Raw genomic sequence first — 72,089 nt, forward strand, 5'->3', positions numbered from 1 at the left:
GAATATGTTCGAGTCTATTACCCGGTGCGGAAAAAAGGTCTTTGTGAATCATTCATGCACAGATGGTTAGGACCATACAAGATCATAGCACACATCGGCTCGAACACTTACCGGTTACGCCGAATCGATAAATCGACGAAAACAGTCACACATGTCTCGCGGATTAGGCGCATACCTCCCCCAACTGAGAATCTCCACCCCGACGACACCGGTGCGGACGACACAGGACTGTCGCAGCCATCGACATGCCAAGATGTATCCACAATCGATGACTTCACGGGCCTGTCGCAGCCACCGACACACCTGGATGTAGCCACAGTCGAAGCGCAGACGCATCCCCCACTCTGAATCGATCCATAACCGCCCACAATCGTCACGCCATCGAAAGTGTCACACCTGGATGTCGTTGCAGTCGAAGCGCATGCACATCCTTCACTGCGAATCAGACCATAGCCACCCCCCAATCGTCACGCCATCGACAATGACACAGTCAACATCCTTGGGAGGCGTCATTGTGACTTTAGCAGTCAAAAACCCTCGCTGCACAGTAACGAAGAACAAATGAATAAGGGTCTAGGTCCTACTATGTAATTTTATTTTTTTTAAAAGGGGGAGGTGTCATGTGTGGGGGACCACACTAGGTGGTTTTGTCCCAAGAGGAAAACTAACTTGTAACTAACTAGGGGTAGAGCCAAGAAAGGTGGGAAACACTATAAAGAGAGATGCCTACCAAGAGAGGAAAGGGACTGTAATTGAGCACATTACAATATGTATCTTATTTATTGTATGTATGTAGATTTGTAATACATATAATATGTAATTGTATGTATTTATGTGTATGTGTATGTGCATATATAAGTTGTAATTTATTTATGTATGTATTTATGTATGTGTATGTACGTATGTACATATGATATTATATATTTGTATATATATTCATGTTTAGTTAGTATGCATGTATAAATGGGTGTAATGTATGTATATACATATTCATGGATGTAGTGTTTAAATGTAGGTATATATGCATGTATATATGTATGTATGTATGCTACTCCAAATTTAATTATTGTTTGCATAATATATTCTTTATTATCTCATTGAAATATCTAATATTTCATGGGCTTATGTAATTTTTTTCTCTAGCATAATTAATAGTACCCTTATGTAAATATATATTTTATGTATTTATTAATACCCTTATATATATACATTCTGTATCTCAATGGTTAATTTAAACCCCTTTTGATGAACTCACGTGCTATCATACAAGTTTTGACAGTGAAGCCCCCGGGGGCGACCCAAGAAGAGCATGATTCTCATGTACTATTAGTACTAAAACGACTTCAAGAACATGGTCTTTATGCACAGCTGGAAAAATGTAGTTCCGGGTGCAACCAGGTAGAATTTCTAGGTTATGTCATTTCCTCAGAAGGCATCTCCATGGATCTAGCTAAGGTCAAAACGGTGGTAGAGTGGCAGACTCTGCGTTCGTTGCGAGATGTGCAATGCTTTTTAGGCTTTACCAACTTTTACCACAAGTTCATACAGGATTACTCAAAGCTTGTTCTGCCTCTCACATAGCTTACCAGGAAGGGACAATCGTTAGTTTGGTCTGAAGAAGTGGACATGGCTTTTGAGAGTCTTAAGAAGGCATTTACATCGACTCCTATTTTAGCTCATGTTGATCCAAAAAAACCATTCATCACTGAATCAGACGCATCGGATTTCGCCTTGGGTAGCATTCTGTCGCAACAAGGTGATGATGAAAAGCTACATCCTATGGCTTTCCACTCACGCCAGTTTGATGCCGTGGAAATCAACTATGAAATTCATGATAAGGAGCTATTAGAAATAGTGGACTCTTTTACGCAATGGAAGCATTTTCTAGAGGGGTCTTCTCATCAAGTCACTTTATTCAGTGATCACAAAAACCTTGCCTACTTTCAGAATGCTCGTGTGTTAAATTGACGTCAAGCTCGTTGGGCCCAATTCCTCACTCCTTTCGACTTCAAAATTACATATCTTCCTAGGAAGCAACAAGGGAAGGCAGATGCATTATCATGGCGCTCGTATCTAGCCCCGCATCCCGGCGATCCGGCTTTCGATAACCAAAAGCAAGTAATCTTGGGACCGACACAATTGCAAGCAACACAGGTCTTCGATATGTCCTTGGATTCCCACGTTATCGATACCATACATGAGGACTTGAAGACAGATGCTTTCACCCAAGCCATTCTAGCACAAATTGATCCCTCTCAAGCATCTTCTTCACAATCACAACAACTAGGTACGGACTATCGACAATTCGAATGTCATGATGGATTACTATTCTTTAAGAAACTCTTGTATGTTCCTAATAGTACTTGTCGCCTTCAAGTAGTCCAAAACTGTCATGACACATATACAACTAGGCATTTTGGTAGTACTAAAACATTAGATTTAGTACAACGATCATTCTGGTGGCCCCATATACGTCAATTTGTCGAAGATTTTGTTCAAACTTGTGATATATGTTGCAGAGCAAAAGTGCCAAGGCGTCATCCATATGGTTTATTAGAACCATTACCAATTCCAAGAAAGCCATGGCAATCCATTGCTCTAGATTTCATCACAGATCTTCCGGTCTTTAAGGGATTCGATGCAATCTTAACAGTAGTAGATTGATATAGGAAGATGGCCCATTTCCTGCCATGTACAAAGGAAATCTCTAGTGAGGAAATTGCCGAAACTATCATGCGTGAAGTATATCGGCATCATGGCCTTCCCGATAATATCATCAGTGACCGTGGACCCCAGTTCATCTCGAAGTTCTGGAAGCACCTCTTTAAAATGCTTCAGGTCACTTGTAACCTCTCCTCCGGCTGCCACCCGCAAATAGACGGCCAAGCAGAACGAACTAATCAAACGTTGGAGCAGTATCTGCGGTGTTTCCTAAGCTATCATCAAGATGACTAGGCGGATATTCTCCACTTTGCCGAATTTGCGTATAATAACTCTGTCCACTCATCGACAAAGGTTACACCATTTTATGCTTATACGGGTTGTCACCCCCGGTTGTATGTATTTGAAACTCCAGAGTTACCCACAAATCCCTGCATAGAGGATCATTTTGAGCGGTTACACAAGATACAAGCGGATTTATCTATTCATCTAAAACACGCTCAACAAACACAAAAGGTTTACGCAGATCGTTGTCGGCTTCCATCCAGTGTTAACATTGGCAATCGGGTATGGCTACTACGACGACAAATCAAGACTACTCGCCCATGTGATAAGTTGGATTATCGGCAATTAGGTCCTTTTCGTATTATCGGAAAAATTAATGATGTCGCTTTTCGTCTCGATCTACCTCCGCAACTCCGGATACATCCGGTGTTTCATAGTTCGCTCCTCGAACCCTATCAAGACAGCACCATCCCAGATCATATTAAACAACCTCCTCCCCCTTGACGATGGGGCCGAGTACGAGGTTGCCGCCTTCCTCAATTCCAAGATTTTTCGCAACAAGCTCTACTATTTAGTCAATTGGTTAGGATATAGTCCCAACGACCATACCTAGGAACCGATAGAGAATGTGACCAATGCTCGTGCTCTTCTTGAAGACTTCCATCGCCAATATCCAGGCAAACCGGGTCCTCACTACAAAATGACTCATTACACTCGTTGTGGGGATAGTGTCATGATATGGCAACACTCGAACCCGTGTCCTTATGTTACATGGGTCCAACTCTTGACCATTATACCATCTTTTGTAATACGAAAAATATTATGGTCATTTAAGTTTTATTATAGAAAATTGATGTATATTCCAGATTTCTCTGGAACATTCTAGAAACTTTAGGAGTACTCTTGAGAACACTATAAAAGGAGGCACAAGGCATTATTTCGAACCAAATCGGTTCAACATCAGTCTTAAGCCTCCTAGCCTTCCTTGTATATTCTTCTCACATAATATATCGTTGTCATCATCATTTCCTCTCACTCTCACTCTCTCTCTCTCTCTCTCGCTCCCACTCCCTCTCTCTCTCTCTCCTTCTCTCGAGTGTTCTACACCCTCTATTCTTCTTAGTACTAATATTTCTCTCTTAGTACTAATTTCGTCTCTGTCTCTGTACTAATCCTGACAATAGCCGACGTGTTCATTCGAGACTAAAATCTAGGTGGTTGTACCATGTACACCTATTCCTCAAGCTCACCTTGCAGGAAAACACATTCTTTATATCCATTTGATGTAAGTCCCACCCCTTCGCCGCAGCTACTGCAAGCAACACACAGGCGTTCGTCATCTTCATGACCGGCACGAACATCTCATCATAGTCAATGCCTGGTTGTTGTGCATAGCCCTTGACCACTAACCAGGCCTTGTATCGGTTGACGGAGTCGTCGGTGTTGTACTTGATCTTGTACGCCCACCTGCATCCGATTAGCTTCATGCCCTTGGAGGCATCAACCAAATCTCAAGTCTCATTCTCCGTTAGCCGCTCGCATCTCTTCCTCTGTTGTGGCACGCCAATTTGCCTCTTCTACCGCTTCTACGTAGCTCACCGGCTCGCGCACTTCTGCCACCTTTGTCATGTACGCATAGTGATATGCCATGTACTCATTATCTCCATACTGCTTCACAAGTTTCTTCTTGCGGGTAGATCGTCGAGGCTTCTGGTTCACTTATTTAATGGCCCTCTTGGCCAATTCCGACTTCGTTTCCGAAGGTCCGTTTGTCATGAACACATGACATGACCATTATGGCGTCATCCGAACTTGAACCTCGAACCTTGTAATCCATACTTGAAAACCTCAACCATTAAGATAGCTTATTGTAATATGAAACAATAAAAGCTACTTCTTGTATTACATTGATTATTGTAAAAACTCTAGATTATTCTAGAATGTTCTAGAATGTCCTAGAGCATTCTACGTCTAGAACATTCTAGAACATTCTAGAAATCTCTAAGCTATTCTATAGGAACCTATAAATAAGGGTATACATGTATTCTCAAATCAATTAGAATCAACACCAGTCTTTAGCTCTCATTACATATCTTGTATCCATTCTCTTTCTTTCTCTATCTTATACATCCATTCTTCTCTTAGTATTTGGTTCCTTTCTTCTCGTGTTCTCTAATATCCTTCTTCCATCACTCTATCTTTTATCCTTGGTTCTGACAGTTTGATTTGAATTCTCTCTCTCTCTCTCTCTCTCTCTCTCTCTCTCTTATCCTCCTTTGTAACCATCCTGAAACCATGGCTGCCATTAACTCAGAAGAATATCTCACCCTTGTTGCAGAAATGGAGAACCTTAAATCCAAGTTCGCATCTCTTGAAGTAGAGAATCAACGTCTACTTGGGGATCTACAAAAGGTTACTATAGAGAAGCAACAACAACAAGAGGAGTTCACGCGACAAGTGCAACAGTTAGAGTCGACAATCGTAGTGTTACAACAACAAAGGGTTGAAGGTCAGGGACTTATCAAGGAGCCCAAAATTAGCCTCCCAGCTAAATTTGATGGGTCAAGGGCGCATTTCCGAGGTTTTTTGAATCAAGTACGGTTGGTGATTCAAATGCATCCCGTGCGTTATCCAACAGATGCATCACGAGTCGGGCTAGTGGGCACCTTATTGACTGGCATAGCGTTGTCGTGGTTTGCTCCATTGCTAGAGACCAATTCTCCTCTACTGAATAATTTCGAGGAATTTATCAAGGAATTTAAGGCTTGTTTCGGAGATACTGATGGGGCGAGAACAGCTATCAACAAGATTCGTACACTTCGTCAAGGTGATCAACCAGCTTCGACATATGCTGCCAATTTCCGTCTCATCGCAAGCAATATTCCTTGGGATGAACAAGCCCTAATGGAGCAATTCCGTTTAGGCCTTCGTAGTGATGTCAAAGACTTACTTCTTACCTTCCCCGAGGATCCAAGGTCACTTACAGAAGCTATTAGTCGAGCAATACAGTGTGATAACCGCCTTTTTGAGCGTCGATGTGAGCAACAACAACAAATAACAAGTTCAAGATTCGCACCAACTTATGCATCAGTAACGGCACAATCATCCCCAAGGCAAATGTATAGCCCTGCTCCAACTCCAAGGCAAACACGTAGTCCTGTCCCAATGGAAAGTCCTGCACCCATGGAGATCGATATGACTCAATGACGAGGACCGTTGTCAGACGACGAGAAGCAAGGTCGTCGAGCAAACCATATGTGCTTATATTGCGGAGGTCCAGGACATATAGCCATTCATTTCTCCCGTAGGCCGAGACGTCAGGTAAATCAAATTCACTATGACAATAAAAATGAGTCCAACATTTTAGAAGTAGTTAGTGAATCTAATATTATGAATAATCCACCCTTGTCGAATAAATTTGAAGTCCTAAGCCAATTAGAAGAGGAGTCAAACGAATAAGTCCGGCCAAAATAGGAGCCATTTGGGTGGACAACCCTAGATATGTACAACCTAGTGTGGGTTCCATTTCTTCCAAGCATGTTAGTAGAGTCTTCTCAGCCCTAGTACAAGTTAGGACACCCAGTTGTCAACTTCAACTCCAAGCCCTCTTAGATACTGGAGCCAATTCTTGTTTCATGGATAGAGATTTTGCCCAAAAACACCAAATATCCTTGCATACACTTCCTTGTCCAGTTTCCATAGTAGTGATTGATGGACGCCCCATAGCTTCCGGGAAAATATTTGAAGAGTCTAAGCCAATACACATACTCTTGGGTGATTTAGGATGTGTAATTTCCTTTAACATAATCTGTAGTCCTGAGCATCCAATTGTCCTCGGTTTGCCATGGTTCGAGCTACATAACCCTAGAATCAATTGGAGGAAGCGAGAAATTAGGTGCCCTTTAGCAGAAAATATCATTGTCAAGGATCGAACTCGGGATTATCCTCCTAAAGTATACAGTTCTACCGATGCACCATATCCTTCTCATCAAATTTCAGGCATCACATTGCAACAATTGTGCCAAGTGGGAGGCAAGGAGGACCTTTTCTTATTTGTAGTATCTGTGACACCTTCTAGTGTCACTCAAGGGAATTCAAACATCCAAATTCCCAAAAAATATCAAGACCATGCTGATGTTTTCGACAAAGTCAAAGCTAGTGTTCTTCCAAAGCATCGGCCGTACGACTGTCCTATTGATCTCCAACCAGGAAAAGAGCCACCGTGGGGTCCGATTTACAATTCATGACCCACTGAGCTTGAGGTTCTTCGAGAATGCATCGAGGAAAATCTTGCACATGGGTTTATTCGACATTCAAAGTCTCCAGTTGGTGCTCCTATCTTTTTTGTGAAGAAAAAGGACAGCTCCCTTCGTTTGGTAGTGGACTATCGAGGCTTAAATAAAGTCACCATAAGGAATAGGTATGCTTTACCTTTAATCTCCAATCTCTTAGAACGCATTGGTGGGGCAAAGCATTTTACCAAAATTGATCTAAGGGGTGCATATAATCTTGTTCGAATTCGGTCAGGAGATGAGTGGAAAACAACATTTCGTTCTTGGTATGGTCATTTCGAGTATACAGTCATGCCTTTCGGGCTCACAAATGCACCTGCAATAATCCAACATATGGCAAATGACATCTTCCGGGATTTCTTGGATATTTTTCTAATCATCTACCTAGATGATCTATTGATTTACTCTAAAACACAGGGGGAGCATGATATACATGTGCAGCAAGTAATAGAACGTCTAAGGAAGTATGGTCTTTATGCCAAACTTGAGAAATGCAGTTTTGATTGCAAACAACTCGAATTTTTGGGATACACTATTTCATCCCAGGGTGTTTTCATGGACCCGGCAAAAGTCCAAACAATATTGGAATGGAAATCCCCATGCTCAGTTCGGGATGTCCAGTGTTTCTTCAGATTTGCAAACTTCTATCGCAAATTCATACATAATTATTCAAGCATTGTGTTGCCTCTTACTCAACTCACCAAGCAAAATCAAGCATTTTTTTGGAGTATCGAAGCGGACAAGGTTTTTACGCAGTTGAAAGAGGCATTCACATCAGCACACATCCTAGCACATATTGATCCTGAAAAGCCATTTACTATTGAGGCGGATGCATCAGACTTTGCATTGGGGAGTATCCTATCGCAACCAGGCGAGGACGGGCAGACACATCCAGTCGCGTTTCACTCGAGAAAATTTACTGTTTCGGAGATAAACTATGAGGTGCATGACAAGAAGTTACTAGCTGTGGTCGACTCATTCGAGCAATGGCGTCATTTTCTAGAAGGATCACCTCATCAGATTATCATTTATAGTGATCACAAAAATCTCACATTTTTTCAAACAGCTCGAGTATTAAATAGACGACAAGCTCAGTGGGCCCAATTTCTAACGCATTTCGATTTCAAGATCATTTTTCGCCCCAGAAAACAACAAGGGAAAGCAGATGCTCTGTCTCGGCATTCGTATCTAGCACTTCGACCTGGAGATCCGGCCTTTGACAATCAAAAGCAAACTCTCCTCGGGCCATCAAAGCTATAGGTAGCAACAATTTATGCCACGCCACTTGATTCTACCCTTCTTGACACTATTCGGCAACAACTTCATTCGGATGATTTTACTAAGGATGTCTTAGCCCACTGTGGTTCAAGTCGTCCATCTTGCTCCACATTGCCAGGGTCATCTCAACATTATCAGGACTTCATTCGGATGATTTTGCTAAGGATGTCTTAGCCCACTGTGGTTCAAGTCGTCCATCTTGCTCCACATTGCCAGGGTCATCTCAACATTATCAGGACTTCAAGTGGCAAGATGGCTTACTCTTCTACAAGAATCTCCTTTACGTCCCGGACGGATCACCCCGACTTCAAGTGTTGGAACATTGTCATGATGCCCCCATGGCTGGACATTTTGGTATTTCCAAGACCATTGAGCTGGTGAAACGTTCGTTTTGGTGGCCTCACTTGCAAAAATTTGTTGAAGATTATGTTCGCAATTGTGACACCTGCTGTCGCGCCAAAATACCCTGGCATCACCCTTATGGCTTACTACAACCATTACCCCCTCCCAACAAGCCATGGCAGTCTATTTCTATGGATTTCATTACGGATCTGCCACCTTCCAAAGGCTTTGATACTATTTTAACAGTAGTGGATCGGTTCCCCAAGATGGCACATTTTGTACCATGTGTAAAGACCATCAATAGTGAAGAAACTGTTGATCTCATTATGCGTGAAGTGTTTCGCCATCATGGTCTCCCGAATGATATTATTAGTGATTGAGGTCCTCAATTTATCTCACACTTTTGGAAGCACCTATGGGCAGGCCTCAAAATCTCTTGCAAACTCTCTTCGGCTTATCATCCACAAATTGACGGACAAACAGAGCGCACAAATCAACCGCTCGAGCAATATCTTCGATGTTTCATTAGTTATCAACAAGATGATTGGAGTAATATTTTACATCTTGCCGAGTTTGCATACAACAACACGGTCCACTCTTCTACCAAAGTTACACCTTTCTTTGCCTACACCGGCAACCACCCTCGATGGTGTATACTGGATCTTCCCGAGGTGTCACGAAACCCTAGTGCGGCGCATCACCTCCACCGACTACAAAAAATCCAATTCGAGTTATTGTCACATCTTCAGAAAGCGCAAGCACACCATAAGACCAATGCCGATCAACATCATCTTAAGTCTCCGTTTAAGGTTGGTGACCGTGTATGGTTGCTTCGTCGTCACATCAAGACTACCCAACCGTGTGCTAAGCTTGACTATCAACGCTTAACTCCTTTTGTCATCACGGCGCAGATTAATGATGCAACATTTCGTCTTAACCTTCCAGCACATATGCGGCTTCACCTTGTCTTTCATAGCTCTCTTTTGGAACCTTGTCACACCTCTTTAATTCCTAATTGTGTCGTGCCACCACCGCCTTTTGTACAACTTGTGGACGGCCCCGAATACGAGGTAGCTGCTATTCTCGATTCTAAGATTGTGCGCAATAAGCTTTATTATCTAGTTGATTGGCTTGGCTATCCTCCGAGTGATCGCACTTGGGAACCCATCGATAACGTTTGTAATGATGAAGCTCTGGTCAACGACTTCCATCGTGACTATCCAAACAAACCCGGCCCAACAATGTTAACGCCGACTTCCACTCAACGTTCTCGAAGGAGGGATAGTGTCATGAACACATGACATGACCATTATGGCGTCACCCGGACTTGAACCTCGAACCTTGTAATCCATACTTGAAAACCTCAACCATTAAGATAGCTTATTGTTATATGAAACAATAAAAACTACTTCTTGTATTACATTGATTATTGTAAAAACTCTAGATTATTCTAGAATGTTCTAGAATGTCCTAGAGCATTCTAGGTCTAGAACATTCTAGAACATTCTAGAAATCTCTAAGCTATTCTATAGGAACCTATAAATAAGGGCATACATGTATTCTCAAATCAATTCGAATCAACACCAGTCTTTAGCTCTCATTACATATCTCGTATCAATTCTCTTTCTTTCTCTATCTTATATATCCATTCTTCTCTTAGTATTTGGTTCCTTTCTTCTCGTGTTCTCTAATATCCTTCTTCCATCACTCTATCTTTTATCCTTGGTTCTGACACCGTCTTCATTCTTGCCAGAGTCGGATTAGCTCTTATTCGACTCTTCCCTACCGGTGTCGTATTCCGGTATCTTCTTCTTCCCTTTTTCCTTACGTGTGAACCGTCTCCTAGGTTCCTTGCGCGAGAATAGCACAACTGAGTTTCCACTGCTCGGCAACGCTTCATCCGATTGGTCATTCCGATTCAGTCTCTCATTCATCCCACTTAGCCGGAATGAGATTGGACTCTCTTCCAGAGTTCCAATTTCTTCTTCGTTCAGAGGCATCTCAACCTCACTGACCTCATCCTCAGAATTCAGAATGGAGTTGTCGGGGTTCGGAGACAAAGGTAAGTACCATGAAGCCGACTCATCGAAGAAGACATCACGACTTACTCGGATCTGTTTGGTTCGGGGTTATTGAGCGGACAAGTTCAACATGATCCGGATCGGTTGAATAAACTAGAGCCTAATCGGTATCTAGAACAGAGGGCCGGATCGGTGTCCGGATCTGAGTGTAACTGGTCGGCCAATAGAGGCCTACAATCCTAGCCTAGTACGTAGGCATATTTTCAGGAGTTTGTGTCAGTAGCTCTATACGAGCATTGAAGTACATGTCAGTACTTCTATCAGCCTTTTTAAGGACTTGTATAAAAAGTGTTCCTTAGGACATTTGTATGTATAGAGTGATATTTGGAATTGGAATTTAGTGTGTTCTGCTCTCTCTGTCTCTCCCGCATGTCGAAAGCTCTTGTCGGCAGCAGAGGATGTTCTAACCCTCGCACTCTAATACCATGAAAAGAGTTAGGTTTCATGGTAGGTGCAGAAGCGTAGACACAACAAGCTCAGCTAGACAGCAACAGACAATACACAGGTTTGATGGAAAGCTTCAAATACACAGAGAGTATGCATGAGAGATAGAGAGAGCATAACATAAACCTCTATTTCAAAAATAATGAACACTCTCTACATTGAATGTGCTCAGACAGAATTTGTATAGAAGTCCTTAAAAGCACTAGCACAAGTACCACATGTACCATCAGTACTTTAATGCTCATAAATGAGCCCCTATAGTAAATTCCAAATATATTCCTTCGCAGAATAACTTTCCAACGCTCTTCCGCCTCTTGGCTTTTTCAACCAATCTGGCCCCAATTGAGCTTGCTTGCTCAACACTTCCGACTCAAGAATAGTCTTTACGGCCTGAAATAGGCACCCCAGGAGTGGTACAAGAAGTTCGATGACTTCGTCCAATGAGTTCTCTTCTCAAAGAGTGGTCGGGAACATTACCTCTTTACCAAAACAAATCGAGATGAGTCACCCTTTTCCTCATCATTTATGTGGACGACATGCTACTCTCCGTCCGGCACGCCAGAGAGCTTGGCCAGACTTGTCTGCAACTACGGTTGAAGTTTGCCATGAAGGATCTCTGTTCAACAAGACACATTCTAGGGATGAAGATTAGCCGGCTTTGAAATCAACGACAACGGTTTTTGTTGCAAACCGACTACATTGGATATGTCTTAGTACATTTCAACATGCAATCGGCAAAATCTGCTTCGACCCCGCTCCCCATTATTCTTCAGCTGTCTCAGTGAGACTGTCCGACATCCGCCCTGGAGGGGGAAGATACGAAGTCGTTCCCATATGCACAGGTTGTCAGCTCCTAAATGTACGCGATGGTTGCAACATGGCTGAACTTAAAGCCAATACCGTAGGGGTCATCAACGGATTTATGCACAATCTCGGCCGATCACATTGAAATGTAGTAAAGCATGTGTTCAGATATCTCATGCGCACAAAAGACTATGTCATCCTATTTGGCCCAAACGATACTTCAAGCGTAGTCAGTTATACTAACTCAAACTTTGTCGATTGTGTGGAAATCAAGAATTGTAACATATCTAGTGTGTTGAGGGGTTCCGTGATTAGCACCACAACACACCACCTCGACGGATTGAGGTGAGGGCCTTTCTCGATGGGTAGAGAAGGCGCCCATAACTCGAGGTGTGAGTCATTGGCTTCTTAGTCTTCTTGATGGATGGAGAAGACACCCATGACTCAAGGTGTGAGTCATGGGTTTGTGGCATGTTTACCATTGCCAAGGTGCACACGGGGAATGGAATCTCCCTAGTGCATTCAATAATCTAATGCCTATGTGAGGAATGGCATCTCCCTAGAGTGTACTCAATACCATAATAATAAATATAAGTTATTCACGTACCATACGATCGTACTTACGAGAGAATGAAGGGGGATCTTCTATTTAAGCTAGACAAAGGGATAGAAGGCATGAGGGGAAAACAGAGGGAGAGGGGAAACAATTAGGGTTTTGTATACAAGGGGGGTGAGAAGCATTATGCGTATGTTTGTGTTAGGGAAGGCTTGGGAGGAAAGGAGGTAATATGTGTGGTGGTGGCCGTCATTCCTACCGCGGTTATGTACGATGCCATGGGTCATGTGTCTCGTGTCGTTGTGGGTAGCTCCAGTTGGTGGGTAGCTCGATGATTTTTCATTTGTTAACTTTTCACTCATAGACTTTTCACTTATTGAGTTCTCGACTTTTCACTTGTTGACTTTTCACTCAACGAATTTCCATTTGTTTATTGCTTTTTTGAAAAAAAATTGCCACCAAATGTCAATCTCATGCCAACGAACAAATTATGCGTACTTTGAATGCCTCTCAGCGAAAATCACGTTGATCCTTTTCTAATCTGCAACGGCTAAGTCACGATAGATTATTAGTGGTAACCAAACGATTAGCGCATTAACGTCCAGGTGATTAAAGAATAATTAAACGAAAATAAAAAACAAAATATTAAAATGAAAGAAAAATGACTTTTAAGTTAATTAGAAAATAAAATGCTTCCTTTCTTAATCTCTTCCTAATTAATGGCTTTGCCTCATGAGCTTACGCAAAGCTCATTGATAGCTTCAAGCGTTGGTCATATACCCGGCAGCAACACCAAGTCAATTCTTTGCGCCTCATAGAAACAACATTGATAAGGTTATACCTTCCGTCAATGTTGTTTCCTTAGGTCCAAATCGACGTATTCCCTCTTGGTGGTGAACTGGGCAAGGGTAGTTGTCAGGTACCCTTGAGCCACGAACTCACTTAAAGATATCTCTCTCACACTTACTCTCTTAGACAAGATAAAGATAAAGAATATGTTTCTTACACCCTCTTATTAAAAGGTCTAGCACCAACAAGTAAGAGAGATTAGCGTTATTTACTGAACACTATCACTAATCTCTTTTGAGATTATGATTACAAGAAGGAGAAGAGGCTTAGAGTGAAGAAGAAGCTAAAAAATAACCACAAGGTGGCTTTTATAGCATTTACATCATGAGTATGGCCAGGCTGCCCATTGGCTTGCATTTCCCCCTATTGGCTACTTTTACCCCTTTTTTGTATATAACTTCTTAGTTGCTCGCTATTCTTTGTTGGTGTGCTTTTCGTCATGACCGGTGTGTGTTGCATTCCAAATGCTTAACAAAGCCATCAAATAAATCAAGGCAATTGTTTCTCAAAAGAAATGATGTTATTTGTTGAAAGTAATTTAATGGCTTTAACAAATTATTTTATGACTTAATGGTTTAATTGGTTTACTGACTTAATCGTTTGGTTAAGTTTGATTCTGGTTTACGAGTAAATGGTTTGGTTCTGGAATTTTCAAATACAATTTGGATTAAATTATTCAATTTCACCTATTTTTTTAAATAGTTTGTTTGGCCTTCATTATGTATAAATGGAAGAAATTAAACCGAAACCAAACCAAGCCCATGGCTATTGGGAGTCAACCTTTTTTCCACAATAACTAGATTCTTTCTCATTTAATGAGGTTAAAAGCATTGACGGCAAATGGATTTCTAGGTATTGTCATGATGACACTCACATATGATTTGGGTTTACAAGGATTCAAACCCACAACCTTGTTATATACGTGTCAAATTCTTAGCCATTGTAATACATTTATATGTATAAAAAATTTATAAACTATATAGAATATTATAAAGTATTCTAGAATACTCTATGTTCTAGAATATTCTAGAGTGCTCTATGGTCTAGAATGTTCTAGAATATTCTAGCACTCTTTATTCTAGAACTTTCTAGAATACCCTATTAGGACTTATAAATATGCATCTAATAATCAAGGATGAACCAATTTGGTTCAACGCCATTCTAGAGCTCCCTTGTTGTTTACTCATTGTAATCCATCTTATAGTGCAATATATTATCGTTACAATACTCTCTCTCTTTCTCTCTCTCTTTCTCTACCTTTCTCTGTCTTGACAAAACTCTCTCTCTCTCTCTCTCTCTCTCTCTCTACCTCCCTCTTAGTTTTGACAGTTTGAACCAAATTTTTCTTTCCTTATTTCTTTCTCTTCCAAGAACCTTAATAAGTTTCCTTCTTTCTTTTCCTCTTCGCTCGTAAGTTATGGAGTCTATGAGCAAACAAGAATATATGCGTGTCCTTTCTGAGCTCGACATGCTCACGAATAAATTTGTCGCACTAGAGCAAGAAAATCAAAGGCTACTCGGGGACCTACAACACGTGAGTACTGAGAAAGCGCAACAATATGAAGAGTTATCACAATGGGTTCGCCACTCGAGGCTACTATATTATCATGACGAGAACAAGTGTCAGGGGTTCAAAACTACCCCAAAGAACCAAAGATTAGCCTCCCTGCTAAGTATGATGGTACGAGGTCTCCATTTTGAGGCTTTTTGAATCAAGTGCGTTTGGTTATTCAGTTACATTCCAATCAATACCCTACGGAAGCTGCTCATGTGGGATTAGGAGGAACCTTGCAAAGCGATACAGCACTACCATGGTTTGCATCACTCCTCGAGAAGAAATCACAGTTGTTGGAGGATTTTGAGGCGTTTGTTAAGGAGTTTCAAGCTAACTTCCGAGACACTGACAACACTAGGACGGCAATAAACAAGATTCGAAGGCTCGGACAAGGAGATCATCCTGTGTCAGCTTACGCAGCCGATTTCCGTCTCTTGGCATGCGAGATCCCTTGGGATAAGGCGGCTCTAATGGATCAATTCCATCAAGGTTTGTGTAATGATGTCAAAGATCTTCTTCTTACTTTCCATGAAGATCCGAAGTCTCTTACAAAGGAAATTAGTCAAGTTTTGCGATGTGATAATCGCCTATTTGAGGGATGTTCAAAGCGCCAACAAATGCTACACCGCCAACAGGAACAAACCTATGCTTCTGTAGTCACAACGCCTCCACAAGTTTCTAGACCCATCACGAGGGATGACCCAACTCCAATCAAAATAGAGTCAACACAACGTCAACACAACGTCGGGGGCCCTTATTGGATCCTGAGAAGCAACAATGTCGAGCACGCCACTTATGTCTATATTGGGGGTTCCGAGACATAGTCGTGAATTGTCCACATAAACATAGACGTCAAGTATTATTACTTCAAGTGCACAAGACAACCCTACTTCAAGTTCCATTATTACTTTGAATAACATAAGTAAGCCTAATAGTCCATGCCATGAGAATAGATTCAATGTCTTGAGCCACTTAGAGGATGTGTTAAACGAGTAAGTCTGGCGAAAATAGGAGCCATTTGGTTGGAACATCCTAGATATGTAGAGTTAGTTCCTAGTCGTGGTTCCATTTCATCAAATCAAGTTAGTCGAGTTTTCTCTGCACATGTTGAGATTAGCACATCTACATGTCATCAAGTCCTAGCATCTACCCTCCTAGATTCTAGAGCCAACTCTTGTTTCATGGATCGTGAGTTTGCATTAACACAAAACATCCTGTTGAATAAGCACCCGAACCCAGTAGCCGTAGAAGTCATTGATGGCCGTCCCATAGCATTGGGTGATATAGTCAAAGAGTCTAAGCCAATTCCTGTAGTTCTTGGTGATTTGGCAAGCATAATCTCTTTCAACATTAATCGTAGTCTAGAACACCCATTAGTTCTAGGTCTCCCTTGGTTTGAACTACATAACCCGAAGATTGATTGGATGAAAAGAACAATTGAGGAGTCCCAAGGAAAAAGAACTACACTTGCATCCCTCAACACTCCGATCTTTGATGTTGGATTCCATAAGTTATCAACCATCTCTCTCCATCAGTTACGTGAGGAAGGGGGGAATGAGGACATGTTTGTATTTGCAATCGTAGCCCATCACCCGTCTTACTAGAGCCGGACATCCAATTACCAAAAAAATACAAAGAGTTCTCAGACGTCTTTGATAAGGTGAAGGCAAATACACTGCTAGAGCATAGGCCATATGATTGCCCTATTGACTTACAACCAAGGAAAGAACTGTCATGGGGGCCAATTTATAATCTCTAACTTGTTGAGCTAGAGACTTTGCAGGAATATACCGAAGAGAACCTGGTAAACGGATTCATCTGGCGCTCTAGATCCCTTGGTGCTGCACCTATCTTCTTTGTTAAGAAGAAAAACGGGTCTCTTCGGCTGGTCGTGGATTATTGAGGGCTAAACAAAGTGACTATCCGGAATAGATATGCTCTACCATTGATCTCAAACCTTTTAGAATGTCTCAGTGGAGCAAACTATTTCACAAAATTTGAACTTCGTGATGCATATAATCTAGTTCGGATTCGTCCAGGGGATGAATGGAAGACTGCTTTTCGCACTCGCTATGGACATTTCGAGTATACCGTGATGCCATTCGGTCTCACAAATGCACCTACAGTTTACTTGATATTTTTCGAGATTTTCTTGATATCTTCATTATAGTTTACTTGGACGACATTTTGATCTACTCGAAGACTGAAGAGGAGAATGATAAACATGTTCGTCAGGCATTAAGTCGACTATGAGAATATGGTCTCTACGCAAAATTAGAAAAGTGTAATTTCAGCGAGAATCAAGTGGAGTTTTTGGGGTATGTTGTATCGTCGGCTGGTATCTCTATGGACCCAATGAAGGTTCAAACAATTTTAGATTGGCAAATGCCCCTTTTAGTGCGTGACGTGTTGGGAATATGTCCCTCCAGTGGGAGGAGCCGACTGTTCGGTGAGAGCCGACAGTCGAAGGCACGGAGTAGTCGACTGTTCGGAGAGAGTCGACAGTCGAAGAGTCGAGAGCAGAGAGTCAACTGACTAAGCGTTGATCATTATTTTTATTGTTACAATAATAGTAGTAGTAGTAATGTGTAGTAGGGGCTACATTTGTAATTAGCCTATATGATGTATTAGTATAAATGCATCTAGGGCAAACTCTATTGTATAGAACTACAGAGAAGGGACAAAGTGAGTAGAACTGTGTGATTCTTTGTTTCGAGTGAGAACGTAGAGAGTAATAGTGTGAGTGGCGCAATAGCTATGCGTGCAACAGCAGACGCCAAGAGCCCTAAGTGGCTAATACACTCGATATCAGATTGTTGTAACCTCCTCTGTTGTAGATCCATTGTATACTGAAGCTCTGTTCTCCCGTGGTTTTTCACCCGCTTTAGGGTTTCCACATAAAACCGGTGCATACTTTTTCTGTGTTCCCGAACTGTGTATTTTCAATGCATTCCTTTTTTTATGGATTGACGATTCGTTTCTCAACATGATGTACAATGTTTTCTCGGGTTTGCAAATTTTTATCAGAAATTCATTAAAAATTATTGCAAGGTCGTGCTTCCGCTCACTCGACTCACACACAAAAATCAACCATTCATATGGAGTTCAGAGGCAACCGAGGCATTCGAAAGTTTAAAACAAGCATTTACAACAGCACCTATTTTGGCACATGTCGATCCCAAAAAACGTTTCATCCTTGAAGTTGATGTGTCGGAGTTTGCATTAGGAAGTGTTCTATCGCAGACTAGAGATGACGAGCGAGCATCTACATCCTATTGTTTTTCATTCCCGAAAATTTGAAGTTGCAGAGATTAACTACGAGATCCATGACAAAGAGCTTCTGGCAATTGTGGATTCCTTTCAACAATGGCCACATTTTTTGGAAGGTTCTTCTCAGCAGATCATTGTCTACAATGATCACAAGAACCTGACATATTTCCAAAATGCTCGAGTCTTAAGTCGACGACAAGCTCGTTGGGCGCAATTTTTGACTCACTTTGATTGCGTAATCATATATCGCCTAGGGATGCATCAAGGAAAAGCGAATGCTCTTTCTCGACGCTCTTATATGGAACTTTGTCCAGGAGAACTAGCTTTTGAGCATAAAAAACAAATCCTTTTGGGTCCTAATCGCTTACGATTAATGGCAATTAATTCCATAACCACACCTGGGGATTCCACTCTTCTTGATTCCATTCGAGATCATATGGTTACTTATTGCTTCGCGAAAGATGTTTTGGATCATATCATCCCGGATCGTGCTTCTTGCTTGCAGTAGCAAAACCCCCGTACTGACTATAGTTAGTTCGATTAGCATGGTGGTTTTTTGTTTCGACAAAACCTACTGTATGTTCTTGATGGTCCCCCACGCTTGCAAGTCTTACAACATTGCCATGACACACCAATGGCTGGACATTTTGGAGTCGCCAAAACTCTAGGATTAGTTTCTCAGAGATATTGGTGGCTTCAACTTCGTCATTTTGTGGAGGAGTATGTCCGTAGTTGCGATACATGTTGTCAATCAAAGAGTCATCAACACCGATCATATGGTTTACTACAACCACTTCCAATTCCTGAAAATCCTTGGAAGTCTATATCCTTGGATCTCATTACCAACCTCCCAGTTTCGAGGGGTTTCGATACCATTCTGACTGTGGTCCATCGACTTACCAAGGTGGCACATTTCTTGCCATGTACAATGTCTATATTACTAGTCAAGAGACAGTCGATCTAGTTATTCGAGAGGTATTCAAGCATCATGGTCTTCCATTCGATATTATTAGTGATCGAGGTCCACAATTCATCTCAAAGTTCTGGAAGCACATGTTAAAACTTCTCTAAGCTTCAACTAAGCTTTCTTCGGGCTATCATCCAGAGACTAATGGCCAAACCGAGCGTACCAACCAGACTTTAGAGCAATATCTTCGTTGTTTCATGAACTATCAACAAGATGATTGGGTTGATTTCCTGCACTTGGCTGAATTCGCTTATAACAACTCGGTCCATTCTTCGCAAATACGAGTTCTCATCCTCGTTGGATGATGACTAAACACCATGGAGTTCCTATCAACCCTACTACTATGGATCGCATCTCAGTTGTCTCCAAGAAATTCATGCTACCATTCTCCACAATTTGCGTGATGCTCAAAGTACACATACCAGAGGATTGCGGACCGTCATCGCCTAGACTCCTCAAAAACGTTTCATGTCGGGGATCGTGTATAGCTTCTACAACACAACATCAAGATCACTAGGCCTTGCGGTAAATTAGATTATCAACGCTTTGGCCTATACGAGATCACTGGTAAGATAAGCAATGTTGCATTTCGTTTTGGCCTCCCTCCTCACATGCATCTTCACCCAGTGTTTCATGTCTTCCTTCTCGAACCTTACACCACAAGTTCAATTCTGGGTCGTCTTAAGACTCCCCCATCACTTGTGGAGTTTTTGGAATGACTGGAATTTGAGGCTGCTACCATTCTTGATTCCAAGATCATATGCAACAAGTTGTATTACTTGGTCGATTGGTTAGGCTATACACCGAATGATTGAACTTGGGAACCTACAACAAATCTTGTCAACGTTGCGGACATGGTCACTGAATTTCATCGACAATATCCTCGTAAGCCAAGTCCTAGTACAACCCATGCGACCCGTGATACATGTTGTTGAAGAAGGGGGATAGTGTCATGATGACACTCACATATGATTTGGGTTTACAAGGATTCAAACGCACAACCTTGTTATATACTTGTCGAATTCTTGGCCATTGTAATGATACATTTATATGTATAAAGAATTTATAAACTATATAGAATATTATAAAGTATTCTAGAATACTCTATGGTCTAGAATGTTCTAGAATATTCTAGAGTGCTCTATGGTCTAGAATGTTCTAGATTATTCTAGCATACTCTTTATTCTAGGAATTTCTAGAATACCCTATTAGGACTTATAAATATGCATCTAATAATCAAGGATGAACCAATTTGGTTCAACGCCATTCTAGAGCTCCCTTGTTGTTTACTTATTGTAATCCATCTTATAATGCAATCTATTATATTTACAATACTCTCTCTTTCTCACTCTCTCTCTCTCTACCACTCTCTATCTTGACAATACTCTCTCTCTCTCTCTCTCTCTACCTCCCTCTCAGTCTTGACAGTTATATCTAAATCAACTTCTTCCAATTCACTAAAAGTCGATAACCACGTTGTCACAAAGATATGCATGTGTGGGAAATGTGAATGGGACAAGAACATGATCTACAATACAACACTCTAATGCAAGTTTAAAGTAAAATGGCATTGAATACCATAAGAATATTACAACCTCCACTTAGAAAAAAAACTAATAACTATAACATCCGATAAAAACATGATAATCTACAATCCCAATACTTATAACTTTCTATGAAGTCGATTTTTCCTCGTAGGAAAAGACCGTGACAAATACATTGGATGCAAAGGTATAGAAGAATAAAGCACAATATAAAAGGTTCAAGAGTTAAAAGATAATGAAATTGAAGAGATAAAAAGTAGAAAAGGCAAGAAAAAAGAAAAGGAAGAAAAACGCAAGAAATTAAGCAAAAAAAGCAAGGTAGAGAAAAAAGCTCACAACTTCTTCATCTCTTATCCAAATTTCAAAAAAAAAGATTCGTAAGAAAGCTGACAAAGAGAGCTTTCATATATGACAAATTTGGATGACAAACCAAAAATAATGATATGAAAAGCACACCACACAAACTCGAGGATATGTAAAAGAAAAGAAAAGAAAAGAAAAAAGCAAGAATATCACAACTAAAAACCTATAAATATGAAGGTATTATTAGCAATTGGGAAGAGGAAGGAAAGATAGAAGATCTACAAGAGACAAAAGGAAGAATAGAAGATCTACAAGAAGAAGTGAGGAAGAAGTGAGAAAGAAGAAGAAGATTAGAAGAAGTGAGAAGACAATTAGTAGAAGAAAGAGAGAAGACGGAAAGACTATTTTAGTAATAGTATATTGAAGTAGTTATTTGGGGTTGTTACTCTTGGAGTCTAAGAGGATTGTATTCTTTTCTTAATAGTATATTGAAGTATGCTTTTCTCTTCCTCTTCTCTTCTCTATCATTTTTCTCTCCTCATCACTTTCCATCAGAAATCCAAAAATAACCAAAGATGGAGAAGCGAATGACTGCAACTCTGAAACACTAGATTCTTGCTAAAGGGCCTATATGAACCTACAAGCCAGCAAGTTTCATAACCTAATACTCTTAGCTTCGCAATTGATACATTTCACGTAATGTTAGGTAGAGGTTCGGTCAATGATCTCAACAAGAATCTTCCACATTACCTTGACCTTTCTAGAGGACAATCCACTATCATTCAATTGGGCTATAAATCACAGCTCATTAAGTTTGGACAATTGTTGTCAAATTCATGCATCAACCTTGACGACTGAATTAGCTTCTCATGGTGACCAGGATGGAGAGCCAATGGTTGCAGCTGTGAACTTTCTCTGGCTGAACTCCAGGCTCCATTAATCTCAATTCGAAAAGTAAATAATTGTACACCAATCCACTCATGACATTAAAAAAGGAGCATATCAATGCAAACAACTAATGTAAATCCAAGCATAACATGCATGTCCTGAGTAGCATGTCCACTTTACAAAATACTACTAGTTGCCCGAGGCTTAACTAGCCTTGCACTATGTTTTCCCACTAGGAGTGAACCACAATTAGCAAAAGGATCAAACATTCAATGTACAATTATTCCATGCAAACATATCCAATATTAATCTCCATTCGGGACTTGAGGTACTGCTTTGTGTGCAAAAGCTGTAAATATATATGCTTCTCTCCAAGTAGCACTAAGAAACTCCTAGTATGTCTAAAGCAGATTTGTGAATTCTGCTATCTCCTGCAGCAATAACATCAGTGCCTGCATCACAATACAGCCATTAGAACCTACCTGCCAAACATAATTTGATGACAAGAAAACTGCCATGATGCAGGAAAATGAAATGCAAACCACTAATTTTCACCTTTAGTGCAATCATCATTGCAGGGACACCACCGTAGTGCTTCACCATTCCAGTCAGTTATCATGCCACCTGCCCCCTCCACTACAGGCACAAGTGCAAGTAGGTCATATGGCTGCAAATGGACAAAATACCAACAGAGCACAGTCAGCTTTTACAAATATACTGAAGACAAGACCTTTAGTCCAGATCCAATAACAAGGTCAACATGACCAGCTGCCAGAAGTCCATTCATTTTAACAGTGTTTATACTGAAGTCAAGACCTTTAGTCCAGATTCAATAACAAGGTCAACATGACCAGCTGCCAGAAGTCCATACGCATAGCAGTCACAACCATATAGTGGAACTTTGACCTATTAACAGGAAACACAATTTTCAGCTGCTAATAAATTTGGAATGGAAATTAAAAACAAATAATTAATAATTTTCCTTCAAACTAATATTTTAAACCAAATCTACTGCTTATTGTCAAGACAGCAGATTTGGCTCTCATGATTGGTAAGAGTGGATACACCTCTTTTTCTCAGATTGTGAAACAAAGAATGAATGTTACATTGACGCCTTGAAACGATCATAATGTCCTCACTAAGATCAAATGGTATAATTTGAACTAGTCAGTGTGAGTAACAAAAGAAAAATATCTTCCTACTCTGGTTTTCTGAAGGTAAATTGTTTGAATGTAGTAGTGATACTAACACTCCAGTTTGATGCTTGATCATTCAGACTTGAACTGACAATAATTGTTTGTGGAATACAGTGGTATAATCCATCTGTTGAGATTCCTCAGTGGTAGACATTGAGTGTGTGAGACATGTATAGTGAAGATTCTTTCCATCGGTAGCCTGTATATATACCTGCAGATGCACATTGTTGTGAAATCAAAGCCACTATTTTACCAGCACGACTGTGGATACTGCTGCCAGTGTAAATGATTCTAAAGTGTCACTTTGACTATAGACTATATGTTAATCTCCTCGTCACGACAACTTGCTCCATGTGTACAATGGATAGCAGTGATTAATAATTGTGTATGTTGTATATGTAGCAGCATATATATAATGATTAACAATGGAACAATTGGGGTTTTTATGTAGCCAAATATATAGAAGGAATTTGTGTGCATGCATAACTTCAGAAAGCTTACTCTGACCTGTTCTAAGAACGTTTATCAATTAGACAACATTTACGGTTCAAGTGTTCTAAATATAACTTAATCTAGGGTTTAGGGCTATGCATAGGCTAGCTGTTAAACGCTTATGCTTATGTGCAGCATTTACTGGAACATCTCATCTAGAGGGGGTATGCTGATTTACCACCTGTAAAATTGTAAATTTATCCTTGTTACTGTGGAAATGCCAGAAAAAACGGCACTTAATCTACTATGAACTTCTCCTCAAACAATCTCAGTATCACAGCAAAGCCCTGATTATCTCCAACCACAACTTCCTAGCCATAAGTTTGAAAGGCTAATTTGGCTTCAGAGCTCAGGCTCTTCAGCCATTGGTCATTTGATTTGCAGTAGGCATCACTCAGCGTTTGGTCTTATTTTGCAAACCTCTGCATCACCCTCAATTTACTTCAAATCCTATAATTTTTATATTTGCTATATATAAAAAGATATATATGCTCTCTTATTTGAATGTTTCTAGTCTGACGATAAATCTGCTGATCTACATTACAATTAGGTTTTGGAGGTTTTCAGCTCATAATTAAGTGTCCCAACAGCAATACAATGCAATACAAAAAGACATGTGATTCAGATCCTATGCATTCAAAGTTTCTTTTTTTAGTGACATAACAAGCTATGAAATTTGTTTCCTACCTTATCCCAAACACGTGAAAGATATATATGCTCTCTTATTTGAATGTTTCTGGTCTGAAGATAAATCTGGTGATCTACTGGTTACATTACAATTTCGTTTTGGGGGTTTTCAGCTTACTTTTAAATTTCCTAACAGCAATACAATTCAATACAAAAAAAAAATTCTCAATAAGATCCTAATACATGAGACGTTTCATTTTTTGGTGGCACAACAGGCTGTGAAACATGTTTACTACCTTATCCCGAACACGTGAAAATGCTCTTTCAGCTTCACCAGAAAATAGATGTGGACTAGTTGTATACCTGCAAAAATAAATTTCATGTTATTGAAAAATCGTACAACAGATGACTCAAGAGTAGTGTTTCACCTTTGATTTGGCCATGAAAGAGCATTCATTTTTAAATATGATTCTTCTTAATGAAAAGTTACTTGTAGCACAGAATCCGGCTTAACATATACAGCCAATAACTTGTAGTACAAACAAGTTGAAGAAAAATAATTCATCGGAGTAATATTCACAAATCCTTGATTCTCTGGGAAGCCACCTTTGCTCAACTCATAACTATGCAGCCCTTGGTACCAGTTCTGCTTGTTCTGAATCTTATTTTCAGCATGGAAACTTGCAGACTAACCTTCATATAGTACATACATAATCGGACAGATTTCCGCATTGATATGGGAACAGCCCTGATAGTGACCAAAGGCAGCTCCCAAAGCAAAGGTACTCCAGATTGGTGCTTTTATTATTAAAGCAGATGCCATGAAACAAAGAAAGGTTCAATCAAACGCCATGAATACAAGCACAGTTTTGCTGATACAATATAGCTTGAACTGTCCAAGGTTGGAGATGAACAAAGTGGAAAAGAATAGAATGATAAAAAATGATATCATTTTAAAATGGATAATGAAAGAAAGTGAACAGCACTGTATAATGTTGCTTGGAAGGAAGATGGCTCACTACATGGACCTGTTTCCATACTTGTCACACAATGGATTTATCATTTGGCACTCTTATAGAGTTAAACATCTATCTGGTTACCGATTTTGTACATTCTATCCTCTGTATTAATTGTACACATGATTCCTAGATTTTCATTTTACTTCGATCACAGTCAAATTACATAAGAAAGATACATAATTTAGATACCATTTATTTTTGCTTTATTTTATCCAGACTTCTATCAAAAGGACATAGCTTTGGGACTTGTAGGTCACTGACCTTTCGAAGATGTTAATGTAACACTTAATTTCTCATGCGCTGAGTAGTGAATAAGGTAACTCAGAACCTCTACACATCAGTAGCTCTGAAATTGTATATTAAGAACTACAACAGTCACGTAAAAATGGCATCATTAATATTAAAATTAATTTTGACCCACTAAAAGAATTTGTAAACTGAGATAAAAAAAAAAAAAAGATTAGGACCACTTACAAATATGCACTATCTAAGAAGCTACATGAACGTGTTTTTATTTCCAGCCCATTCAACCTGGTTTTCTCCCCTCTCACTCCCACCCAGCGTTCACGTAGCACAGGTTGGTCAATTATTCCTAGGACCTGCCAAATATTGTCATAGCCCAGGTTCAATTAGAAATAGAAATAATATTAACAGTAATTCATTATAGCAATAATAATATTCCCACAAAGATACTCAGCTTTTCTTCAGTAGTCAAAAGTTACAAAGACAAACCTTAATTATACGCTCAAACAAAAACAAAAACGTGTAATACACAGCCCCTACGAGATACAACAGTCTTACTTTGGAAATATATACCATATTTCAATCTTCATATTCAGAATCAAAAGTGTCTCAACTAAGAAAGGATGGTGTGGGGCCCAACCTGAAGAAGTCACAATTGGGAAGAGGACTTAGATGTGCATATCTTCACAAGGTCAAAGCCATCTTGACATGGCATCAATGAGATTCCCCCATCATCCCAACCCCAACAAACTTTCCATGAGAATCAACTCATGAGGGATATTTTCAAAGGGCACCAGTTTCAGTTCCAATGATCAGGCACCAAAACTAATTGTTGTTTATTCATGATTATGTTTCAATCTATTAGTCACTTAAATAATCACTTCCTTTTTGTCACTTGCATGTGATCTTTCTCTGTTCTGGTAAGCCATTTTGGTGGGTTTATTCCCTCAAGTGATGGGTTTGTTCTGCATGAATATACCTTTCTTTCTTGCCAAACTACATCCTCAAGTGATGGGTTTATTCCAATTCGTAACCATGATCCAACTGGCTTTGTTCCCATCATTTCTCATTTTAAAAGCAACTTCATTTCTGGAGATTCCAAAGAAACACCAATACCATTGGTGTTCTCTTGGCAGCTTACGCTGCATAGCCCATTCATCAAAGGTTTTGACTTTGTAAACCTCTAATTATAACAAAACCAGCTGTGAAGCCAAGAAACAATAAATGATACAGTTCTATTTCCCTTTCATGTGATTTCGAATTGATAGATGATCATACTAGTTTTAACACATATGAAAAGGATGTTTCTCTTTGCATATAAAACTTACTGGAATTTCCTTGTGCACCAAAGAGATCAATGTCCCAAAAACCGGCTTTCCTGAATAAAGATCCTATCAAAATCGTACTCAAATAGAATTTATAAATTAATGTATTTAAATTGACAGAAACATTACTCAAATATAAGAAAAATGTTTCAATCCCAGAAAATATGACCACCATCATTCATAAAAAATCTGAAAATCACTTCTTGTTAGCTGCAAAAAAAAAATCTGGAAAAACAAAATCATCCTAAGTTCTTTTCATTAAGCTTCCAAATACTTATGGTTTGTTTCATATCAAATGTTGTGTCATATGAAACATGTTTTTCTGTTGTACTAGGACACATGTCTCTTTCCACATCTATAATGACAAGTGAAATCTTGAAATGGACACGACCACAAACTCGTCAATGGATAGCAACTATCATGGATAAAGCAATTAAGCAATGTTTCCCCAAAGATTGGCTCATGAATTGGATTAAACCAATCCATAAAGGAGAAGATCAAAAAAATTGGTATCCAACTATCAAACTATCATGGTTAGATGAGTTATCGCCAAGTTATATAGAACTATCATGGAACAAAAGATTAGCTCATTGGCTGAACATCATCAAAAACAAGCACTTGGTCAAGCAGGTTTTAGACCAAAGCATTCAACTATCAATCATTTGGTTACACCAAGAGTCATCATGGAAAACCATCGATTTCAAGGGAAAATGTTATGTTGTTTTGTGGACTTCAAGAAAGCTTTTGACACCATAACAAGGAGTGAGCTTCAGAAAAGAATGATAGAGATCAGAATGTCATTAGAATATAGGGCAACTACAGCATGATTATATGAGCAAGTTAGGTGCCTACTCTCTCCCACACTCTTTCATCTATGCATCGATAAACATGAAGAAATAGTAAATAATTCTTCAAAAGAAGAAGAATTGGATGGCCCAAAACTCATGCATAAACTTATTTTTATACTGCTATATGGTGATGATGTTTTATTCTCATAAAATTAGATAATATGCAACACTTACTTGATGTTAGGACACATTCCGTCAAATCAGTGGGCTTACTGTTAAGTTGGTAACATGGAAAAAACAAAAATGATGGAAATAAATGTAATACAACCAAGACATTACCCCGATTTTACATACAAGGGGGAACCCATATAAGTGGTGCAAAGCTTCAAATATCTTAGTATTAATGTCTCATTGACAAATAGAGTTTAGTATGCTATGAGTCTAGACTTCAAGCAGATTGGAATAATTATTATATGTTTGAGACTCAATAGAACCAGTGTGAAACTTCAGGATGGGAAGTGAGATTGGTGCTTTTCAATGCTATTATGGTCAAGTGTTGCATTATGGACATGAAGTATGGGGTGGCATGGAATGAAAGAGAAGAAAGAAGAAAGATATATTAACGTCTTTTAAGAGGCCAAGATGGCCTATAAGACCAAATAAGAGATTACATCTTGAGTGTTTTCTCGTCTTTGAGAACAAATCAAAATAAAATAAATATTACACACTAAATATAAAAGTAAATAAGATGAAAAGAGAAGAAACGAGGGAATCTAGTTTTTGGCACATGTGAGATTCTCAAGTTAGGTATATTGTAGCTTTTGTCTTCGAAAGATCTCTAGCATAGGTCGATCCCGAATGGAAATGTCTCCGAAGCGAGGGAAGCACCTACGATGGCAGGAGATAATGGCTTTTATCTGTCGATGACAAGGGTGTCGAGGTCATAGTCCATGGGGCCGGGGCCTACGTGCACGGCAAATTGCTATTGCCCGATCAATTGTAACCCCTTTGTTATGTCCTGGTCTGGGGCCCATTTGTGTATCCCGTGATGGACTTGTAACATTAGTAGGAGTGATGGGGCTAAAGAAAGTTGTGATTGTTCTTTGTGGATGAGCTAGTGTGGCTGTATTCTTCAACAACTTTTCCCGATGTCTCTTGAGCTTTAGCAAGAAAAGTCCTAGGCATCGTTGGTCCTTATATTCCATTACCTTGTGTAGTGAGCCAAAGCCTTGTTTAAAGAGGCAATGGCACAACAAAGACAAACATAGTGTTCCTCAGATTCCACTCCTTGATGACACAATTGGCAAATTCTCTCTTCTAGAGGTAGTCATGTATATCTGCCTACCTCAATCTGTAGCTGATGTGATGAAGTCCGTAGCTGGCCTATCACACTATGCAGCGCATAGGATTGATGTATGTCCATATAAGATGGCTTGATAACGAATCCATCCTCCAATGTATGTAAGAAGTGTCTTATAGTGGGCCATCTTTGTATCAAGTGGTATTTTGCGGCTGATTCATGTTATCTTGTTTTCCAAGTTAATAATATCAGTTCGGATCACTTTGTTCTTTTCCACTTTGGTTATATTTAGATGGGGACAGTCCAAGCTATATTGGAATGGGATAGTGCATTTATACTCATGGCATGTGACTCGAACCATTGCTGCATTTCAGAATACCAATAATGAGTGTCTCCATTTTCAGCCAGTTGTCTTGATGAAATAAGTGCCAACCTTGGGTACCTTCGTTTAGGGAGCTCCCAAAGACGTTGGATAAATGTCACTGATCGGAACAATGCCTCGGTTATTATAGGTGTTGCTACCATCTCTGCCCGGATTATATCGTGCGGCACCGATGCTTTGCTCCTTATCATGCGAGCAATCATTGACACTAAAGGTCTCTCTAAATCTTTCTAATGATTTGCCTTGTTAAGACTCAGTCCCCATGTTTCTACTCCATAGAGAAGAGTTGGTGTGACAAGTGTATCAAATAACCATAACTTAGTTCGTGGCTCTTGGAACTGCAAATGTGCACATTGTCTATCGAGAGCACCAAGGGCTGCATATCCACGAGAAAGTCAGGCACAAGCAGCCTCCTGTAAGGAGAAACTAGGTCCTGTAAATGTTACTCCTAGGTATGTGTAGGAGCGTGTGTATTCCACCTTTTCCTCTCCCAAGAAGAATTCTGGTTTTGATCTTGTTACCCATGCTTGAGTGGTGTTAAACAGCATCACTTTAGTTTTGTCCATGTTGATTGACAAACCTTTGTCCGTACAAAATAGTTTTAAGGCATTTAGATGTCTTTGTAGTCCCTCCGGAGAGTCAGAAATCAGCACAATGTCATCAGCATATAGTAATATTTGTATAGCTATACCTGCTAGGCGTGCTCCGGAACCCCCGAATCTCTCTATGTAATGTGATACCTCATCTATATAGAGACCGAAGAGAGTGAGGGACAGTGGGCATCCTTGCTTCACTCCAATTGTGCTAGCCACCGCCTCTGACAAGCCCTTGGAAGACCGGACTTTTCCTGACACGGATTCATAGAGTGCATAGATTCCCCATTGCATATATATGTAGGAACACCAAGGGCTTCTAGCCGCTGCATAAGCCGAGCACATAGTGGTGATATGGTGATTCACCTAGAGGTGCAAACCTTGAGTAGGCAAGTGGAAAGTAGCAAATTGCAATATATAACTCCCTAAGATCCCCTCTTTTTATTCGTATCCACATGTAGCATGCATCTACATCCTTATGGACAACATGCACTCTATCATGGATCTCCTTTTTGTATAGCACAGCCACTCCTCCCAGACCTCTAGTGCTTCCTCGTGTCCGAGGTTGGGGGCGACATATTGACTCCCAGCTATATCCTTGTACCTCAGGGAGTTTGCTAGCCATGCATTGGTGAGTCTCTGTATACATAGCAATATCTGTGTTGTTCAAAGTATCTTCAAAATATCCGACATCTGTCCGTAGAGAGTTGTTGCAATTCCATACGGTCATGTGTAGGGTCTCATAGGCCATATATCGTCATGCAGTCCTCTTCTCTGTAATAATGACCTTGCCATCTCTATAAACAGCCCATTTTCCTTCCTTTCTTGCATCAAGCACTCGTGGCATGTTTTCTTTGCGGTGTGCCACTTGGGCTGGAGTGAGATCGTCATCTACGTATAATTTTTCACCCTTGAGTGCCTCTCTTTTAGAGATGAAAGCTTTTTTCTTGTCAATATCCATGAAGCGGATGATAAGGGCTTTGGTTCTAGACTCATCTCTTCCCACCCTCCACGCCGATGCAAATGGAATATCTAATGCTCCAATCTTTGTTCCGAGATTCTTGGCATCTTCTTGTGGACTTCCTTTTTTGGCCCAACCAACCACTCGTACATGCAACACACGAGCTTTCCTCTTGGCTTCTTCTTCTTCTTCTAATGTAGCATTCATTTTTGCCATCCTATCCATGGATGTTCCTTTTTGCTTTTTCACTACCTCTATCCAAGGAGCATTTGCTTTAATTTCATTTTGGGCGTGCTCAGCTTGAGCTTTGGCATCTTTGGCCATTTCTATCCATGTTTGCATTTCCTTAGTGACATTGGTCCTCACTGTAGACATGCATCTTTCCACTGCTTCTTATCCTTTTTCAAAATCCACTTTTATAGCTCCTAACTCAACCTTACTTGAGGATATTTCATCCTTAAGGTATTGTGTCATGTCATCCTTGAGATCTAAGTGTGATTTCTTCACATGGCTTATTATGTCTTTCCACATCTCTTCTAATAACTCAGCCTTGAGAGAGGCATAAAACTCTGTTTTCTATTTCTTTATCATTCCTACTAATGCTACAAGTCCATCACAGGATACACAAATGGGCCCCAGACCAAGACATAACAAAGGGGTTACAATTGATCGGGCAATAGCAATTTTCCATGCACGTAGGCCCGGGCCCCATGGACCACGACCTCGACACCTTTGTTATCGACAAGCCATTATCTCCCGCCATCGTAGGTGCTTCCCTCGCTTCGGAGACATTTCCATTCGGGATCGACCTATGCTAGAGATCTTTCGAAGACAAAAGCTACAATATACCTAACTTGAGAATCTCACATGTGCCAAAAACCAGATTCCCTCGTTTCTTCTCTTTTCATCTTATTTACTTTTATATTTAGTGTAATATTTATTTTATTTTGATTTGTTCTCAAAGACGAGAAAACACTCAAGATGTAATCTCTTATTTGGTCTTATAGGCCATCTTGGCCTCTTAAAAGACGTTAATATATCTTTCTTTTTTTCTTTCTATCTCCTTTTTCATTTCTTCTTTTAGTGCTATTTCTATATCCTCTCTAATAAGATTGATCTCTTGCGCAATCAAATAGCGTAATAGATCATATTTCCCATTTTCGACATCAAATGGAATGTCGAATGGGGCCTGCATTCTGGGTGCCTTGTGCACCCTCCTAACGCTATTCGGGGTGCTTCCATCACGTCCTTTTCGTCTATTGTATCTTCTTGGGGTCTTCCATGGATCTGAACCCTCGTCATGCGTGTTAAGATCCATCTTTTCATTTTCTGTCCATTCAGACTCCATGGTGTCTTAGGACAGCAGGTACAGGGTATGAGATGCTGAGGGCAGAGGGAACAATATAGGTTCCAGGAATTTCTACTGAGCAGAAAACAGAGAGGAACAGATTTGGCAGAAAATTCAGGGAATCAGATTTGGTAGAAAACGCAGAGGATCGGGCATTGAAGAAAACGCAAAGGACAGACATTGCAGAAAACGCAGACAGACATTGACATTGCAGAAAACACAGAGGATTAGACATTGCAAAAAACACAGAGGACAGACATTGCAAAAAACACAGAGGACAGACATTGCAGAAAACGCAGAGAGAAACTCCAAACAATGTTCTTACATAGACAATTGGAGGTAAAATCCTAAACATCATATCCTATCATGCTATTAGAAACAGGTTCTTGGCCCATAGAGGTCATAGCCATGCAAAGAGTATACAAGTATATCACAAACATCTAGAATATGCCTAATCATACATTGCCCAAACAAGCTTGGACCATAAATTGCAAGATACAAAAAACTAATAAAAGCAAAATCCTCTCATCCGGTTGGGTGCCCGACATTTTGAGATGGTTTACGAGATGGGGAGTAGAAGATCTATTGGAGCTCTGAGGTGATGCTATGAAGTATGTCATCATTGAGGATAGATTACTAGAGGCATTAAAGATCAAGTGCAAGATGCTGAAATGTCAAAATTGGAAAAGTACATTGCAAATAGAAACCCCCAAAATTAGCCCCAATACAAGGAAAAGTGCCAAAACATATCCAATGACATCTCACTACCTCCATGAGCCTTGACCCTCTGAGAGCCTGAACATTTCTTCGAATCTGTTCACACAAGTTAGGCGTTGAGGTAACATCATGGCCTCATCACCCAAATATGGTGTATCCAGTGACAAGGAAAAATATTGCATCCAATGATATTGGCCCCAATACAAGGAAAAATGCCAAAATGTATCCATTGACATCTCACTACCCCCATGAACCTTGGCCCTTGGAGAGTATTAACACTTCCTCGAATTCACTCACACAAGTTAGGCATTGAGGTAGCATCATGGCATCATCACCCAATAGGAAGATATGCAATGTATGCAACGTATGCAATGATAACCTAGCGGAGGATGAATACCACTTAGTTATTGGATGCTCAGCATATAAGATAATTTGCGAGAAATATGATGACTTGGTAGACGAACATGATAATGTTAGTGTCATATTCAAATTTCCAGCAAGAAGAGTGAACAAATAAGTGTGTGCATTATTTTCACATCAAGAGATTTTGCTATAGAATAATAACTCCCCTTCTTAGGAAAGTATCACATACAAGATGAGATGTTGACTTGGTCCCATAGGTCAAATTTGGCATTATTATGACGATAAAATATCTATTCTATTCTATCCTATTTTATGTGTATATGCATATCTATCTAGTTACAAATTAGTTTGGACAGTGGATTTTGATTTATTCGCCAACTGAGAGCAAAGGTTTTACCAAGTACCTAGTTTGCTACAATCACCTCATAGTCCCTGCCAGCCCTCCCGTCCTAGTGTTATCATGTGACCTAGTTCTTAGTGTTTCCATGTGACCTAGTTCCTGGCACCTCATAGTTCCTCCCAGCCCCACATTTTAAACCAATGTCGAATATTATATGTACAAAAATCCTATAGGGAAATTGGATTGTGTCTCCACACAATCCCCGTACATTCTTGAGGGCATCCCAATGTCAGCCATAAGAACTTGGTAGAAATCCAACATAGCTACCACTCACACCATAGACCATTGCTCTCCGAGGATGCTACCAAATCGACCTTGATTTATCATTTAAGTTTCGACTCCATACTAGATAATAATCATAAAGAAATTTTGACAAAAGCAAAACTATAACTTCCAGAAAAAGTCGATAAGAATTATCTGAAAAAAGATTAAATATTAGAAATTCACATTAGAATTATACTAAAAAATAATCCATTAGAACCTGTAATAAAGCTCTTAGTGCCATCAATAGGGTCTAAGACCCATGTATATTCATATTCGCTTGGTTCTTGTAATCCCAACTCTTCACCAAAACTGGCAAAACAGAAGTCAAAAAAATCAATGTAGAAATTAAGCTACATTTTAGGTCTCGGTAATGCAACTTCACCAATAATTCTGCTAGTCTCTTGATGGACAATCGGTCAACCTTATGTTCACTTGAAAGATTGTATAAAGATAATTGAATATATTTATAAATTAGAGGTCCCAGAAAGCTTTGATAATGTTCCAAATGCCCCAAACATTGTCCCTATACAATCAGCCACACATACACAATCATAACAGAAACCAAGAACTAAAAACAGCTGATTTCCTAATTTAATAGCAGCTCAGGTATTTCCAGGTATCAAGAAACGTTTGAATTCTATTTTCTCGTCTTTTATCAGATTATAATTATTTCAACATTAACATTATTTTTCCCTGAGATCCATTGCTATACAATAATGTAGTGTATTTTTCTATTCATACATCCTGTGTACAAAGCGTAACTCAATGTGAAATGTCATCATTGGATATAGATTATGACTTTGGATTCTGTGTGTTCAATTGAGCATGTGTTCTGCTGTCTGACCTATTCAGTTTTCTCCTGTCTGCAGTTTGTCAGTATGCCTCATATAGATAGGTCTAATATTTGGAACTGGAATAATTGTGAAGTTGAAAATTGATTCAGCCATATCAACAATGTGGAAGGTGAGCTTGTTAATGTGTCCAGCTTGGATGAAAACAAGACATAAGTCATGTCACATGATAGAAGTTAATACATCCTGGACTATTTCATCACTGGAAAACAGATGAAGATAGGACTTCATATCCCAAAGGATTGTCCCACGTTGGACAAGACTAGAAGGAATTGAGAGTACAAAATACAGCAAGAGCACAGGTGCACAAGTAGGTGGGGGTTGACAGGGAAGAATTTGATTTAGTGCACAACTGTAGCCCCAAGAGACATGTGATCTTACACGTGTGTGGCGTAGTTGGTTACATTGATAGCCCAATTATATTTGGTATTTGGGGGATTAAGTTTTGTGGACAACTAGTTTATAGTCTTCAGTGAGGTGCACTTTTTGCTTCTTCATGGTTTATAAGGTAATTCATCCAATGTCACCTATCCTGCAAAGGAATATTTGCGCATGATTCTTTTGCATGTCCTACAACTGGAAGTAAAGCTTGTGTGTTTATGAGTCATAACACCACTTTGTCTAGGCATTCTATGAAATTAGTTTTCACTTGCTAATGTCTAAAGGCTGGAGCACTTGCAAGAATGTTTGCAAACTGGGCAAACCTATCTCAGAATTGTGGGTTCACTACTATCAAGTGAGATTTGTAAGACTCGAACCTATAAACTTGCACATCAAGCACCAAGTATGAATCATTGGGATAAGCTTTTCCCTAAGTTTGTAAAATAGCATGCATTTCATGCACTCTCACATGCATTCAAACACCTATATAAGGAGAAGGAAGGTAATCATGTAGCAATCAATCAATCCATCAATCAAGCGTTCAATCAAGAAGAAAAATACATTCATTAGTAATCGAGACACTAAGCTAGCTCATTCAGAAAGTCTCTCGTGTCTCAAGATTGAAGTCAAGGGTTTGAGCTGGACTTTTTTCAAGAATCTCTTTGTTATCAGCCTTCATAGCTGAGTTTTTTTTTCTTGCCTTCCCCTCCAATAGCTGAATTCTCAAGATGTCTGAGACATCCAATGCCAAAATCTCCTGTGATTTGGCTTGATAGCTGAGAACTTTTTTTTTCAAGAATCTCTTTGTTATCAGCCTTCATAGCATTCCCCTCCAATAGCTGAACTCTCAAGATGTCTGAGACATCCAATGCGAGCAGCATACCTGGTGGACATACAATCGAAACTACTACTTTTTTTTTTCAACTACTATGCAAGCTGAGAGCTTTTTTTCTTGCATTCCCCTCCAATAGCTGAACTCTCAAGATGTCTGAGACATCCAATGCGAGCAGCATACCTGGTGGACATACAATCGAAACTACTATGCTTCAACTAGGTGGAGGAGACTTACCAACTATTCCAGCTGCAAATTGACTCAATGGAAAAAAACTACTTCAAATGGTCACAAATAGTCCACACACTCCGAAAAGGAAGAGGGAAGCAAAGCCATATACTTGGAAATGGACCAAAAGTGGGTGATCCCAAATTTGTTGCATGGGATGAAAAAGACTCACTTATTATGACGTGGCTGTGGAACTCAATGATACCGGAGATAAGTGATACTTGTTTAACCTTGTCCACCACACAAAAGATGTGGTAGGTAGTTAAACAAACATACTCAAAGGCTTTTGATGCAGCACAAGTCTATGAGATAAGAATGCGAGCTATTTCAGTAAAACAAGGTAACAGGACTGTTACCGAGTATGCAAATGAATTAAAAGGTTTGTGGCAGGAATTGCACCACTATAGGCAGATAGAGATCAAGTGTACAGATCATGCTGCCACCTTAAAGAAAATCACTGAATGTGATCGAAACTATGATTTCCTCGCTAGAATCAATCAGGACTTTGATCAAGTCAAAGGGCAGATTCTTTGTAAAGGAACACTCCCAGCCCTTGACACAGTCATATCTATTGTCCTTGCTGAAGAAAGCAGGCGGACTGTGATGATCACCTCACAAGTATCCAACGGATCAGCAATGATATTAAGGAATGGAAATGGGAGAAACAGTCAAAACAAGGATGATCTGGTGTGTAGATATTGTAAGAAGCCACCCCATACAAGGGAAAAATGTTGGAAACTACATGGCGAACCAACAAATATAGAATATGGAACCGAACCGAACCGTGAAACCGCGGTTTAACGGCTTAACGGTTTCAACAGTTCGGTTCGGTTCAAGTTTAGGTTTTTATTAACGGTTCGGTTCGGTTTCAACAGTCAAAACCCTCGGTTTAAACGGTTTAACGGTTCTTTATTTTTTATTTTTTATTTTTTATTTTTATTTTTAAAATTTTTTAAAATTTTTAAAAAAAGTCAAACAAATTAAAAAAATTGGTTTTACACAATCTTTTCATTTTTAGACCTTATTCTCACATTTTAGAAACATCTTAAAAATTTTTAAAATTTTTAAAAATGAAATATTATAAATTTTAAAAAATTAAAAATTTGATCTATGTTGAAAACCGAAACCGAACCACGAAACCGCAGTTTTTACGGTTTAATGGTTTAACGGTTTGAAAAATGTTTAACGGTTCAGTTTAACGGTTTCGTGGTTCGGTTCGTTTTGATTCAGGTTTCAAACAAATTTAACAGTTCCAAACAAATTTAACAGTTCGGTTTGGACCCTCTCGAACCGAACCATTGCCGATTGTTAATTAGTGGCAAAAGGCTACAGTCAAACATATGGTGTAGATTATTCAGAGACATTTTCTCCAGTTGCAAAGATGGGTACAGCAAGAACAATTTTGGCCTTAGCTGCACATTTCGGTTGGGACATACAACAATATGATGTGAAAAATGCATTCCTCCATGGGGATCTTGAAGAGGAAATATACATGGAAGTTCCCCTCGGGTTCGAAGGGAAAGTCCCTGAAAATACAGTTTGTAAACTTAAGAAAGCACTGTATGGTCTCAAGCAATTCCCAAGGGCATGGTTTGGGAAGTTACAAAGGCTATGACATCAAAAGAGTACCAACAAAGTCAAGCTGATCCAACTCTTTTTATGAAACATTCAACAACACGGAAAATATCGATATTGCTGATCTATGTTGATGATATCTTAATCACGGGAGATGACGAAGAAGGAAAGCAATCTCTAGGAAGACACCTTGACAATGAATTTGAGATAAAAGATTAGTAAGGTTAAAATACTTCCTCAGCATTGAAGTTGCCCACTCCAAGCATGGTATTTTTATTTCCCTATAGACTTATTAAATGATACAGGGAAGTGAGCCTGCAAACCAACTATTACACCAATGATCCAAATCAAAGATTGGGAGAATCAAAAGAAGATGAAATGGTTGATAAAGACATGTACCAAAGGCTGGTAGGGAAACAGATTTATTTATCTCATACACAGCTTGACATTGCTTATGCCCTTAGCATAGTGAGCCAATTTTTGCATAGTCCAAGGAAAGCCCATTTACAAGCTATACATCGGATCTTACAATACCTCAAGTGTAGTCTTGGGAAAGGAATTCTTTTCAAAAGAGATAGAGGGCTGCACATAGAAGCATACACAGATGTAGATTATGTTGGATCAGTTACAGACAGAAGATCAACTTCCGGGTATTGTGTTCTTATTGGCAGAAACCTAACAACATGGAGAAGCAAAAAACAAAATGTAGTAGCAAGGTCAAGCGCTGAAGTTGAGTATTGGGCAATGGCACTTGGCATTTGTGAACTACTATGGCTAAAAATTCTAATGGATGACTTGAAGATCAAATGGCAAGGAACCATGCAGTTGTATTACGACAACAAAGGCGCCATTAACATTGCAAATAATGCAATACAAAATGACAGGACAAGGCATATAGAAGTAGATAGATATTTCATTAAAGAAAAGATAGATGGCGGGCTGATTTGTACCCCTTACATTCCCTCACAACAACAGTTGGCAAACATACTCACAAAAGGATTGAGAAATCCAACATTTCAAACAATTCTATCCAAGCTAGGATTGGAAAATACCTACTCACCAACTTGAGAGGGAGTGTTATAGAGTACCTTTTTAACTAAAATGGTTAAATATTAAACCATTTAATATTTAAGTATTTAAATATTAAATGTTGTAACAATCTTTGGTGTAACAATTTCTAGAAATAAACAATCACCACTTGTATAAAAGGGGGGCAATGATAAGGGTAGTTTTTCTTTTTTTTCATTTGATTTAACATTTTTGATAAGTAACTTTTAGGTCATTTAGGCACGTTTACATACAATCAATGACCAAAAGTTATAAAGATAATGTAAATGCCAATAACACCCCAGATTGGGGCCAAAAATATAGTAAAGATATGTCTAGAAAGCTCTTGAAGGGAGCTTACATGGAAGGGTCAAAATATACAGAAGGAAAGTCCTTGGGTCCTTTATCCCCTACAACCTCCCACTTAAAGGACCAAGAGGCCCCTTTCAACCAAGTAACTCGCACCATCTGTGTACATAGTTGATGTTATGCCTCGGGTAGACACTTTGTGAGAGCATCTATAGGACTATGAAGTATTGACCTGGTTCAAAGTGATTAGGCCATCCTCTAGCACCTCTCTCATGAAGTGGTGTTTCGCATCAATATGCTTTGTGCAAGCATGAAAAATTGCATTCTTTGCCAAATATATGGCACTCTGTCCATCACATTCAAGAGTAGGTGCCTTTTCAGGAATCCGAAACTCACTTCACAAGCAAGCTAACCAAATGGCTTCTTTGGCAGTGCTACATTGTGATAACCAAAGTACATTTTACAAAGAACCCTGTTTACCACGCAAGGACTAAGCATATTGATATTCACTATCACTTCATTAGAGAAGTGAAAGAGGATGGTCAAATCTAATTGGTAAAGATTGATATCACCGAAAATCCGGGAGATTGTTTAACAAAGTGTTTATCAAAGACACTTCACCAACACTGTCTTGATCAAGTGGGAGTTATCTAGTAGAGTAACCTAGCTCCTTTAAGTGGGAGGTTGTTGGGATTAAAGGCCCTTTAGGTTTCTCTAACTAAACTAGGAAAACGTTTTTATATTGTTTACTATTTTCAAAATTTTATTAGAGTTGTACAATCTTGTTTTCAGAACTGTACTACAATTGCTAAAAGAATATTTTGTAGATTGAATGGGATCCTTAGATAAGATTCCCACTCACCATTAAATAGGTATTTATGGCAACCTTTCAACCATATTAAAGAGAAGTATGCTAGCCTCTATGCAGGCTCCATCACCATTCAACAAATGATGGAGAAGGATAGCCAATGACATTTTGGCAAAATCTTGCTCAGGCTTCAAAAGCATAGGGAATCACATATTAGCATGGGAGATGTAATAATAATTTGCACATCATTGCTTTCTTCCATAGCGCCTTACCTCCACTAACAAAATGTTGTTGAGTCATCATGGAGCAAGCAGAGGAATGTTGATGACAAGAAAGACTATGAGTAATAGGATATAAGGAAAATGAGCCGGAAAAAAACAGCCATATTCTTGTTTCTTTTTTTTTATATGATTGTTTCTTCTCTATACAATATCTGATCCTCCGCGTTGAATAATGGCCATGTCTCTCTGCGTTTCTTGCAATATCTGATCCTCCCATTCTTAAAATTTTGTGAAAGCTTGAGATTTTTCTACAAGAAAATAAACGCAAACCTTGCGGGAGAAATCATCGATGATGAACATGAAGTAGTGTGCACCACCAAGAGTAGTGATTTTCATGGAGCCACAACGATCCATGTGCACTAACTCAAAGATAGATGTTGCACGGTGAGTGGTTTCATGAGGGAAAGACTCTCGATGTTGCTTGCCATGAAGACAAGCAACACATGGGGTATTGGGAAATTTTAAAATAGGAAGACCCTCAACTAGCTGTGAAGAGGAGAGCTTTTGTAGAGAATCGTAGTTGAGGTGACCGAACCTAGCATGCCACAACGTGTAGAAAATTGGCGAGCAATGCCTCGTTGAGAGCAAAAATGGTGGAAAGCTTGGGAGATAAACTCTCCACCATTGTCCGACCTGATCTTTCAAACTTTCCGCTTATGTGGTTTGGTTTTAAGGTTTTAAGGTTTTAAGGTTTAAAAGTTTTGAAGGTTTAAAGGTTTATAGGTTTGGTTTGGTTTTGATTATGATAAACCGATTTGGTTTGGTTCTAAATTTTTCATAAACGGTTCAGTTTAAATGGCTTCATAAAATTTAAATAGTTCGGTTTGGTTTTTAATATAAATAAGTGGTTTGGTTTGGTTTGGTTTCAAGGCCAAGAAACCGAACCGAACTGCGCCCCTTGCTACGCTTAAGCAGAGCAACTCTTGCTTCATTCCTTTGAGCATACAGGTTCTTTAACACATCCCATACACTTTTTGAGGTCGTGCAAGATCGGATATGTGGAACAATGTGACATTTGACTGATAATGCGATGAGAGCATGGGCTTGAGCGTCCTTACCATCCCAATTAAGTTGTGAAGAAGTGGATTGTTGAGTGGAGCTTGAAGCATTGTTTGCGCCAGTTGTTCCTGAAGGGGAGGGAGAGTTTGGAGAAGAACTTGAAGCTGGACATTCATCAGATCCAATGACAATGTCCCATAGCTGCTTTGCTACTAGTACATGTCTCATCATGTACACCCACATAGGATAGTTAGTACAATCCAACTTGTCTTCAGCATTAAGCATACCAAAAATATTAGTTTGCTCAGCCATTGCAGAAGCAAGAAATATGGATGAGATATTGCAGTACTTGGTGGTTATATTCACTAAAATGTACTAAAGCAATAGTATATTGAAGAAATAAATGAGAGATAAAAGTTACTCTGATGTGCTGAAAACTTAATTTGTTGTGGTAAAAACTGGTTGTTGCAATTGCTGTGCAGTTAGGATTTGAGACTGCTACAAAATTTGTTTTGACTGTACCTCCAAAACCAAAAATCTGATTTGGGCGTGCAAGTAGTCAGAAGAATCAGCTCGTAATCTACTTTTTGAAAATGTGAAAATAGGGAAAGATCGCCTTTGTTGCAACTTTCTGTTGTTCGAACTTTCGTTGCTGTAGATGCAAAGGTTTGATGTCTTCTTAGGTGGGAAGAGATAAACAGAAAGATCTGTGTATGCCTATTTGGAAGGATAGGATAGAGAAAGTAACCTAAACCTGCTCTGATACCATATGTAGAAAATGCAGGTATTTAGACTAACTCTCACACAACAAGATCACTTAGAAGACTTAAGGAAATATCAGTAGATTAGGGAAAAACGAGCACTGATTACAAAGATGTAGAATGGTTTATATAACCAGTTTCTACAAGTAGGTAGAAACCCAATTGTCACTTTATTGGGTTGACACTAGTATAACTATATTCACACCTAACAACTACTTAACTAGGTTCATACTATTCTAAGTATGTTCAAACCCAACAATTACTTACTAGGTTCACACTATTATAACAATGTTCACACCAAAGCTTTCATAGGATACACATTAAGTGTAACAACAAATGCCTTTCCTCACACAACGGCCAACCCCCAAACTTGGTACAGTAATAAAAAATAGTTGGTATGATGAGGAATGTCGTGATACAAGGAGATGCTTGCAACGTGAAGTAACTTAGGGCATTTATACACACAAACAAGCAAGACCTATCTTCCAACACCTCACAAGGAAGAAGAAGAGATTGCATTTAGTTGCATCGCTTGTTTCTAGGACAAGAAAGTAAAAGGGCATGGAAAATGTTTAATGAGAGGCAACCTACCACACAAGTGACCTCACCTAGGTGTGGCATGAATATGCAAAGGTCCTAATATGATATCCGGGGGCAACCTCCTCTTCCCCACCCACATGGCTCACGCCTACATGAATCCACCTTTTTTACTCCACAAAATGTAAGAAATGTCATTGATCGGTTACAATTTGGAAAGGCCCAGGATCACGATGGATTGGTTGGTGACCACTTTATCTATGCCCGTGACACCTTGCTCCCATTGCTAGCACACATCTTTAATAGAGCCATGTGTGAAGGTTTCCCTACTGGATGGACTCAGCACACCATTGTGCCAATCCTCAAGAGTGGAGACCAATTGATGCCAAGCAACTATAGCACAATTATGATTGGCCATTACTTGGCTAAACTATATGGCTTGATTCTAGAATCAGAATTGAGTATATGGGCATAGCAGAATGGCTGTCGTTCAGCTGGACAGGCAGGCTTTCGGAAGGGGTTCACAACTTTGGATCACATATTGACCCTCCAAGCCCTAGCAATTTGGGGGTTCAGGAGCATGCCTAGCAAGTATAGCTATACAAATATTACTATATGTTGTTGATATTGAGCTGATTTCTAACTCTCCAGAGGGACTACAAAGACATCTCAATGCCTTGAAACTATTTTGTACGGACAAAGGTTTGTCAATAAACATGGATAAAACTAAAGCGACGGTGTTTCACACCACTCAAGCATGGGTAACACGATCAAAACCAGAATTCTTCTTGGTAGAGGAAAAGGTGGAATATACACGTTCCTACACATACCTAGGAGTAACATTTACAGGGCCTAGGTTCTCCTTATGAGAGACTGCTTGTGCCCGACTTTCTCATGGATATGCAACCTTGATGCTCGCGAGAGACAATGTGCACATTTGCAATTCCAAGAGCCAAGAACTAAGTTGTGGTTATTTGATGCACTTGTCACACCAACTCTTGTCTATGGAGTAGAAACATGGGGACCGAGTCTTAACACGGCAAATCATTGGAAAGATTTAGAGAAAGCTTTAGTGTCAATGATTGCCTGCATGATAAGGAGCAAAGCATCGTTTCCCCATAATATAATCCAGGCAGAGATGAGAGCAGCCCCTATAATCATCGAGGCATTGTTTTGATCAATGACCTGTATCCAACGTCTTTGGGAGCTCCCTAAATGAAAGTACCCAAGGTTGACACTTATGTCATCAAGACAACTGACTGAAAATGGAGGCATTCATTGTTGGTATGCTGAAATGCAGCAATGACTCCAGTCACATGGCATAAGTATAAATGCACTACCCCCATTCCAATATAGCTTGGACTCTCCCCATCTAAATATGATCAACGTGGAAAAGAATAGGGTGATCCGAACTGATAATATTAACTTGGAAAACAGGATAACATGGATCGGCCCCAACATATCACTTGGTACGAAGATGGCCCACTACAAGGCACACTTTTACACATCGGAGGGTGGATTCATCATCAGGCCACCTTATATGGACATACATCTATCCTATGCGCTATGTAGTGTGATACGTCAGCTGCGAACTTCATCACATTAGTTTGATATTGAGGTAGGCCAATATACACGAATACATCTAGAAGAAAGAATTTGCCAATTGTGTCATCAAGGAGTGGAATCCAAGAAAACTTTGTTTGTCACTGTAGTGTATTTTATGAAATCAGAGGGAGATATCATTGCCTCTTTAAACAAAGGTTTGGCCCACTATGCAAGGTAATGGAATATGAGGACCAACAATGCCTAGGACTTTTCTTGCTAGACTCGAGACATAGAGAAAAGTTGTTGAAGGACGATAGTACATCCACAAAGAATAATCACAACTTTCTTTAGCCCCATCACTCTTACCAACACAACAAGTCAATCAAGGGATACACAAATGGGCTCCCAATTTGGACATAACAAAGGGGTTAGAATAGATCGGGCAATAGCAATTTTTCATGCACGTAGGCTCCAGCCCCATGAACCACAACCTCAGCACCCTTGTCATCGACAAATAAAGGCCATTATCTCCCGCCATCACAAGTGCTTCCGTCGCTTCAGAGACCTCTCCATTTTGGATCGACCTATGCTAGAGATATTCCAAAGACAAATGTTATAATATATCTAACTTGACGACCTCACATGTGCCGAAAACCATATCTTTTTGTCTCTTTTTTATCTTATTTATTTGCATATTTACCGAGTAATATTTATTTTATTTTGATTTGTTTTTCTCAAAGATGAGACAACACTTAAGATGTAATCTCTTGTTTGGACTTATAGGCCATTTTGGCCTCTTAAAAGACATTAATATCTTTCTTTCTACCTTGTAAAGTTTACAAAGAATTCCATTACATCATAACTAACAAAATAACGATATAAATTTGCAAACAAGCAATATAATTCAATGTTCTTCTGAAGATTCAAGAAGATCACAATATATCTTACTAAGCTGTTTCTAAGAAAGCCAAAGCATGAGAGATGGCTGCAGATGAGTCGGGAATTGGATGTAGCTCATATGGAGTTGGCATATGAAACCTGGTTTGACAATATACTAGTGTAGGCAGAAGACAGAGTGTGAGCATGTCAAACCCCTGAAGACTATAGAGGTGGAAAAAAGAGAATTCAGCCTCTGTAGGAACTGCCTAAGGGACTTTAGTTGATGGCAATATTCAGAATTACAACAGTTAATGCACCCAGTACTTTGGTTATATCAATGTTAAGATCTAAGTCATACTATCCCCTATGCTATTCTCTTCATTATAAATGAATTGGAAGGGGATACACTAGATCCAATGGGACATGTGCATTCATAAGGGATATCATGTTGTGCAAGATCATGCAAACAAAGAAAGCTTAACAAGGGTCTCTTGTCCACTTTATACTGAACGCTATTGTTTATTTCCATATTATACCTATTGTCAATAGAAGCCATGAAAATAACAAACCAATGTGATTATTAAAATCTACTGCAAAACTTTTTCATAGAAGATGCATTAATAGAAGCAGAAGCTTAATTTGTACATTGCATGAGATGGAAATCTTTTGGAGATGAGATTGCGCATAGTGGCTTCAGCAACTTGATCAGCTATCGTCACAGGACCTACATATAATACAATTCAAAGAATTAGTAAAGTAGGATAACTGTGACACTCTAGACAAGGTAAATTCATATCATCAAATTTAATGAGCATGCACACACATACACATATATCTATATATTTGCAATGTGCATAGAAATTACCTCATTTTTTAATATGAAATAGTTTTAATTTGGAATTTATTGAAAGGAATTCGATTTATACAAACATTGTTTGTTGGGAAACAAAAAAATGTCGGATGAAACCAGCACAATGGAGAAAAAGCTACATGTAAGACAGCTAATGATTAGGAATCTAAATAAATAACAAACTAATCATGCGTAACAAAAAGTTGTCCAAATTTTATAGCAAAAAATAAATACTTTCAAGCTTGTACAGAAAAGGTAAAAAAAATGGATGCCCTAGTCAATTAGCATTGAAAATGAGGGCTATTTTTGCTCCTTAGATCGCTAGAGCTTCACCATGCTCTATTTCAATATGGATATAGCATAATCTTGACAACAACTTGGCCAACTGTTTTCTTGACAGACAAATGTTAAAGCTGGCTTGACTTATCATAGGATTCATCCAAAATGCATACAGCCTATATTTCAATTCCTTAGCGGTCCAGCTCAGAATCTATGAATACACATACGTAGGTAGATAGATATTTATATACAGATATATATACATTCACTATATCTATATCCATATCTTCAAAACTCACTCAAATCATGCTTCTCTATGATTTCGACCGGCTTCCTGAAATATTTCAGCAAAATCTCTCCAGATGCATCGGCCAGCTCATGAGCCAGCGCCAGAAACTTATCATATGATCCTGCTGGAGGTCTATCACTGCTAGCATTGGCATCAGCAAGTACATGGCTGGATGACACGTGTGTGCTGCTTCCAACACCCCGTCGAATTCTGCTCATTCCCCAACCTACTGGTACTGGCAATGCTAACCTCCAACTATAAGGTCCGCGGGACGTCAAAGAAATAGAGGCAGGAGGAGGAGCCTGTTGTGTCTTCGTTTCCACCGCCGGTAACGAAAGCACTCTGTGAGTTAGCAGCATCTCGCCGAAAAAACAAACAAATGAAGGGGACGGACGAACGGGGGATTTGAAGAAGAAGAAGAAGAAGAAGAAGAAGAAGAAGACGTTGTTTATCGAGCAGCCGTGTTAGAGAGAGTCCGGAGGAGTTGGAGGGAGGGATGGACATTGGATGGATGGATGGATCCTTTGGAACGTGATATGTATGTACCACAGTATACACATGTGTATTGAGATGCCTTGCCTGCCCTTCCTGTTCATTAGATATGGCTTCGGGGATTGGAACTTCGCCATTTTCTTTTCATCTCTACAAACTTGGGAGTCAATTGCTCCATCTCCAATTGCTTGTTTTATCACCAAGGTGAACATCTAGAGGTGTTGATCATTTTCTAGATCATGAAAGAAGGCACTTGTCAAATATCATTTTGAACTTTCAGAATGGTTAGTTATCATTGTATCGAATATATACATTTTATCTTTTACCACTTGTGTTTCTTTGCAAATTAGTGATTCAAGCTTGAGACCACCCGTGGTTTTGTTATTCTGCTTTTATTTTGCATTTGGATTCCTAGAGTTCTTGTCTTTTGCAAAAGTTACAAGGGTTCCTTCTTTGTTGGAATTTGCTATGGGTATGCTCATGGGATGTCTTATTGTGGGTATGATTGATTGTTGCTTTGATGTTTGTTAGGTTTGTATCTGTTATAATGATGAGGTTTATTGATTCGGGTTGCCATAGCCATCTGGTGTGATTTGTGTTGAGGGTCTTGTGTGTATAGTTTTTATTAGTTTGATCTTGATGTATTTTGTTGATGAGAACAAGAATGTCTCATGTGGTTGAAGCTCTAACAGTAGTTATAAATTCATGATTATCTCACTCTTTGCCTCCCGATCTTGCCACTCTCATGATCAATTAAATAATGTTATGTCCCTTAGCTGAAGACAATAAAATTATATTCGCATTCCTACTTACCATTGTAGATACTTGTGAGTTTCTCTATGCAAACTAATCTTGATACACTTGAATATATAATAGGGTGTGAAGTATGATATGTCGGTGGATATAGAGTTCCTTGCAAAGTTCAATTTTGTAGGATTTGGGTTTTTTGTGTCACGACCAACTCAATGTTGGAGATTAAAATGTAATAGTTTATATCAGTTGATGTATTTGTTTATATTCTTTAGCATGCCCTATGGTTAGACCAATGTTATAAGAGTGGTTACAAGGTGATTTGTATGCATATACAAGGTTTACAAATGGCATGTTTTACATAGAGAGGTGCAACCCACATTCATGGCCTATGTCAGAAAATGTGAATATTAAGATTTGAACTTGTAAGCTTTAAACAAGGGTCTTACACTCTAACTATCGCACCCACTTATTTCAATTGACAAATATGTTTTCATATTGTTATTATTTAGAGTTATAGGGCACTGGACACAATGGATGATTGCCAAATGGCATGCATGCATGTATGCCAAGTGGCCCACAACATGTATGTCATGTGGTGATCATGCATGATCCTAGCTAGGTATGCAATATAAGTGGAAGATTTGCTTAGCGTTGAACTAGAATGGTTCAACACTAATCTTCAACACTTTTGTCATCTTGGTCTCCGGTAATACAAATTCTTGTATTCTTGTTTTATTATTATCTTCTTTTTATCGAAATCGACATCTTCTTCAAAGCTTTGTTCATGATAGTTTGGACCAGAACACACTTAAACCTCAACCTCTCAAAGCTTGTTGAAGGAACCTAAATTTAGTTTTCTAGCGATGGTACAAGGTCTCAATTTTGAGGATTCTTAAGACAGATGTGCCTTGTAATTCATATGCATCTCAACTGATATCTGAATGACCAACTTGAGTTGGGTTAGTTGGAACATTATCGACATGAACCGCACTAGCATGGTTTGCACCATTGCTAGAGAAGAAGTCCTCGATACTAGATAACTTTGATACCTTTATCAATGAATTCCAAACTAGCTTTGGTAATACAGATAGTGTAAGAACAACGATAAACAAGATATGAAGATCGTGTTAGGAAAATGTCCCTCTTATGGGGGTAGCCGACTGGTCAGGCCGAGAACCGATAGTCGAAGACAAGGAGAGTTGACATGGAGAGTTAGCTTGGAGAGTTGACAGTACAAGTGATCCAAGTAGAAGACACGACCGATTAGCCGGGCCGACCAAATGGGCGAAGATAAGGCCGATTAGTCGGGCCGATTAGACAGTCGACATGTGAGCCGACTAGTTGAATTGACTAGTCAACTAGTCGGTTGATTAACTGTTATTAGTACAATAATAGGAATGATAGTAGTAGAGGCTAGATTTGTAAATAGCCCATATTGTGTATAACAATCGGCAACGGTTCGGTTCTGTTTGAGAGGGTCCAAACTGAACTGTTTAATTTTTTTGAAACCTGAACCAAACCGTGAAACCGTTAAACCATTAAACCATAAAAACCGTGGTTTCGTGGTTCGGTTTTGGTTTTCAACATAGGTCAAATTTATAATATTTTAAAATTTATAATATTTCATTTTTTAGAATTTTTAAGATGTTCCTAAAATGTGAGAATAAGGTGTAAAAAGGAAAAGATTGTTTCAAAACAAATTTAAAATTTTTTTAGAATTTTAAAAAAAAAATTAAAAAATTTAAAAATTTAAACCGTTAAACCGTTAAAACCGTGGTTTTTGACTATTGAAACCAAACCATTTTTTTAAACCTGAACCTGAACCGAACCGTTGAAACCGTTAAGCTGTTAAATTGCAGTTTTTGCGGTTCGGTTCGGTTCAAACCGAACCGTTGCCAATTGTTAATTGTGTATAAGGATAAATACACTTAGGGCAAACATAGAAAGATATGAGAGAGAACTAAATGAATAGAGTTTCTATAGTGTAGAACAAAGAGAGAGAGAGGGGGGGGGGGGGGCGGTGTAAAAGCATGCGAGTGGAAACACTATGATAGCTAATTAGTTGGTAAAATGGCCATAGCTATTTAGCTATTTGTTTAGCTAGTTTTTTATGGGCAAATCATAAGGATCATTTAGTAACGAAATTTTATGCTTTATTAGTTAAATACATGTCTTTTTATTTATGAGAATACTCGACTAACGTAGTGGAACTTGGGGAACAATGCCCTCATCTAAACTTGACTTGAATGTCACCAAATTCCTGTTAATCCGGAGTTTGAGTTCAAAATCCAAATAGATGGAGTAATCTGAGCATGAACGTAGACGAAACTCCCGCAGCAACACAAAAACTCTAATATTGACATTGCACCTTCTGAGCTACAAGACAAATTCGATCCTCGTCCAGGTATGTATCAGTTAGTTACACATTAAAAAATCTTTTTTTTTTCCTTTCTGATAACTGTAACTTTTTTGCATGTTCATCTTTTATAAAAAACGATTATGACAAAGTCGTTGGAGTCCCAAACAAGGATGTCTCAAAGATCTGGGTGTAGCAACCAGTGTGTTTCTGATTGACAAATTTTTTGATTAGGGTTGATTTCATACATATTTCAGATTAGGGTTTTTTATTTCCTTAAGCGCTTGATTTCTTATTAGGGTTTTTTATTAGGATTTCTGATTAGTGTTTCTGATTTCCTTAAGCAGTTGATTTTTTAGTAGGGTTTTTGATTAAGGTTTCTAAATAGGGTTTCTAATTTTTGAAGCGGTTGATTTCTGATTACTGTTGAAAATTTCAGATTTAGTGTTGAAATTTTGCACCAATTCACATTTCTGATTTCAATGGTTGTGTGTCTGCAAACTTCCTCCAAACTTGATTTTGGATTTGGGTGAATGTGGCTAATTTTTTATTTTTGATTCTTCCCCACCAATTATGGTTCTAAATACACATGTCCTAGTAGAGGAGAGGTAACATGTATTGATTTTTTATTTCAGGTGGCTCGTTCCTCCATATCCTAGAGTGCTGAACTTTGCAAAGTTTTGCGAGACAAAAGAGGACTTTAACAACATATATGGTATGTCGCTAGAGGGTGTTGACCCTGCTGTTCTAACAGATAAATTGATTAGTGATGTAGACTGGTTGTTAGTCTATAAAGTGCCCAGACTGAAAGGCAAGGTGAAGCTCAAGCATGTATGACCAGAGCTGTATGACGATTGCATGAGGCTCACCAGAAAGTACATCAAGAGATCCCGTTCAACAACGAGTTGTTTGTTGCATTCGCGAGAACTTTTGCATATGAGTATTGCAAAACATTGAATGAAGCAACGAACCCTGAAATGTACAGGGTAGCTTGGGCTATTTATGGTGAGGCATTGGTAGAATGATGCCGGAAGATGGGGAGCTTGCAACAAAAAATGGCAAGATTCTGGAGCATGTCAGTTGATGATGCAACTACTGACTCCCAACAAACCCGCAAGTATACACCACACCGAAACACAATGAAAGCCAATGTCGATGATATAGGTGAGACATTGATTAGCTATATGTTGAAAAATGTCCATGAAGCCTGTGAGACATTGGAGGCATCAAATACTAACTTAGAGAAAGCAACATTGGCTGTTGTAATGGAGAGCAAAGTCACTTTGATAGTGACAACAATCAGAAATAAGATTCAGGTAGCTATTGTTTTGCTAGTATGTAACATGTTATAAATAACATGTACATGAAAATGTGTTTAGTGAGGCATTATCTGGAACAGGTTGCTCAACATGACCTCAAAATTGAGGGGCCACTGGATCCCCAATGGAAAATACAACTACAGACAGAGATCCAAGTTCTTTCAATGAACCTGGACCTTCTAGGTGTAAATACTGTCGCTGATTATAATTTGGAGAACCTCCAAGTAAGTTAATGATTCTTGTTTCTTGTTGTTCTATCTTCCTCATTAAGGAATGATAAATCGGTAATTTCTCAACTATGTTCTAGGAATAATACTCCCATCAAGAACAAGTAATTAGCTGCCTTAAGAAGCAACTACATTTTGTGGAGGGGATGTTAAAGAGCAAACAAGATTTGGACCAAACAACGGAGAACCAGGCAACGATATATTGACTATTCAAGCACGTTGCATCGCTTGCGGTTTAGGTGTAGAGGACAAAACTGCTACTCTATTGGTACACCTACGACCATGCCAGCACACATACCATATTGTTTGTTTTCAATATGCCTATCGCATTGCTATAGTCTATTTGGGGGATTGCAATACAACTCTCCTAGATAAGTGGAGAAAACTGACAGGTAAAATTGTTGCTTGTCTTTATAGTGTAGTAGCTAATTAGTTACATCTTAGCTAATTAACTAAGCCGTATAAAGTGTGGTAGCTATTTAGTTGTTATGGTTCAGTGGTGTAGTAGCTAATTAGCTACAACCTAGGTATTAGCTAATTAGCCAAGATGTAGCTAATTAGCTACTGCAAATCTATGGTGTAGCAGCTAAGCAGTATCAAAAGTGGTAGCTAATTAGCTACAACCTAGGTATTAGCTAATTAGTCAAGATGTAGATAATTAACTACTCTAAATCTATGGTGTAGCAGCTAATTAGCTATAGTGTAGCTAATTAGTTAAGCAGTATAAAAAATGGTAGCTAATTAGCTATTGCCACAGTTAAGAAGAATAACTAATTAGGTAAGATGTAGTTAATAGGTACTGCTAACCTATAGTCTAGCAACTAATTAGCTAAGATGTAGTCCAGTGCCGATGACGCCGCAACCGATGAGGAGATAACTAGGAACGTGGATGAAGTAAGAGTCTTGCTATCACATTTGCTTCAGATTAGCTCCACCCTATTCTTTTGGAAGATTTTATTGAATTAGGCAATGTTGTGAAAAGCCATGAAATATTGGAAACAACATGTAAATATGAGGTTCATAACAATAATGTTTTTGAACACTTGATGCAACATTTCTTTGAATCCCAAAACCTTGATTCAACCCCATCGAGCCCAACTGCTGATAATGTCCCACCAAATCCCACTGTACTTGAAAAGCTATCGCAAGACGCGGCTGACGTGCAAGCCGCCGCTGAGGCGATGGAAAGGTTGTCGGAGGAGGACACACTTGCGCAATGGGTGAAAGAAGCAAGGCTAAATGGTTAACCGGCTAGAAAAAGGCTGAATAAGGGGTCATGATCGGGAACAAGAGTAGTTACTCAATCAAGGGGCTCTTGAATTGGAGCTAATTAATACCAATTATTGATTAATGGGATATGACTATTAGTGATTTTCCTAGAAAATTATGAAGATGGCCTATGGTCTATTGGACAAGTAACACCTCAAATTGGTTGTTGATTGATCCACATTATGTAATGGAACTCTATTATGGATATTAAGATAATATTATTATTTTGTTGTAGAATATTTCATGTTCATTATTTTGTTTTGTGAGACTATTAGCTACTTTGTGAGTGTGAATATGTTGGTGTTTTTTGATGTTGCAGAGTCTAAAGGGTTTGAATCTATTGCTCCTAAGGCTGATGGCAGTGTGGAAAGTGTTGATGTTGCTGCGTGTTTAAAGGGCCCCATCTTGAATGTTGATGTAGCAACTAACACAAGTGATCTGGTCACGCAAGTAGATCAAGCATGTTACACAGATGATCTGATTTTGCAAGTAGATGCAATGTGTGATACCAATGGGTTGATATTGACTAGAGAAGTATCTACATGCACAAAGGTAATGCTAGGACCGATGACACGGTCGACTATACAAGAGCAAAATTGTGTGAAGCCAAGTCATTTCTTAAAAAGTTGTATTTTCATCATTATACTTTTTCATATGTAAATTCTCATACATGAGAGTTGACATGGTGGTTATCATGCATCACATGTAATGCATGAACGCTGAATGGCAAACATGCATTGCATGCATTTCATGTATTACATGCATTGTATGCATGTCTTGCAGCCTCACATGCATCATATGCATGGGGGTATCTATAAAAGAGTGGAGGAAAAAGAAAGGGGATCAATAAATTAATCAAGGAAATTCTGTACTAAATCAAGGAAACAATAATAAAATCTAGTTATCTTATTGGTGATGTACCTTGTCTCTAAAAATTGAAGTCAAGGGTTCAATCTCTATCTCAATCTCTCTCTCTCTCAATCTGTCTCATAATTGGAATCTCTGTCTCTCGATCTCTTTGTATCTATCTTAAATACTTTCTCATTAAAGCTAGTACAACCTTCGAATCCTTCCGGTCTAGGACCCCGATGGTCCCGCTTCATTTCGCGAACACACGAGGATTTCCTCGACAACGGCCCTGATATGTGAAGTCAACATTGTTTTTTGTTTCTCCATCCGCTTGGTCCTTATCATTCAATGTATGGTACTCCTAGTTCTGAATATATGCTTTGTTTAAACAATACCTCCAATTTCCCTGCACACAATGGAACCAAAAACAAGTTAATTCTCTAATCGCAATACAATGACCATCCAACCTAGAATAACCCCGAACAACATGGCAAGATCGCAATTCGAGAATTCCTTGGCATTCCCAGGTCTTCTACCAATTTACTTCATCTATCTTCACTTCCCAAAATTCACGTTTGATATCTCGAACCTGCGAGGAATAAACTACTAGTTGCACTCGTTGACATATTAGCTCTTAAAAATTCGACTACATGTGTTGCACAATTCATATGCACACCATCTACCTTTAGTTGTTCATGGGTAAGTGCCCGCTTTATAACTGCACCTGCTCCATCATGTTCACCTTTACCATGGCTAAACCCAAAAAATTCTATCTCATCTCCAAACCTGTTACAGAAGGATACCTCCCAACAAAATAAAATGGACGTCTAGCCTTGAATTGTGACGCAGCTCCGTCAGGCTAGACCCAAAGTTGAGTAAGCTCCAAACGTTGACATAATAACCATTGCCAATGTAACTTAAAACTGTCACAGATGTACAAAAACAATGTTGGACAAACAAGGTATCATGCTTCTTATAATTAGAAATAAAAAAATGAATTACTTTCTTAACATCACCTGAAACTCGAAAATATGTTATGTGCACAAAAATGGTTACTTGCATTGAACACCAATGCATGGATTGAATTTCATTCTGCTGCTTGAAAGTATAATTCTGTCCGAAATCTACTACTAAGACTACTACATCATTTGGAAAATTAGATATGCAAGTCTTAAATTGATGGGCCTGCTATGAATAAATGAAGTTGTGTTTAATGAACTTTCCTAGAGATACTATAAATAGAGATGCCAAATTCCTTGGTTTAAGCGACTTCCTAACTAGATCCTTTCTTTTACACACCGTTCCTTCGAAATTGGTGTCCACAGACTCAAATAACTTGACAGAGATGAATATTTCACTACTCAACTCTTTTAGACACCACCTAAATCTACGAGGGCCACAATCTTGACATAAACCCATGACACATTTATGATTGTGGAAGATAGTCTCAGATTCTCTCAGACACAATACTGTATCTAAAAGACCATTGATGGAAGAGATACATGCTCTGATGATTTACAGTGTTCTTGCACGCTAGATCGACAAATTGGGCACTCACAAGTGCAGATTGCATCCTCTAGGGAGGAGCTATGGTGACGTAGTAGATTAACAGAGTCCTTAAGAAAACCCATTTGTACATGGTAAATGCAACAACATGTGTATCGATCCTTTAAGTATCTCACAAAGTGTGGCTTAAGAGACTCGAACGTTCATAGTTGAACTTTGATATTTGGATGCATTCGCCTGAACCTAATAAATAAATAAACCTGCATAATAAAAAGGGAGTTCTGTGAGTATAAAAAATGCGCCATGATGTAGCTAGTTAGGTATAGTGTGGTAGTTGATTAGCTATGATCATACTCTTGTAGTAGGTAATTAGCTATTAAGAGTAGCTAATTAACTACCTTAGTAGCTAATTAGCTCGTGACATAGCTAGTTAGCTATTGCTAGTAGCTAATTCACTATTGATAGTAGCAAATTAGCTACCTTAATAGCGAATTAGCTGATAAGTGCTAAGTTTAATATTGGTCATAACGAAATAACTATTACTAGTAGCTAGTTAGCTATGATCATATTTTGAGGTAGTTAATTAGTTGAGAATAACTTAGTTTAGTATTGGCAATAGCTATTTAGCTATTAATAGTAGCTAGTTAGCTATGGTCATATTCTGAGGTAGCTAATTAGCTATTGTGGTAGCTAATTAGGTATGGTCATATTTTGAGATAGCTAATTAGCTATTGTGATAGCTAATTAGCTATGGTCATATTTTGAGATAGCTAATTAGCTATTGTGGTAGCTAATTAGCTGATAATAACTAAGTTAGCTATTGTCAATCGCTATTTAGCTATTACCAGTAGCTATTTAGCTATGGTCATATTCTGAGATAGCTAATTAGCTAATAATAGCTAAGCTAGCTATTGTCAATCGCTAGTTAGCTATTACCAATAGCTAGTTAGCTATGATCATATTCTGAGGTAGCTAATTAGTTGATAATAGCTAAGTTTAGTATTGGCAATAGCTATTTAGCTATTACCAATAGCTAGTTAGCTATGGTCATATTCTAAGGTAGCTAATTAGCTATTGTGGTAGCTACTTAACTATGGTCATATTATGAGATAGCTAATTAGTTATTGTGGTAGCTAACTAGCTGATAATAGCTAAGTTAGCTATTGTCAATCGCTATTTAGCTATTACCAGTACCTAGTTAGCTATGGTCATATTCTAAGGTAACTAATTAGATATGGTCATATTCTGAGATAGCTAATTAGTTATTGTGGTAGCTAATTAACTGAGAATAACTAAGTTAGCTATTGCCAATCGCTATTTAGCTATGATCATATTCTGAGGTAGCTAATTAGCTAACTAAGTAAGCTTAAAAATCAAAACAAAAGTTGAGATAAATGTAAAAACCTGAGGTACATCAAGAAGATGAATGGGATGCTCCTCGTATTGACTCCTTTCAACACATTTCCTGCATAAATCCTTCTTATTGGGTGAAACCCTACTCTCATTAGTCCAAAATATGGTGATTATATCCTTGATTTCTGATGTTATGGGTGTCATTGGCTTACATCTTGTTGTTAGCTTTAGCAAATTAGTTCCTTCACCAATTGAAATTATCCGGTTCATTGTATTGTACACAGTTTTTCTACTAACACCAATACCTGAGATAACACACTGATGTTAAGATCGTCAACATCAGTGTTAAGTAACATCATTAGACTAGACCTTTTTAAGACAGTATCATCTTCTGGACTACTCATGGATATGAAACTACTACAAAGATTATTTACTAGTACTGATGTTATGTTTGCATTAAGACCATCACAATTAACTAACTCCTTTATCGACGGATCATTTAATATTCCATAAAGTACTACCTTCTTGTCTTCATTGCTGATGTGCTTGGTCTGAACATTGAAATAGTCTACAACCTTTCCCTCTATAATAGTAGTCTCATTACTTCCATTCTTAGTGATACTCAGACCTATATTGCAACCAATGCTATCCTTACCTTTAGTGAATGTGGCTTTCGTATCCTTCAACAATTGATGATGTTTCCTTTTTTTTTTCTGCCCAATACTTTCGTATCGCTTGTTGTGTCCTGATAGCGTCATCCCTATCCTGATAATCCATAAGGGGTATTGGTAAACACCCTCCTTCCCCTTCCATTTGGCTTGACATATTCATTAGTAAATTTCCACAAAAAATGACACGTAGCTAATTACTTAACCACATGCAAACTGGTTATTCACAGGAGCGATCCCATCGTTGGTAAGTTTATGTTTGTTGTAGCGGAGTGATAGCTACTCAACCACCATCGGGAACGAGCTAAGTTGACTATGGGCAACAACAATACACAAAACTATTCCGCAATACACAAGATTATACACAACAACACACAAGATAATCAATGGACAGAACACTTATTGCAATCCAGGATCGAACAGTGGCGGCAACTGAGTGTAGAATGGCGGCAATGGAGGAGTGAACTCCGTCGGATCGAACAATGGCAACAATCCAGGACCGAACAATGGCGACAACTGTGTGTAGAATGGTGGCAATGGAGGAGTGAATTCCGTCAGATTGAACAGTGGCTGATGATGCTTGGAACGCACAGTGGCAACAACTGAGTGTAGAATGGTGGTAGTGGAGGAGGAGTGAACTACGTCGGATTGAACAGTGGCAACAATCCACGATCAAATAGTAGCGGCAACTGAGTGTTAAATGGTGGCAATGGAGGAGTAAACTCAATAGGAGCGAACAATGGTAGATGATGCTTGGACCGAACAGTGGCGACAATTGAGTGTAGAATGACGGCAATGGAGGAGTGAACTCTGTCGGATCGAACAGTGGCAAATGATGCCTGAACCACACAGTGGTAGGAATTGAGTGTAGAATGGCGGCAATGGAGGAATGGACTCAATAGGGTTTAGGAACAATGGCAGTAATCTAAGCCTGAATAGTCACAAAGTGATGGCCAACGTGATGTGGCAATGGATAATGCATAATGGACCTAGGAATTCGGTATATAATTTATGGTGCACGTTTATGTTGCAAATTTATGGTGCTCATTTATATAATTAAAACATTCTAATGTTTTCATTCATGGTGCAAAAATTACTATTTATCATTGGTAGCTTTTTGCATAGCTAAATAGCTATGCCAAGGAGTTGTTAGGCGCGTAGTTCGACGCGACAATCATTTGTTCAAGCAATGTTCTGAGCGCCAACAATTGTTGACACACCTTAGATTTGAGCAAACATATGATTTAGCATTAGCCTCAACACCTTTAGAACCAATGCAAGTTCCCAATCATAATTCTTTTGTTGGACCTAGTCTAATGGAGATTGATGCGGCATGTAATCAAGATACTTTGTCTGAAGTAGAGAAACAACAAAATTGAGCAAATCGACTTTTCCTATATAGTGGGGGTCCAAGACATATAGCAATACATCGTCCACATCGACCAAAGAGACAAATAAATCAAGCAAGTATTGTTGAGAATTTTGATTCACGTTCTCCTGTCAAAGTCAATAAACCAAGAACTCCCGTGAGTGGCCCTCAATCCAATAGTCTTGATGTTCTAAGACAATTGATGAACTGTTAAATGAATAAGTCCAACCAAAATCATAGCCATTTGGTTGGACCAACTTGTCGAATATGGGTGTATAATGGTCGTATTCACATTGTCCCACTCAAACGGACTAGGTTTAGGACGAGTATGTAAATATGTCAAAGGGCGGTTGCCCTAGCTCAACTGGTATATAATTGGCTTTGTAACCTAGTCTATGTTGATGTTGATAGTGCTATTCTTGTATTGTAAAATTGGAAATAAGAAAGTTACATTGTGTGCCTCTCTCTCTCTCTCTCTCTCTCTCACACACACACACACACACACACACACACACACACACACACACACACACACATTCCATTTCTTTGATCTTGATCTAGTTCAAGTTTTCTTCGTTTACTTATGTTATTAAACTTATTGTTCTTCATCCTAAGATGTTGTTCCTAGTTCCACTTTGACGGCCTCATCTCCAACATATGGTATTAGAGCTTGGTTTTGTATTTTGCTGCTGGCCGTTATCCGTCTTCAACAACATCCTTGCATTCAACCTCTTGAAGACCCCAACCTGTTTCAAGTTTTGGAAGAGACTCTAGATTTCAGTCAAACTGAAATCTCTAGATTGGAAACTTTCTCAAGATAGTATCTCAGGAGAAGGGACATCAGAAGAACTGCACTCCACTAAGCCAGATCACCCTTGAAGTAGGCGAGCCGATTGTACTTTGTCTTCATGATCATAGCCGCTCGGAGTGAGATTTTTCATCAAAATGGTTTCAATTGTGCTTCATCAAGATAGATGGCAATTGGATAGGTCATCTGAGGTTGCTCACTCGCTCATTGTAACCACTTGAAGTAGATCAGGCCCAAAGCACAACCCTGTCTGTGTTCCATTCAGGTAGGTGATATTCAGACAAGCCAGTTGGCGTTGACCACCCACACATTGTAGCCACTTGGTGTAAAAAAAGACACAAATAGCACATAATCTGTGAACAACCCCTTAAAATCAGCACTTGGAATAAGATTGACAATTAACTATGCTCAATCTGGCTAGGTGATATTCAGGAAGACCAGTCAGCTCTGTCCCTCCGCTTGCTGTAGCCACTTCAAGGAAGTTTCTCACCCAATTGTCATCCGGAACCTAATTAGCTAACTAATCAACAATTTCGGGTCCAATTTGACTAGGCCCATCAGCTCTGGTCACTCTAGGGAGAACCCGCTGATAGTCGAATCCGATCGGCTTGTGTCCAAATCCGACTAGAACAAATTTAGGTGAGCCACTTGACTGCACCCAACCACTGTTCGTAACCAACTTCGGACAAAACATTCCCAAGCCGACACAGAATGGCATCAACCTCCGGCTCATCCGAAATGAGCCTAAGGAAGTTTGATGGATCAAACTTCAACTTCTCGAAGGAGCAGATGTAGGATTACATGATAGTAAAGGGTCAAATCGACCCAATTGAGAACGAAAATGCTTTAGACGGATACAAGCCGATTGAGTGGATGAAACTAGATCGAATTGTTCGCGCCACCATCAGGCGGAAGCCCAATCTAAGGACAAAACAAGTTTGAGTGAGCCACAATGTTGCATTCGACGATTCGACATCATGGTACTTTCTACCGACTCCGACCCCCAACTCCAACCCGATTCCGGAAGATGAGGCCAATGAGCCGGAAATAATCCAGGCAGAAGAAGATGATGACTTTGGTACTCTGGAGGAGAATCCGATTTCATTTCGACTGAGTGGGCCGAATGAGCGACTGAGTCGGAATGACTAGTTCGATGACGCGGTGGAGAGTAGTGGGGACTCCGCCGTGCTCTCCCCGTGCAAGGAACCCAACCAGTCTGATGACGAGCTAGAGAGTAGTTGAGACTCAAATGTGCTCTCCCCATGCAAGGAACTAAGAAGACGGTTCACGTGCAAAGAGAAAGGGAAGAAGAAGATGCCAGAATACGACACTGGCAGAGACGAGTAAGATCAGAGTGAATTTGACTCTGGTACAAATGAAGATGGACCTTCTAGAACAAATTCCAAGTTGGCCAAGAGGGCCTTGAAACCGGCTAATGAGACGTTACACCAATCGATCCGCTAGAAGAACCCCGTAAAATAGTATGGGTATAATGAGTACATGGTGCACCACTATGCGCACATGACTAAAGTGGCGGAAGTGCATGTGTCAGAGAGCTACACAGAAGCGGTGAAGGACACGTATTGGCATGCCACTATGGCGGAAGAGATACAAGCACTTGATGCCAACGACGCATGGGACCTGGTTGACCCTTCCCGCCATTGCAAACCGATCGGCTGCAAGTGGGTATTCAAGTTAAAGTACAATGTCGATGGTTTGGTCAATCGATACAAGGCCCAGTTACTAGCCAAAGGATGTGCGCAAACCCATGGAATCGACTATGATGAGACCTTCGATCCGGTAGCGAAGATGACAATGAGATGACAACGGTCCGTGTGGTGTTGGCGGTTTCAACAACAAGGGGGTGGCATCTTTACCAAATGGATGGGAAGAATGCGTTTCTTGTGATCTTAAGGAATAGGTCTAGATGATCTAGCCCCCTGGATTTCATTCAGAGATGAACAAGTTAACAGTATGCCGATTTGAGAAGTCTCTTTACGGCCTGAAGCAAGCCCCTCGTGCTTGGAATTAGAAAATCACACACCGGTTGCGTAAGATGCGATTTGCGGCCTCCAAGTCCGACTTGTCACTGTTCATCCGGAAAGGTCTGGTATCTATCTTGCTATATGTGGACGATCTAGTCATTACGGAACCCGGACTCACTGACATTGGCCGAGCGAAATCCCAACTGTCGGATGCATTTGAAATGAAGGACCTGGGGGACCTTCATTTTTTCCTCGGGATCGAGGTGATCCATACCCTCGACGACATATTGCTCTCACAACGCCACTATGTGTTGAATTTGTTGTACAAGTTCGGCATGACCAATTGCCGACCAGTGTCCACACCCTTGGACCGGAACCTAAAGCTTCGTCTTGACTCCGAACTTGCAACAAGAAATGGTTTTGACAAATTGTCGAAAGCCTCATCTATCTTACTATCATCCAACCCAACATCAGCTATCTGGTCGAGATAATAAGTCAATTTATGCAGAAGCTGACTGTGGAGCACCTTTTGTGTGCGCACCGAATACTCAAGTATGTTAACGGCACTAAGGACGGGGAACTGTTATACCGACACGATATAACCTTCATTTTTTCCTCGGGATCGAGGTGATCCATACCCTCGACGACATATTGCTCTCACAATGCCACTATGTGTTGAATTTGTTGTACAAGTTCGGCATGACCAATTGCCGACCAGTGTCCACACCCTTGGACCGGAACCTAAAGCTTCGTCTTGACTCCGAACTTGCAACAAGAAATGGTTTTGACAAATTGTCGAAAGCCTCATCTATCTTACTATCATCCAACCCAACATCAGCTATCTGGTCGAGATAATAAGTCAATTTATGCAGAAGCTGGCTGTGGAGCACCTTTTGTGTGCGCACCGAATACTCAAGTATGTTAACGACACTAAGGACGGGGAACTGTTATACCGACACGATATAACCGAAATGCTAGTTGGTTATACAAATGTTGACTGGGCCGGTGATGTGTCGGATTGTCGGTCCACTTCCGATTACATGTTCTCTCTAGCTAGCGTAGTTGTTGCGTGGAGTAGCAAAAAGTAGCTGACATTGGTTCTATCGAGTACCGAGGTTGAGTATCGGGCGCTACCGTCACCAATTGTGAAGCCATATGGCTTCGGTGGCTGCAAGACCTCCGGATCGAAGTACCGTTCTCGTTTCTGGAAAATCCGGAGCAATCGGGAGTTGTTGAAACCGGAGAAGACACTCCTCACCTGATTGTGCATGTTGGAGAAGTCCCTTTAAGCCACGTCGGAAAAAAGGTAAAGTTGATGAACGTACTATATGTTCTGACAATCACAAAGAACTTGGTGTCGGTTGGGTAGATCGTTGACCAGGGGATGCAGGTGCGGTTTACGCACCTCGGGTGCTTCATTGAGGAAGAGGGCCAGATTCTTGCGCAAGGGCACTAGGATGGGAGGATGTTCATCCTCAACACCAACGACATAGGCACCACCTTGTTTGCAAAGGGTCAGAAGATCGTGTCGGATATCGATCTATGGCACAAGCGGATCAACCACGTCAATTACCGAAGGCTTCAAGACCTGCAATCGAAACAGGTTGTTTTCGGATTGCCAAAATTTAATGGCCGGAAGTCCCAAATATGTGAAGCCTGCCAACTCGGAAGCAACACCAGCTTCCATTCCCATCAAAAGAAACCGGAACCGTCACAAGCTCGATCTAATACATTTGAACGTATGGGGACCGACATAGAACGTTAGTCTTGGCAGGAGCCGATATTTCATCTCCTTCATCGACGACTACAGCCAACACACATGGATCACCTAATCAAAAGGAAAAGCAAAGTTTTTGACTGTTTTTGGAACCTGCAAAGTCTTGTTGAATGGGAAATGGAGAGGAAGAGCAAGTGCCAATTCAATAGTTATCAACAGCAGAAAGGAATTCGGAGGGAATTCAGCTGCCGATACACACCGGAACAAAATGGTGTGGCGTAAAGGAAGAACCAATCGATCGTCGATGTGGCACAGGCAATGATGGAGGAGAAGAGCATGCATAAGCTCTACTAGGCTGAAGCGGTCCGGACGACCGTCTACATCCAAAACCGGATCGGGGATAAGCTGTAACCACATGAACTGTATTTTGGGCAGAAGCCGAATTTAAGGCACCTAAAGATATTCGGTAGCATTGCATATGTGCATGTGCCGAATGAAAAGCAGAGAAAGTTGGACCCAAAGTCGGAGAAATGTATCCTTGTCGGCTACTCACATGAGGAAAAGGGTTATAAGAACTATAACCCCCGAATAAAACAAGTTCGAGTGAGCCGAGATGTCGAATTTGATGACTCGACATCATGGTACTCCCTACCGATTACGATGTCTGACTCCGACCTGATTCCGGAGGATGAGGCTAGTGAGCCTGAAACGATCCGGGTAGAAGACGAAGAAGGATTCAGTACTCTAGATGAGAGTCCGATCTCATTTCGGCTGAGCGGGCCGAATGAAGAGCTCAATCTGAAGGACCAGTAGGATGATGAGCTGACGAGCAGCGAAGACTCGGTTGTGCTCTCCCCACACAAGGAACTAAGGAGTCGGTTAACGTGCAAAGAGAAGGGGAAGAAGAAGATGCCAGAGTACGACACCGACCGAGACGAGTCGGATTAGAGCGAATTCAACTCCGGAAAGAATGAAGACGGACCTTCGGGAACGATGTTTGAGCCGGCTAAGAGGGCCTTGAAATGGGCTAACGAGAAGTTACACCACTCCAACCGCCAGAAGAACCTTGTAAAAAGGTACGGATATAATGAGTACATGGCGCATCACTATGTGTACATGATGAAAGTGGCAGAGGTGCGTGAGCTGGAGAGCTACGCAGAAGCGGCAAGGGATGCACATTGGCGTGGCACTATGGAGGAAGAGATGCGGGCACTCGATGCCAATGACACATGGAACCTGGTTGACCCTCCCCGACATTGCAAACCAATCGGTTGCAAATGGGTGTACAAGGTAAAGTATATTGGTGATGGTTTGGTCAACCGGTACAAGGCCTGGTTAGTTGCAAAAGGATATGCACAGACCCATGGAATGGACTACGACGAGACCTTCACCTTGGTAGCGAAGATGACGATGGTTCATGTGGTGCTGGTGGTTGTTGTTGCAAGGGGGTGGCATCTTCACCAAATGGATGTGAAGAATGCATTTCTTCAAGGTGACCTTGAAGAACAATTCTACATGATCCAACCCCTCGATTTTCAGTTGGAGATGGACAAGTCGGCAATGTGCCGACACAAAAAGTCACTGTACGGCTTGAAGCAAGCCCCATGCTTGGAATTTGAAGATCACGCATCGGTTGCGTAAGATGGGGTTTGCGGCCTCGAAGCCGGAATCTTCGTTGTTCATCCGGAAAGGTTCGGAAGGTCTGGTGTGTATCATGTTATACATGGATGATCTCATCATCACCAGACCCGTCCTCACTGAAATTGGCCGAGTGAAGTCCCAGTTGTCGGACACTTTCGAAATGAAGGACTTGAGGGCCCTTCATTACTTCCTCAGGATCGTAGTGATCCATACCACCGACGACATATTGTTATCTCAGTGACATCATGTGTTGAATATGCTGTACAAGTTCGGCTTGATGGATTGACAACCAATCTCCACACCCCTGGACCATGACCTAATGTTTCGTCTTGACTCCAGACCGGCTTGTGATAAGAAACGGTTCCGACAAATTGCTGGAAGTCTTATTTATTTGACAATCACCTGACCCAACATTAGCTATCCAGTCAGAGTAATAAGTTAATTCATGCAAAAGTCGACTGTGGAGCACCTTCAGTGCGTGCACCGAATACTGAGGTACGTTAGCGGCACTAAGGACTAAGGACTATTTTACCGTCATGGTATAACTGAGAAGCTGGTCGGATATACAGATGCCGATTGGGCCAGAGATGCATCGGATCGACGATCCACTTCTGGATTCATGTTCTCTCTAGGTAGCGCGGCTGTTGGGTGGAGTAGCAAAAAGCAATTGACAGTGGCCCTATCAAGCACTGAGATTGAGTATCAGGGCACTACTGTTGCCACTAGTGAAGCCATCTGGCTTCGGCGGCTGTTGCAAGACCTCCGGATCGAAGTACTGACTCCGATCCCGATCTATTGCGACAACATGAGCAACATGCAGCTAGCCAAGAACCCTGTGTTCCATGCTCAGACGAAGCACATAGAAGTGCATTATCACTTTGTGTGCGAGTGGGTCCTCAATGGTGAAGTAGAACTCCGGTATGTCCGGATGGATCGGCAAGTTGCCGACATGTTCACGAAGGCCCTTGGAACTGACAAGTTGCAACATTTTTCGGCGATGCTTGGTCTTCAACATCTCAACATGCCGCACTTGAGGGAGAGAACCGGTACTGATACGGGGAGATTTGGAACAGGGGGAGACAAAAAGAAAGAGGAAGCTGAGTTGACCGAAGAAGTCACACATCCGATAAAGTCGGAACAAGTGGCGATGGTGATAGAGTTAAGAAGGACAGAGCCGAGCGGAACAAGAAGGCCAAGACATAGACGTGGTCCGACATGGTGAAAAGCCCGAAGGTTAAAGACAAATTGGAGACAGCCAATTCGGACAAGAGTTGGAATGAATAAGAGGCAGCCGGTTCTGAAGAGGAGTTCGACTCGGAGGAGCCTGATCAACTGAAGGCCAAACGGACAAGGAGACAGCAGAAGTTGACACTGACACAGAGGGACTGACGGGTTGAGAAGCGCCGAAGTCGCAACAACAAGGGAGTTGAGAAGGGCCTTATGAGTAGACAAGCTGACCGAGAAGGTCGAGGTACGCGTGATTGGACGGGTCATGGGAAGCGGAACCAGATGGGTCGAGGAGTGTGAACAACACGGGAAGATGCCAAGAGGAGCCAGAGGGAAAGACCGGCAGACGCAAACACAAACACAATGATCCGACCTCAAATTGAGCTTCAAGGGGAGTGTTGAGCGGACAAGCTCAACCGGATCCGGATCGGTTGCATAAGCCAGAGCCGGAATGGAGTCTGGGATGAAGAACCGGATAGGTATCTGGATCGGTATTCGGAAACTGGATTTGGATTGTAGCGGGTAGGCCGTTAAAGGCCTACGAATCTAGCCTAGTACGTAGGAGTATCTTTGGGAGTTAGTGTCAGTTGCTCGTATGAGCATTGAAGTACTTGTCAGTACTTCTGTCAATCCTTTTAAGGACTTGAATAAAAAGTGTTTTGTAGGACATTTGTATACATAGAGTGTTATTATTTTGAATTGAGATATATTGTTCCGTTCTCTCTTTCTCTCTCTATCTTTGTGATTCAAGCTTCCATTAAACCTTGTCTATGTTTTCTGTTGCTGTCCGGATAAACTGGTTTGTCAAAGCTTCCGCATATTAACTTTGACACCGAGCACAGGGAATCCGGCTCGAGTATACCATGCCAAAGATGCCAGAGCTTAATGGGCTGGCCGAGAGAATGAACCGAACTGTAATGGAGAGGGTCCAAAGTATGCTTGCACATGCGAAGTTACCAAGGAAGTTCTGGGCTGAGGCAGTGATGATGACAACGTATGGGATAAATTGATCACCCTTTGTACCCTTGGAAGGCGATCTTCCACAAAGGGTGTGGAGCGGCAAAGACATATTGTACCGTCACTTGAGGTTGTTCGGTTGTCTTGCCTATGTGCATGTTGCAAAGGATCAGAGGGGGAAGTTGGATCCAAAATCTTGGCCATGCATATTTCTCGGCTACGACAATGATGAATTCGGCATCGGCTATGGGACTTAGCTGAGAAGAAAGTGATTAGGAGCCGCGACATTGTCTTTATGGAGGAAAAGACAATTGTCGATTAGGAGATTGAGAATAAATCTCCAATTACCGAATCGAGCTGAGTTGATGCGTGTGTGACCAAGAGTGACACAATATGCACTAGGTCCGCATTGTACATTCCAATGTGGAGTGGCTAGGGTTGAGGCATGTTGTGCACTGCACTGCCGGCTGAAATCACAGGTCTTTCAAGAGGAAATCAATTCGATCAAAATCGAATACAAGCCAGTCAGCCGATTTAATACTTAGGAAAATCGAGAATAGACTGAGAACAAGGGGAACCAGCCAAACGAGGAATCGAATCCGACTCAGCCGAGGAAGTCGAAGATGAACCAACCGTGCCGAACGGAGTCCGAAGATATCCCCTAAGAGAGAGAGAAGCCCCCCCCGAAGATTTCCACATGAAGAGCTTGTGCTGCTAACCGATGAGGGGGAGCCAGAAAGCTTCGAAGAAGCTAAACACGATACCCACAACCGAAAGTGGTTAAATGCCATGCAAGAGGAGATGAATTCCTTGCATGAGGACCACACATATGAATTGACCGAGTTGCCGAAAGGGAAGAAGGCACTACGGAATAAGTGGGTATACAAACTAAAGCCAATAGATGGCGGAAATCCACCCAGATACAAAGCACGAATTCAATTTCGACGAAATATTTGCCCTGGTCGTGAAGATGATGTCAATCTGAATAGTGTTGTGCATAGTGGCCATCATGAATCTTGAAGTTGAGCAATTGGATGTCATGACAACATTTCTGCATGGTGATCTCAAAGAGGACATCTATATGCACCAACCGGAAGGATTCGTGGAGAAAGGTAAAGAGAACCTGGTATGTCGATTGAGAAAGAGCTTGTATGGGCTAAAGCAGGCACCTCGACAATGGTACCGAAAATTCAAATCCTTCATGACCAACAAAATGCAGGCCGATCAATGCGTGTTTGTGAAGAAATTTGATGGAGGTGATTTACTCATCCTCCTGTTGTACGTGAACAACATGCTGATTATTAGACTGGACCATACGAAGATCTGAGTGCTAAAGAAGGCCGTGAGCAAATCGTTCTTGGTGAAGGATATGGGCCCAACAAAGAAAATCCTAGGGATGCACATTGTTCGGGATCAAACAAAAAAATTATTGTGGATGTCATAGGAGAAATACTTGATAAAGGTGCTCTAGAGATTCGGCATGGAAAGCGTGAAACCAATTAGCTCGACACTGCAGATGAATTGCAAGCTAAGCAAAGATCAATGTCTGAAATCGAAAACCGAGAAGGCCGAGATGTCAAGAGCCCCTTATGCCTCGGTGGTTGGAAGCCTTATGTACGCGATGGTATGTACTAGGCCGGACATAGGATACACAGTCGGAGTGGTCAGCCAATATATGAGCAATCCCGACAGAGAGCATTAGGCTGTTGTGAAGTGGATACTTCGGTACTTGAGAGGCACCTCGAGCGTGTGTCTTCGATTCTGCTTGGGTAACCCCACATTGGAAATTTACACGGATTCAGACATGTTGGTTGATGCTGATACCAGCCAATCCACGTCTGGATACGTGATGACTTGCATAGGGGGAGCTGTTTCATGGCAATCGAGGCTAAAGAAGGTCGTGGCGTTGTCAACTACGGATGCCGAGTATATGGAAGCAATGGAAGCCGGCAAGGAAATAACATGGATAAAGGATTTTATCAGTGAGTTGGGAATTCGATAGGAAGAATTTCAACTCTACGACGATAATCAGAGTTCCATCCATCTTGCCAAGAATGCCACCTAAACTTGAGGACCAAGCACATCAAAAGGAGATACCATTGCCTCCGAGAGCGAGTAGAAGAGAAGGACTTTGCTCTGATGAAGATTCACACGGTGGAGAATGGATTAGATATGCTGACGAAGGTGATGTCAGCCGAAAAGCTAAACGCGTGCCGATAGAGAGTCGGTTTCGTGAAGTGCCCCATGCCGGAGTGAAGGGGGAGTTTGTTGGGAAACAGGTCCCTCCAGATGGGAAGAGAAGAATTGAGTTGATGAGTAAGTCGGCCGAGGCCGAAACTGAAATCGAGGATATAACCAACTCGGGAGACTATATTTATAAATAGTCGAAATGTGCCCCATGTGGGCTATGTATGTAAATAGCTAGAAAGTTGTATTGGTATAAATACAACTAGCGCAAACCTTGTGAAGGTGTGATGTATCATTATTGTGGGATAATTAGAACGAGGTCGTTGGGTCTGCAACTGAGAGCGAGAGAGCGAGACTATAACTCTATATCTGTCTGTTAGAAAAAGGAGAACTTGAGGTCATTGCCTCTGAGTTTCTCATTGTGCTTCTCCTCTATTTGAGTGGTCTGTTTTGGAGTTTATGAACTCCATGTGGTTTTTCCCAGTTCGGGTTTCCATGTTAAATATCTTTTGTCTCTGTCTTTCGTTTTCTGCCACTCGTTTCTGTCTGTGCATTGCCTTGCTCATTTCTGTGCACCTGAACGCATACGTGAAACCGGTTGTGGCCAGTTGATTCTCAACACATTGTTAAGCGCTGGAATAACAACACAACCAGTCACGAATAAGAACGTATCAACAAGGACATAGACGAAGAGGAAACAACAAGAGGAAAGGAAAGCAAAGAGACGGTCGAGTGTGAAAGGCCCATACCCTAAACCTGAAAGCTATATAAACCACATAGTAGTGGCTTTGTGGGGGTTCTCCCATTTGTAAAGATCTCCTATTGATTAGAGCTAGATGTTCCTCTTCTCCTTCTTGTAACCTTTGAGCTTAAGAGAGATTAGTGAGGTGTTTAGTTAGAGAACACTAATCTCTCTCCTTGTTGGTGCTAGACCTCTTAGCAAAGAGGAATAAACATACTCTTCCTTCTTATTGTCTATATCTATTAGCCTATTGTCTATGAGAGAGAGCTTGAGAGAGTGAGAGAGATATCGTGCTCAATCATTTACTAATCGTTAAGTGAGTGTGAGGCTCGGAGGTATCCGACAACCATCTCCGCCCAGTTCGCCATCAAGAGGGTATATGCCGGTTTGAATCCCACCACGACATCGAGGAGCTTACTCCATCGATACATAGATCCTTAACATCTATTTGGTGCCGCTACCAGGGATACGACCGACGCTTGAAGCCTATTTTCGAGTAGTCAAAAACTCGGAGGCAAACCACTTAACGAAGGAAGAAACCGCAAGAGAACCACCATTTTCTGTTTTTCTCATTATTTCATAGTTTAATTAAGTCGATTTTCTATTTTCCCACCGGCGCCCGCCTCGCCGAATTGGAATATACCACAGATAACCAAACCTAGGTCGGGGCGAGCACCCCCGAATATGAAGACTCGTACCGGGAGTATGGCATTGAAGAAGAGGTGTTGTCCCACTTCGTGGACTTCGAAGGTGACCAAATACCAGTGTACGTCCTGAGGGGGGAACAACATGGACCCCCTATGGGATACCACAACAACAATGGTCTAAGGAGGTCAAAATTGAAATGCTTCAATTGCCAAGCCCACATATGGTTAACGACTGCCCAACCAAACATGAATACTACAACCAGATGGCCCAACGACCACTATACCTCCCACTTGACACACCCCCACAACCACCGGCGCAAGGTCTCACCCAACAGTCGCAAGAACTTATTGAATGGTTCCAAAGAGAAGCATCATGTCCAAGGTGCGGTAAAGAACACTTAGTACTTGATTGCCCAGAAAAGAAGAAAAGGGTCGGCACAAATCTGTTGTCCATTGTACCATCCACGATCGGTGCCAATGTCATCACACAGGCCCAACGAGTAGCGCATAATTTAAAATATCAAGATCACGGTCTCCCCGCGACCGCATGTAAGAGAAGAAAATCTAGAAAGAATAATTCCACGCAGACCTCAAAACAAGGTCAAGAACCGGAGGGAGACATAGAAAAATTACTTGTCAACCCGAATCAAGAACTACCGGCACACCTAGCGGCATACCCAAACCCAGTAGCTGAGAAACAAAAGGTAGAAGAATACACTTACTGGGAGATCACCACCCACAGTGCACCCAGGGGTGTGCACTCATTAGGTTGGGGGGGATGGTAAGCGCTGGCATAACAACACAACCAGTCATGAATAAGAACGCATCAACAAGGACGTAGACGAAGAGGAAACGACAAGAGGAAAGGAAAGCAAAGAGACGGTCAAGTGTGAAAGGCCCATACCCTAAACGTGAAAGCTATATAAACCACATAGTAGTGGCTTTGTGTGGGTTCTCCCATTTGTAAAGATCTCCTATTGATTAGAGCTAGAGCTTCCTCTCCTCCTTCTTGTAACCTTTGAGCTTAAGAGAGATTAGGGAGGTGTTTAGTTAGAGAACACTAATCTCTCTCCTTGTGGGTGCTAGACCTCTTAGCAAAGAGGAATAAACATACTCTTCCTTCTTATTGTCTATATCTATTAGCCTATTGTCTATGAGAGAGAGCTTGAGAGAGTGAGAGAGATATCATGCTCAATCATTTACTAATCGTTAAGTGAGTGTGAGGCTCGGAGGTATTCGACAACCATCTCCGCCCAGTTCGCCATCAAGAGGGTATACGCCGGTCCGAATCCTGCCACGACATCGAGGAGCTTACTCCATCGATACATAGATCGTTAACACACATGCCACCGAATGAATCTTACATTTTCTTTCTTTTGTTTGAATTTTAGAACTTTGCTCTGATACAAGTTTGTAAAAAGCGTTCTTG

The 72,089-nt window shown here is 40.3% G+C and overlaps 1 protein-coding gene, 1 long non-coding RNA gene and 1 pseudogene across 3 annotated transcripts in view; all 3 read right to left on the bottom strand.

Moving 5' to 3' along the window:
* The window catches only part of LOC147854553 (uncharacterized), a 2,802-nt gene extending 2,460 nt beyond the window's left edge, over positions 1–342 (bottom strand). For both annotated transcript variants that reach the window (XR_015531053.1, XR_015531054.1), the window contains exon 1: positions 112–342. This is a non-coding gene — a long non-coding RNA (uncharacterized LOC147854553). The remainder of the gene's footprint in view (positions 1–111) is intronic.
* A 21,835-nt stretch (positions 343–22,177) lies between these two features.
* IMPL2 (inositol monophosphatase family protein) lies at positions 22,178–46,962 on the bottom strand. The gene is made up of 9 exons (XM_087331013.1): positions 46,599–46,962; positions 45,816–45,894; positions 34,355–34,446; positions 27,025–27,074; positions 25,928–26,052; positions 24,731–24,797; positions 22,936–23,025; positions 22,675–22,786; positions 22,178–22,571 (listed from the first exon to the last, which is right to left on the bottom strand). Exons 1-9 carry the CDS (start codon positions 46,945–46,947, stop codon positions 22,501–22,503), a joined length of 1,035 nt encoding a protein of 344 aa, XP_087187139.1. The 5' UTR covers positions 46,948–46,962; the 3' UTR covers positions 22,178–22,500.
* On the bottom strand, positions 29,044–31,369 carry LOC147854555 (uncharacterized; annotated as a pseudogene).
* Positions 46,963–72,089: the final 25,127 nt, after the last annotated feature.

The sequence above is a fragment of the Azolla caroliniana genome, unplaced genomic scaffold (genome assembly GCF_043228905.1).
Source record: "Azolla caroliniana isolate FFs.n. ecotype wild unplaced genomic scaffold, voAzoCaro1.0.p SCAF_15, whole genome shotgun sequence".
NCBI lineage: Eukaryota > Viridiplantae > Streptophyta > Polypodiopsida > Salviniales > Salviniaceae > Azolla > Azolla caroliniana.

Coding starts and splice junctions, on each gene's coding strand:
- IMPL2 (XM_087331013.1), bottom strand. CDS start 46,947: ATGCTGCTAACTCACAGAGTGCTTTCGTTACCGGCGGTGGAAACGAAG. Junction 34,447..45,815: donor AGATTTCCATCTCATGCAAT/GTACAAATTAAG, acceptor CTGTTTTGCCAG/TTTTGGTGAAGAGTTGGGAT. Junction 27,075..34,354: donor CACTAAGAGCTTTATTACAG/GTTCTAATGGAT, acceptor ATCTTTATTCAG/GAAAGCCGGTTTTTGGGACA.